The 72,089-nt window shown below is 42.3% G+C and overlaps 1 protein-coding gene and 1 long non-coding RNA gene across 4 annotated transcripts; both read left to right on the forward strand.

Annotated features, from left to right (window-relative positions):
* The first annotated feature begins 5,472 nt into the window (after positions 1-5,472).
* On the forward strand, positions 5,473-37,134 carry TRIM36 (tripartite motif containing 36). Of its 3 annotated transcripts, none has more exons than XM_074812788.1 (10): positions 5,473-5,535; positions 14,460-14,694; positions 22,332-22,675; positions 25,850-25,996; positions 27,054-27,149; positions 28,101-28,354; positions 29,002-29,126; positions 29,682-29,975; positions 30,279-30,576; positions 32,070-37,134. In XM_074812788.1, exons 1-10 carry the CDS (start codon positions 5,473-5,475, stop codon positions 32,422-32,424), a joined length of 2,211 nt encoding a protein of 736 aa, XP_074668889.1. In that variant the 3' UTR covers positions 32,425-37,134. The 3 variants fall into 3 exon arrangements, with proteins under 3 accessions (XP_074668889.1, XP_074668892.1, XP_074668890.1); XM_074812789.1 differs by lacking the exon at positions 5,473-5,535 and adding an exon at positions 13,255-13,416; XM_074812791.1 differs by lacking the exon at positions 29,682-29,975.
* Positions 37,135-46,881: 9,747 nt separating this feature from the next.
* LOC141918665 (uncharacterized) lies at positions 46,882-54,275 on the forward strand. The gene is made up of 3 exons (XR_012621758.1): positions 46,882-47,493; positions 50,703-50,743; positions 54,096-54,275. It is a non-coding gene; the product is annotated as an uncharacterized LOC141918665 (long non-coding RNA).
* Positions 54,276-72,089: the final 17,814 nt, after the last annotated feature.

Consider the following 72,089-nt stretch of genomic DNA (forward strand, 5'->3'; position numbering starts at 1 on the left):
TTGGTTTTGCCAATATCTATTAGAACAAAGTATATAAACATAAATAAAACCCTCTTCCAGTATGTGGTGACAGTAAGTAAAAATTTGATCACCAGGAAGGCTACAGACATAGAGGACCCAAAAATCAAATTCTCCCACAGAAAGTGAAGATGTGAATTGGTAGCTGCATCGCAGAGAGAGATCTGGGGATCCCAGGGCATCACAGGCTAAATCTAAATCCCAAGTGGGATTTATTAATGCAGTTGTTAGGGAGAAGGTTCAGGAGTTTCTCCTGCTTGAGGTGGTCTTAGTGGGACCTCAGCTGAATGTAGAAGAGACACAGAAGCAGACGGTTCCCTGACCACTCACCAAGAGACTCCAGATAGTTTGCTCCTTTTTCTTCCCCAGAAGAGCACAGGTGGGAATGGGAAGAAAAAAAAAAAACAACAAACCAACCCTGTGATGCCTAGAAGAACTAGAGGGGATGGGATTTATTGCAGGGAGAGGTTTAAGTCTGCATGTGAGCTTTGAAATACGGTTTGATCTTATTTGTCCTGTTTGTAAAACCTTTCCAGTCATCAGAAGGTCTCATCTCTTTCATGGCAATTTTTTTTCTGCTCATGACAGTTCCCATCTACATCACTCCCTGTGGAAGGAAGCAGTTTATATAAAATTCATAAACTATTTACATGAATTCTCTTTAGTATTGCTCAAGCTGGATGCAGGCCTCTGAACACTGTTAAGAGAATAAAAGCAGGTCACAATCCTTACCAGAGGCATGCACACTTGGATACGCATTTAAGTGGTGGGTTTTTTCATTATTTCAAATGTTTGTTCAAATGTACAATTTAACACTGAAGTAGTTCATACTGACTACTGACAGTTTTCCACCACCTTTAACATCTTCTTTCTTGCATCTCCATTGCTCTGGCATTGCAATTGTCAGTGACATCAGAGTCCTCTGAGATGGAAGTATATCTAACACAGATCCATTTCCCCCACGCATACTATAAAATGGAAGCACTCCTTCTCTCCTCTGTACTGAATTATTTGTGTTAGCCCTTCCCATATCGCCGCCTGCAGCTGGTTTCCAACACTCTTTAAGTAGATTTCCTCCAGTAATGGTGGCCAACAAGTTCAAGCGTGATGTACAGGTGCACAGTGGGAGAAGACCCCCCTCAGGACGCTAGGGTGTGTGCTTGAGTGGATTCCTGTAAAATGGAGATGGGAAAATACCTCATCATCCTAGGTGAGTGGAAAGAAAAGAGCATCTGATCAGGCTTTGCTGCTCAGATTTAGTTCAGAAGTAGAAACTAAGACGGAGAAGATCAACCAGAAAATCCAGAGCTGTCACTGCTGTCCTGGGAGAATCAAGATAATTCACAGTTCAGGAAACACAAATTTCCTTTATATTTTAATTTCTATACCAATGTGCCAAGACAGATCCCTGTGTTGCGTGACATTTCAGCATTGCAATACAGGGTCAGTTTTTCTGCTGGTATAAAATGATATAAATTAATTTGCATTAGTTGATAATCTGGCCCAGGATCCTTGCATTTTTGGAGACCTGCTACAAGTTTAAGTGATAGAAAGCAAATAAAAACCTTCTACTGATTCATTTTAAGATAATATGACATGCTCTGAGATTGATAATTTCATGACAACTGAAGGTTTGAGTTAATTTTCAGATATCCTGGTTCCACAGAAAGGAACCAACCTGACAGATGAAATAAAAGGAGCAAAAGTGTGAAAAGCAATTGCATATCTATGTGGAAGTTTATGTGGAACTGGTGAGGAGCTCCCAGCTATTTCTGACATACAGCCTACCTCAGTAAAGGTTGTGTAAAACACAGCAACCGGTTACCAAGAGGGGTGAAAGTCCCTGGGCCACCAGCTGCAACATGAAGCTTCTCCATCTGTCTCCAGCCTTCCAAGTGCACATTCCCCTGTCAGCCTGCAAGACAAAGGCCAGCACAAACTGTCTTTCATCTGAGGAGAGGTAAATGAGAACCCTCAAAATGGCTACAGGAATTGATATCTGCTGCAGAGAATAGTCCCAAATTACTTGCTAGTCTCGATCTATGGAGACAGCTTGTGTTAATGATACTGAACCATCCACAAGGCTCTGCCTGGGCTTGCAGGACTCTGCAGAAGTACACTCTCCTGCACGGTTGCTGGCAGAGAGCGCTGTCATACAGGGGCCAGATTCATCCCAGCAAGAGCTGCTTGGGAGGGTGCCATTGCCGAAGCGGTGAAATCAATGCAAAAGTGGTTTGTGGCACCCACCTGCTTGCCTCTCACTGGCAGCCGCCTGAACCTGGAGTGCTAACAGAGATAGCGCTGAAACAAAACCATTCCAAGAAAAGAGCATGAAAGAACCATCAGCTTCTTCCGTCTCCTTCTGTATCCTTCTTGCCCTGACTAACTTCATGACTTGAGCTACATTCACATCTCTTTACATTTGTGGAGCACTCTAATGAGAACCACAGCACTCCCCTGATATGGAGGGCAGCATGTGACTGGGGTGTTGATCAATTTATGGAAGCAGGACCTGAGAAGGTGAAGGGAGGGAAACCAGGACTCATCTTTTCTGTCCCAAGTACTTGAATTTCAGTCCAGGCTGGCATTAACCAACAGCATATAGCAGAAAGAAAGAAAAACAAACAAACAAAACCCAAACAACCCCAAAACAAACAAACAAAACAAACAACAACAACAAAACAAACAAACAAACAAAAAAAAAAATCTAATCACACTGGTGCAGCAAAAAAGTCATGAGACAGAAGCTAGAAATTCAGTGCACATTGTTCAAAATACTGGTGTGATTCATGGCCAAAAATGCAAGACAAAAGCATTGATTCAGAGCAGGCACATGGTGCATGTACCTGTGGAGACCCTTGTCTCACAGGCTTTGGGCGATGGTTGTTTGGGGTCATTTAACATGAACATTACAAAGCTGCAAAGGCATTCAGGTGCAGACATGCCTCCAGCTCCAGGGTTCCAGTGGAGTAAACCGCTGCATGTTGTTTTCTTGCACTGCGCAGAAAGGGTTGTAAATTCCTTGGCTTTTCTCACAGCCTGTCATTACTGAGTAGTAAGGTCAAAGGTATGTTTGCTGCTTGGTGCAGGTTATCATTTGGAGATTCACCCCGATATCGTGGTACAACCTTCCCTGATACAGAAGAGCCATGGTTGCTGAGGCCACCACCAGCATGGTGTCCTGCAGATGACTACCGGACTTGAGCAGCTTGGGAAAAGTGAGTCACTCCTTCAGGAAATCCCTCGTCCCAGCCTTGGCCAGCCCTGCTTTCTCGCAGTGCTCAACACTGATCCAAAGAAATTACAGCAGAGAAAATTTCCTATGTGAGTGCCATTTGGTGAGCTGGAATTAGATCAGAGAAGTAAAATATCTCACATTGACTTAATTATGTATCGAGGACCTCTCAGCTGCATGAGTGGTAACAGCTGACTGCCCCCTGCGCCGATGCCCATCGTTATTCCTGGGCTGTTTGCACAAAAGCAATATGTGGAATGCTGAAAGCCTGTCTATACCCCAATAACAAGCTATTTGATTAATGAGTCATCTGATATATATAATTGTACAGTATCTAGTAACAGAAAAGTCTGGTAGCTATTCATGAGTCCTGTTTTCTGAGAAAGAAAGAGTATATTGTTTCAGTGAGTACCCTGTAGAGAGAATCTGGGATAACATTACTACCGTATCAGTACACTTAGGAAATACAGCCTCCAAAAGGATACATTATACTGTTATAAAACACCTTTTGGTATGTTTTCACCACACAGGGGTGATATGCTCCATGGGCTACCTGATAGCTACAATGTAAGGGTGGCTTGTCCCCTTCCACCTCTCAGTTTGGGAGAGAGCTGGTGAGAGAGCAGCAGAGGAGAAAGAAATGAGCCAGCTGCTGGCTGAAGCGACCTGTGGTACCTCCACCAGAAGCAAGCTATTGCAGTGGTGTGGAGGCAGGCATGGAGCAGGGTGCAATGTCTGCAACCTCTCAAACATCATTCCCCAGTCATCCCATGGGGCCCCCTTGCCCACCGTGTCCTGGTGGAGTTTCTCTCCTGGTAGCTGGCCCTCTTGTCTGGTGTGAACATTTCAGCAGGCCGTGAGGGTTGTCTTCCTCAAGAAGTGCAGGGTACTTCAATTGCTGGGATGGGTTTTTTTGCCACAGTTGTATACAGAATCACAGAATCATCTAGGTTGGAAAGGACCTTGAAGATCATCCAGTCCAACCATTAACCTAACACTGACAGTTCCCAGCTACACCATATCCCTCAGCGCTGTCGACCCTACTCTTAAACACCTCCAGGGATGGGGACTCCACCACTGCCCTGGGCAGCCCATTCCAACACCTAACAACCAGTTCTGGAAAGAAATGCTTCCTAATATCCAGTCTAAACCTTCCCGGGCACAACTTGAGGCCATTACCTCTTGTCCTATCACTTATTACTTGGTTCGAGAGACTCATCCCCAGCTCTCTGCAACCTCCTTTCAGGGAGTTGTAGAGGGCGATGAGGTCTCCCCTCAGCCTCCTCTTCTCCAGACTAAACAACCCCAGTTCCCTCAGCCGCTCCTCGTACGACCTGTGCTCCAGACCCTTCACCAGCTTCGTTGCCCTTCTCTGGACACGCTCGAGTCATTCAATGTCCTTTTTGTAGTGAGGGGCCCAAAACTGAACACAGTCATCGAGGTACGGCCTCACCAGTGCCGAGTACAGGGGTAAGATCAATCATGTTGTATCCATCCTGAGTGGCAGCATCAGTCCTGGGATGCAGAAAAATAGATGACAGTAAGTTTTCTTCCAGTTTGAGTTGCCCCATAGATGTACCACCAGCCAAGTGCAAACACACCAGACATCATACATGCAATTATGTACATTACGTTAGTATGAGCTCTTCACTGCAGATGTGTTTAGACACAATTTTTCATCTGAACAAAAGCTTGGAATTTAAGAAAACCAGATAGAGCCTGGGGACACACGCATTATGCCGTACCTCAGCGTGCATCTCACTTCAAGCTGTGCTTTGAAGTCTCTTTGAAAAGAGGCATGCCCACCTTGGGTGCTGCCCTGGGCAGACCTGGCTGCAGCATCAGCCCCAGGCCATGGGCTCAGCAGAGGACGAGAGTGATCTATACAGTAACGCTCGGGTTTGGCTGAACCACGAGTAGGTACAACCTTGCCAGCTTGACCACAGCTTTTGCGGCCGTAGAGACGGTGTTTCTGGACACCTCGACGTGCCCTGACAGTCTGCCCGTGCTGCTGCTGGCTGAGAGGTTTTCACGGGCGTCCTCGGTCCCGTGAGCATCCTCCACGGGGCGGGGAACGGAGGCGAGGAGAGCACCTCTCGCACCACGGCGGGTCCCCAGCGCAGAGCACCGGGGCAGGCCGGGGCTGCACGGCGCAGGGCGGAGGAAGCGGCGGGGCGGTCCCGCCCGTGGCACGGCTACCCCGCGTGGAGCGTGGGGCCATGGCGGTGGCCGCGGACGGCAGCCGCTTCGGCTACATCTTGGACCTACTGAAGCGGGAAAAGGTAGGGGCGGCGCGGCCGTGAACCCGCCCGTGCGGGGACAGCGGGACTGCCGGCGGGGGTCCCCGGCAGCGGCGTGCCCGTGGGGCCGCGGTCAGCATCCCCGGGACACCCGCGCGGCTCCGGGGAGGTGGCAGCGCCGGGAGCGGCGGGCCGCGAGGGATGCGCCCGGAGGGGAGAGTCTGTTCCCACCTTAATGTTTTTGGTTGGTTGGTTGATTGGGGGTGGCGGGGGGGAACTTGACTCGTCTTTAGAGCTGATGTACTTTGGAGGCTCGCCTAACACCGCACGCTTCCGAGGCTGTCGGAAAAAGGTTAAGAAATAAAAAGGCGAAGTGGCGCTCAGCCCGGCACAGTTAGGCATCTGGCATTTTTGCAGCCTTGTGCTGTGCGTGTCACAGTTTGTCCTTCTGCTAATCAGTGGATGTGGTGCGCTAACGCGGGCTGCGCCCATGCCAGCCTGTTACTGGGGGCTTTTTCTGTTACCCATAGCTGGATGGGCTGTGGGCAATGCTGGAGTGAAAAGTGTTGCCCCCAAGAAATGATTCAGAGCGTAAATATTTTGAGGGAAACTAGCACGAGTTTTGTAGAGGAAGGAGGGGGAAATCCAACTTATTTTATTTGTGAGCTGCTGGTAATATATAAAAAATGGGGAACACTTCTGCCTTTCCCCCAAAGATTCTGGGTTTAAAAAAAAAAAAAAAAAAAAAAAAAAAAAAAAGAAGGAAGTAGTCACAGTATTTTTGAACTTAAAAATAAGTGTGGTGAACAATGGTGTTATTGGAAAGATTGTCTGCCCCAAACGCATCTTGAAGACCTTCCAGCTCATCTCCAGAGACTGCCTTCACACCCCATTTTTTGTGCCCACCCTTCGTCCCCCTGCCTCTCACTCACTCCCTCTTCTAAAAGTTGTGGATGAACCTTTAGAGTGGGTGAGAGAGAAGTTTTCTGGGTGATTTTCTTCTTCTCCTTGCCCAGGGGTAACCATGCCTGGGGCTCCAAAGGAAAATTCAGATGGCCAAGTCTTATTCCTTTCCATTTTATGCAATACACAAAACCATAAAGCGTTTCAGGCAAGAAACTCCTTTTGCCTGTGATTTGCCTGTAAGGGGGTGCTACGTCTGCCCCTTCCCTCACAGTTAAACAGTCTGTGCTGGTAGCTTGAATCTGATGCCCTCTGCAAGAACATATGGTTCCGCAGACAGTCGAGTTAGCACAGTAGTATGAAATATGCATGTTTATTATAAACAGAGCTGTTGTTTATACATAGAGCATCACATTGCCAAGTCCCATCCTTGATGTTCCTGAAGAAAAGAGGAGCTGTAGCACTTGTGTGACCTTCACAGACTTTCCATAGTGGGAGTCACTGCTTGAGGCTCTCCAAGGGCCAGGTCTCAGACCTCTGGCTCTCCATGTTTTCCTTTTGCATTTCTTTACCTCCGTACCAGGGTTTAAGATTACAGCCCCTTTGTAATTTATTGATGTTATCCAGCAGCTTGGAGGTATTCTGCTGGGATAATTAAGCTGCTTTCTCAAGTGACGTACATCATGCCAGCAAAAGGACTCTTCTGCATGGTAAATTGTATGTGCTTAGGGGCAGGGTATGACTGCTTAGAGGTCCCAGCACTCCAGTTTTCCCTTTCCTGTTCTTTCACATAAGTAAAGCTTTTGCAACAAAGCCTGAGAGCATTAACGTTCTCTGAGTTAACTGCATCAGGCTTTCACTGAACAAAGAACTATTAGAGAAATAGGACGTAATAACAATACTTTACACTTGCACACTCACCTCTCGCTGCGTAGGGTCCCAACAGGTATGATACATCAGCTTATGGACCCTGGGCACGTGACCTCTTTTGGCACTCATGCTGTTTTTACACTTAGCTTTGCAGCCTCTGTCAGGCCTCTCAAACAGGGCAAATCATTATATATTGCTTTTCCCTGGGGAAATGTCACTTCAAAAACCTGTTATCTCTCTTAATGATCTGTACTAATTATTCCCGTGACTCTGTTTCACACACACACAACTTGCTCGTTGTACCTGGAACAGAAAGATGCATGTAACACTTTTAGCCCCAATAAGACAGTTCTTGTGTAATCCATATATCCACAACATCTGTTTAGGCTCACTGCAGTACTGTGTGAGATATTCTGGGCCTCCAAGGCACCTGTCACAAACGTCACAGCAGCATCTGAGCACTCCAAAATACCCCTGTGAGACAGATTAACAATTAACTACATTCTGTAGCAGAGACACTGAAGCAGAAGGAGATTGTGTGGCCTTCTTTCAGAACTCTGAAATCTCAGTTCAAATCACAGCAAGGACAGACCCTCAACTGTCTGAGAGAGACAAAATATTCCAGAAATGGTTTCAAGCTTCTTTTTTTCCTCTCTCTGCTGTCTGTTAAGTTTCCTTTTGCAGTAGTCAAACACATGAACACCCCTACAGTTATTCTCCCTCACTCCATTCAAAATTGTTTTACTTGCATAGATGTGTTTTCTTCATTGGAACGTATCTGCTGCTCTTAAGTATTAACTTCAAAGAATTTTTAGATGCTGTAAAGAAATACTTCTGCCTGATGGGGTAACTGATACTATACTTCCCATCCATTTTGTAGAACCATTTTTGGGCATTTTCCTGTAAGTGGAATAAAATCAACAAACCGATATAAACCGCTGTGAATTTCAGAGAGACGATGGCAACACTGACACTGCCCTTGTGCACTCACTATTGATTTCATTGAAATAAGGATCTTGGCATGCTCCACTTTTTAATCAAACTCCTAGCCCTGTCTGGTTTTCCCCTCACTTGTTTGTTTTGTTTTACCATCTATTCCTACCCTCTGCATAGTTTGCAGAAACTGACAGTTTGTGATTCATAAGGAAGAGCTTTAAAAACATTTCTCCAGAAAAAGCATTTAGAGAAATAGATACTACTAAAAACAAGCCCTAAAACCACTATGGTATAAACATGAGAAAATCATATAAATAATTTTAAGAGCATTTCAAATTCTGCATGCTCTCCACCTGGACGCTGCAGGTGACACTGATTTCCGTGCCTCCCTTCTGTCTGGTTTCATATAGTGACTGATGTACAATTTTCTCATGGCAGCATTTCAGCTTTTCTCCAGGTGTGAGTAAGGGGTAGAGCTACACAGGAGTACAAAAACCGAATCACATAAGGAACTGGAGAGAGGAAATACAGCAAAGTTTACTAGTGACTGTGGGGGCTGATGGGTTGCTCTTGGGCTGCCCGACTTAGCTGAACTGGAGATTTGCTCCTCATCTTTCAGAAGATAGGGCTTTGCATATTTCTTACTTATGTGTAGGAAAGTGCTTGTTTGGGGTTTGGGTTCCTATGAGGAGAGTAGTCCTTTACTTTAACAGCAATTTTCTTCCATTTACAGAGTATCCAGAAGTGTGCCAGATTATGTCTATATTGTGAGAGGTATTTGCATAAAAATGTGACTTGGGTTAAAAGAGCATGTAAAGATATCTTGGAGTTCAATTTCAGGTAACAGCTTAAGTTAGATACTGCAGCGGAGCCTGAGTCTAGCAGCTAAGAGTCAGAGTCCAATCTGCCTGTCTTGACAGCTTTTAATCTGAGTTAGCTGGGTTAGTCAACCTGTGTGACAAAGGTGTGTCTCCACAGTTTAGACGTGTCCTTGTGGCTCCAGCAGTGGGTTCTCTGAAGTGCCTACAAGAGCACGGGATGTGACATGGCAAGGGCGAGCTGCCAGCCTTGCCCCCAGTGACAGGGGTAGCTACAATCCAAAGTGAAGAAGAGAAGGCAGCAGGACAGAATAGCAATTCCCCATGTGCTACATGTGTATAGTTCATATTTTTTGTGCCATATCTTTATGGTGTCAGAAACTGACTCTGTGGCTGGACTTCCTGTAAATTTATGTCTTTTTGAAATGTAAACCTCCCATATTCTAAATCCTTTTAAAAATAACCATTACATTTCCCTTCTGCTAAACTGTAATAATTTGCTTACAGGTATGATTCCTGTTTCAGAGCTGGAGGGTATTTTGATTTGAATGTCATGTATTTTTGGGAAGCTTTTTCATTATAATTCTTTCATTTGCTTGGCAAGTGATTACAATGCGTGGAGGGAAACAGCAGAATCCTCTGTGTAGACTGTTGTCTCTAGCTGCCCTTTGGATGCCTTGCAACTGCTGCTTTCCAGGTGTCCTGGACGTGAAGTGTCCTGTACAAGTGGTAGTAAGTAAAAAAGTTACTGATCCAATGTAGCACACCTTGAGATGTGCTAGCTACAAACCTTACACAAAACTGATTGCAATCCCAATATTCTGGCAGTTCAATGAGCAGAGTCTTTATTGGCTCAGTGCTTTGTGCACAGCAGTGGCTCACGTGACCTTCCAAACTTGTCTGGTCCAGCTGTTCAGGTTATGGGATGTTAGGAAACCATCCAAGCTTGAGGGTTATAGGCTTGTAGCACATCTCTGCAGAGAACATAAACAACAAGAATCATAGTATTAGGGATTGATATTTTTGTTTTATGACAAGAGGTCCTCAGATCATTGTTATTCTAATTTTGAAACACCCAAGGTCTATAGCCCCTTGGTGGCTTTTCAAGGTGACACAGCTGAAGGGTAACCATCAAAAAGACAAAGATGAGCCTGTATTCCTGAGTCAAAACAGGCAAACTTCTCTCAGACCGCATAAATTCCTGCCTTATTGCTGAACAAACAATATATCTTTCAGCCTGCATGACTGAGAAAATCCTGGGAAAACAGTCACCTTCAAAGATTTCACTTTTCAGGGCTAAGTAGAGAAGCAAATCGCACCACTGGCAATTTACACAGAGCAGGATCTGGGCTAAAACCCCACTGGATCCATCCTGGCAGAAAACATTTCCACTCCACAGGGAGAAAAGTGTCTCCTTGGTAGCTTGGCCTCCATGTTCCATTATCTAAGGAACAAATCTCAGTCTTCATCCTGCCTATCTCCACTGTGGATGCATTGCCTCTGCCCTGATGCAAGCCTTGTGCAAGGCAGGTAGACACGGTTCAGTTAGAAGAATGTAGACCAGTGGGAAACTGGCTCAGGCTTGAGCCATGGTTGCAAGAGCACCATGAAAAATAATGTTTTGGAAAGCTTTGGTCTGAGGACCTGACTACTGAAGGCAGGGGAAGTGTTGCCAGAACCTCCCGAGCGCTTTGGCACAGGGCTGTGTTACTTCATGCAGTAGAACCCCAACCGCACTATATAAAAAGTGTAGGAGTTTTATGGCTTGTTGAAAACCAGTGCCACGTCCTTCTTTGAATTGCACTGATAGTTAATGCAAATGAGTGCTTGGGAGACTGCTGCGTACCAGTGATTAAATTAACAAGCGCATTTAACCTGAGGTAGAAGGGAAAATAGGATGACAACCCCCACCCACTCCAGTTTCTGTCTTGTGCTGCTGTCTTGGGAATGCAAGGCGTGCCAGCAATGTCTGGTCAGATCCTGCCTGCTGAGCGGGCAGGAGCAAATTATGAAGGTTGTATTGAACTATCTTGACACTTCCCAGGTATTATTTCATGTAAAAGGAGTCCCTCATTAGCAGAACAGCTGTCCAATCAGCACATGCGTGTGGCTGGAAACAAAGCAGAAGGGTAGGTTTGACTTCTGTGGCCACACTGGTTTTACTAATCTCTTCTGCAGAGGCTAATGACAGGAGTCTCTTCTGACAGTGGTTTGCACTCTTACCTTTTTAATGTACCAGTGATTCCTAACTGTTGTTTTTTTCTCCCAGTACATTAGAGCTAAGGCGAATTTTGGCACTACAAATGCAGTAGTCCTAGGCTGGGGCAGGATCAAAAAGCTAGTAAAAAGGTGTGAGTGCAGAAGGGGCACTTTTGCCCTTTGGAAGCCTTTGAGGACCTTTTCATTCATGTATCATCTTAATGTAGTGGAGGAGAAGGGGGGTAATTAAAATCCTGCTCTGAAGTACCCTGAAGCCAGAGCGAACAGGCACACAAACAAGCTAATACCTTAATGATCTATTAAGGGATTCAACAAAGAGTCACTCACAAGTCCTGGCAGTAACTGTGGCACTGTGGTCCATCTATGGGCTATGGGAGGACAGAAGGAAAATGGTCTAGGTCTGTCCACGCTAGCAACACCCACCTCTGCTGGCACCTACACCTCAGGCATGAAGTGAACAACAGTTTGCCTTGCTGTGCCACCAAAGACAAAATTTCTTCATACTGTTTCGAAGGCGGCAGCAGAGCCTAAGGGGCTTTGTTCTGGTCTGTGACTGATAGATTATTTGGTCCCAAATGAACCACATCCAGTGTCAGTGATGAGCAGTGTGCTAATGTAGGCAAGGGCATATTAAGAGCTACATCCTCTAAAGTCTGCCTGTAACATCAGAAAATTTAGGGATAGTAGGGGTGGTGAAGAGCTAATACAGTTATTCAGATGCTTGCAAATCATTACGCAAAACATAGTTGGAAGGCTGACAACTCATGTCCCTATCAACCCGTTCTCCCGTCCTGCTCAGTTTAGTGACATGTTTCAGTTTGAATGCACATACTGTGCATTACTGGCATTATTGGAATAATTTCAAACACAGTACTGTGTATTTTTATGAGGGTGGTTTCTAGAGTTAATGTGAAATAACATCTTTACATGTGTTCTCTAGAAAGTTCTTCTTTGTATTACTGGACATGCAAAAACATTACCTCTGTCTTCATGATTTCTGAGTGTAATTTTCCATTCAGATTTCATGTCCAGACCACTGAAGCCCAGGTGTAAATAATGACCAAAACCCAAGTAAGACATTTCAAGCATGTTTGTTTTATTGACTCATATGAAGAGTAATTCTGAGGGGAAAAATGAACTTCTTGTCCTGATGTTAGTCTTTTAAATAGGCAAGTAGGTCAAATTTAGGGTTTGTCAAACTGACAGCATTTCATCAGTCACGTAGTCCTGACTCCATCTGTTTTAATTAACTAAACCTCCTTCTGTTGTGTAATGGAAGGACACTGTATGCTTTCACTCTGAGTTTCCTAACTAGTGGTTTTTCTCCCTTAGCCTAATGCTTGGCCTCCATGCACTGCGTCTGCAATGGTTGCATCTGCACCCTTGCCAAAACCTGAAGAAGCTGGAGATTCAGTAGTTTTGTTTGTGCTGGCTGGTGGTGAAAAGGGTATTTGCTCCACCTTTTCCAATGGAAACGTACTGTAAGGGGAGGGTAGGAGGTGCAGGCGAGCATAACCACTTCCCCACCTCTTTTTCGTCCTAGCTGACACGAGGGCCGCCTGGTGCGCGCCTACTACACCCGTAAGATGCCCCGGTCCAGGTCTCTTTCCTGTGCCCAGCGTACCGTGATGTTATTCTCCCCGGGGGCAGAGACACTGCTGTGTAGCATCTGTTAGCACGGGAGGTCATCAGCGGCAGGGTTTTGAGTGGGAAAGTACTAAATACTGCCCGCCGCTGGGATGGGCGACATTTCCAGTGCCGCTTGGCGACAATTAAAAAAAGGAGAAGCCAAGCCCACTTCCCCTCGGGACCGCCGAGGCGCGGCCGGGCGGTTGGGGGCGGCCCCGGGGGCGGGGCTGGACGGCTCCGGCAGACCCTGCCCGGTGCGGCGCCGCCCCCTGGCGCCCCCTGGCGGCCCCGCTGCCGGTGCGGGCGTGGCCGCCCTTGCGCCGCGCCGAGCCGCCGGTGCCCGCTGCCGTGCCCGCTCGCCATTGTGCGCTGGGCGCCGCCGTGGGCCCCGCCCGGCGGAGGGCGCATCCCCTGCCTCCAGCTCCCCGCCCCTCGGCGGGCCGCCTCCCGCCCGGCCTGACGGCGCTCCGCCGGGCTGGCAGCGGCTGCCGCGGAGCCGGCGGGTGGAGGAGGCGCGGGGATGGAGGGCGATCGGCTGGAGAGCCCGGTGAGCGCGGGTGGGGCGGGCCGGGCCGGGGCACGCGGCCGCTGGGTCGGGGTTTGTCGTCCCCTCCAGTGTTGCACCTTGTGCTGCGGGGGGGGGGACGCGGTGGGCGAGGGGGTGTCCATCCCCCGTCCGTCCGTCCGTCCGTACCCCCGGTGTACGGCGGCAGCCTCGCCCCTGCCCGGCCGGGAGTGGCACCGGCAGCAGCCCCGCGGTGCTGGGGCGGCGGGCAGGGCTCGTACGGGGACCTTCAGAGGGGGCTCGGTGCGCGCGGGGGAAACGCTCCCGGCGGCACGTAAATGAAATCGGTCCGATTTGGCGGCGGGCAGGACGGCGGCGGTGCCGGAGGGACGAGCGGGCGCTGGGCAGCCGCGGTCTGCGCCCGCCACTTGATGCTGCGCTGGGGCCGGGCTCGGCGTTCGCTCTCCGGCGGATCCTGCCGCCTCGGAGCGCGGTGCCAGATGGCTGCGGGGTCACTGAATGACTGAGGAGCTGCATTGATCCACGGGCTGCTCTTTGTGCGGCAAATAAATAAATAAATAATGTTCATGACTCGAACTATTAGCCTAATGAAGTCAAGGCCGTTTCAGTCCTTAAATGTGAATTACATGGCAGGAAAGCCTGTTGTTTAACCAGTCCGACACTTTGTTTCTTTTTTCTTCCCCCCCCCCCCCGCAAAGCGAGCGGGCAAGCCGAGTTAAACGTATGGATTACTATTGTTAAGAAGTATGGTTGGCTGAGGGGAATTAAGACTATTCCCCTCCTGTCCTTTCCTCCCCTGCAATGCAGACACGACCTAAAGGTGAACTGAGTTTGCCTAGTGGCAGTGTTCGCTTTGGTTGAAATGAACATTGTCAGTGCTTTCATAAATATTAATTAAGATTTGTTTGCAGTGTTAACCAGAGGAGTGCTCCAAACCAGCTAAAACTGTGTGCAACGATTATTCTAGAGAGCTGGGTTTTGGTGATATACAGGCATGCAGCTGTGCCATAAGTCTTGCTGGTTTTCTGCACTTACACTTGTTTCTCCCTCTTTTTGTCATGAAGGTTACCATTAAGGGTATCGAAAGAGAGCTCATCTGCCCAGCATGCAAGGAGTTATTTACCCATCCACTGATCCTTCCTTGCCAGCACAATGTCTGTCACAAATGTGTGAAAGAAATACTCTTTGCATTTGAAGACTGTTTTGCTGATGGAGGCTCTGAATCTTCTAATCAGAGTAGCCCTCGAATTAAAATCTCTTCTTCTAGCATGGACAGAATTGACAGGGTTAGTAGATCAGGTATGTATCAGAATTTTTGCACGTTTTCCTAATTTTATGTATTAGACTGGCTTGAGCTGAATGGTGTCTGCATTGGTGGAATGTCTGCCCAGTACTCCTGACATGGTTAAAGAGATGACTTAGGGATAGCGCAAGTCTTGTTTATTCTGTGGCAGGAACAATGGGAATATTTTAAGGACAATGCACTTTATTTCATATATAATAGATTTGTCTTTGTGGCACCCTGTAAATCTTTGTAACCATTTCAGTTACATTGAGATGCAGTAGCATCATGTTCAGTAGTGTCAAGCTGTAGATTTCAGCAATTTCATTACCCATCAGTAGTACTGTTGAGGCAGTTCTCTCAGGTTTCGGCCAGCCTAATTCAGTAGTTCTGACTTCCTTCTGAGCCTCTGCAGGCTTTGCAAATAGTAGTTTTGTCCTACCCGTTTCACTGTGCTTACAATAAATCATTTTCCATAGATGATGATCATTGCACGGTTGCAGAATTGGAGGACAGATGACTGTAAGACTGCACTAACAGCCTCTTTCAGTGCGATTTGCTCGAAGCTTTAAGGAGCACTTAGCTGTAGGATTCCGCATGCTCTTTGTGATACCACCCTAGAAAGATTCTTACAGCTGTCTGTGTAATTCATAGATGAGTTCATCCGCTTTTACACAGATGCACCAAAAGTACTTTGTGCATGCTGTATTGCTTGAAAGAAACTTCATCTTGGCTTTTAGGCTTCCTTCTGACATAATTATCCACTTTAAAAAATCACACTCCGTGGTGCCCTGGAAGAGTCACCCACAAGACAAACCCTAAAGCTGTATGTTGCATTTCATATGTTACTAACGTTTATCCTCCCCAGTTTTCAAAGTTCAGATGTTTTATTTCACCTGCTTCTTTTAAACAACGTCTGAGTTGTTAGTACTGTTTCAAATCAGTTTGATAAGCGAATGCTGTATTTGTTGTAGTGGCTGGTTGAGGCTTGTATGATTTGAGGGAATCCCCAGACCAAATGACTAGTTATCCTCATTACAGTCCTGTTTTCTGGACATGGGGTGCACAGCCCTGCAGTCACTGTTTAGCTCTACATACACTTCAGCCTCTTTCTAAGCCCTCTCTAACTGCAGTGTCACATTGTTTGGATGAGGAGAGCCCACTGGTGACTGCCTTCTCCCAAATCCAAGCCTATTCCCTTTTTTCCTCAGTAAACATAATGTTCTGGCATGGCATTTTATGTATGGACCAATGTGGTCCCTGGTTTCTGCTGCAGTTGTCCGCATCATGTTTTACAGGGTGGACATCAGAGCACCAGGTTGGGTGCCTGTGGAATGGTGGACGCACCATGGGTGACCTGAGCTCCCTGTAAAAACTGTGGCTTGCAAAGTATGGATGTATCAGGCTGTGCGTGGGAAGCAGCACCCCCACGCTGCCTTCAGTGGCGTAAGGGAGGAGGTAATCCCTTATCTCCCATCAAAAACTACCCTCCAGCTTGCTCTCTGTTGGGCAGTAGAAACAGCGATCTAGCATGGCATGGCCCACGTGTGCTGCAGTGGCACAGTCCACCCTGTGCTTGGAGGTGGCAAAGCTCCCTTGGGAACCTGACATTTAATTACTATTAGACTTGCAGTGCTCATTTCGCAGTGCTGCCATAGTTGTCGGCTGCTTTTCTTGCAAGGTTTAGCATTACTGCTTCATTATGCCCCTTAACGACAGGACAAGAAAGACCTGTTCTTGGTACTCCTGCCCTCTCCCCCCCCTGCTACCCCTCACCCCGAGATATATATGCACAAAAGTTGTTGCAGAGGTTGTAATCTTTAAATCCGCAGTAGTCTGCCACCATCCCAGCAAACTGATGGGAAGTTATGTGTGTTATCTTTTCATCTGACCTGCTAGTAGAAGGAGATGAATGCTCTTCTAAAGACTGCATACCTGTTTGATGAGTAGCAGGAGAGGGTTGAGACTTGGAAATAATGGGCTTCCTCCACCTTCCGACAAAGAGCATTGGGCAGATGCACATCACAGGCAAATTACCATCTCAGACAGTTTAAATTTGCAAAATGAAAAGCATATGGAAATGGGAGCTTTAGAGAATACATTCGGACATTTGGGTTATACTGTCTGTGCTTCTAATGTTAGAAGCATTATAGTTCCATTGCTGTGTGAGGTGTGAAATTTGCTTTCAGATGTTTGATGCCAGTAATGTTCAACCAGCTTACAACTTACATTTGTACAATTCTCCCCTTGCATCTCAAGTACCCATACCGTGTATTGCCTTGCTTAATTCGTTTTGTGATCATTAGGGGAATTTTTAATAAAACAGCTCTGTAAGAGAGAAAACATGAGAAAACATCCGAAGTGGGACTTCACATGTGTAACAAAAAGTGGTAGAATTTCTGGTAGGCTTATGCAGGGCATGTCACTGTCAAGTCATTATTGTTATATTTGCAAATGTATACGACACCTTCTTCCTGCTGTAGGCTTTTTATTTTTCTTTTTTTTCACTTAAGGAATCCCTGCTATCTGCATGAGGAGTGTCATCTATTTAAAATGATTTTGGCATTTAAATTCTTGAGATGCCAGAAGGAACTGGTTCACACTTTGTATTTGTTGTAGACACACAACTTGCATTTACAAATACAATTTATCTTAATGTAAAAAGGCTGGAACTGGCAGAACTCTTTATTTTTCAGTTGAAATGGTGTGCATGTGCTTCTTAAAATCTAATGTGTTGGTTTAAAAAAAACCCACTCTTATGTTGTATATAAAATAATCTTTGATTTAAAAAATATGTTGCATATAAAATGAAAATAAAGGATATCTCTTATTGCTAATCCATTTTCTGTAACGTTAAGTGTAATTACAATGTTGGTGTAATTAGAGTAAAGCACATAATGTGGTTATGTTGGCACTTGTGCAGCACTGATGGATGATGCAGAAACTGAATGGAGTATCTCTCCCTGCGCTCCCCTCATCTCTTCTTTCTCCCTTTTTCTGTTCTTAAATACTTCAGTTGTTTCATGTGCTAGGAAATTAAACATTCTTGCCTTTCAGCCCTGCAGTATTTTAACAAGCACAGGAGAGAAGATAGTTGATGGTTTTCATTTGAACCATTGTAAACCAATGGTATATCTAATTTTTTTGTTTCTAAACAGCTTTCTGTTCATTGTTCGCAGCCTCACAGAGGAGGTCTTTTGGGTGGAGAGGTAGAAATGCTTCACTTCTTGTGTATTGGCTAGAGATAGTCTAGCATTTAGATCTCAAGTTAAATATTGTTGGTTAGAATATAGCTTTTTGTCAGTGGTCAAGTCCACAAAATTACTTTTGCAGTGAGCAAAGGTACAGCAAAGGACTTCTATAAGGAAAGCTTTTCATTCTGTTTAGCACTGACTTAAAGGTCAACTGGACTGGAATTCAGTTAAGGGTTGGATTATATATTTTTTCTTGTGTGTATGCATGACTGAACATACACTGATGTGTGCAAAAATGCACGTTCTCTCTCCCTTTAAAACATAATCCCAACAGTCACCCCCCCATCCCATGCTTTTTAATTTTCAAGAGCTTATATGTTCAAGTTTCAGTAAAACCAGGGTCTTACTGGTAGTAAAATGTAATTGTTAGGTTGATCTTTGTAACACTGAGAGGTCATGGTTGCCCATCGCTTCTAAATGGAAAGTAATACCAGTTCTTAACTGTATCTGAGCCCACTTAATTTGATAAAGAAGCAGATTGAAATTTACACCATGTTAATCTGCGTAGGTAGTTCTAGATCTGGCAATTTAGCACAGCACATGTTAGGAAAATGAAATATTTTAAATTGATACACTTGTAATGTTTGGTGTGCTTAGTGACACAGTCAGGTCGAAGGATAGCCAGTGTCTCTTTAAGCACATCTGATTTCCAAAACTGAGCCAGTCTGAGCAGTTCAGCCACTTTGTGGGCTTGTTAACATAAATATTTCTTTTTTTGGTGTGATGCTCTGTCAAAAACAGAAAAAAAACCCCGAAACTCCATGTTGCCATGATATTGCCAGGCACATGAGCAATCCATAGAAATACTGTGTTCTTCAAGAAAGACATTATCTGAGCTAAACATAAATCTGAATTTTACACTCAGTGGAGGACAGAGCAGCTAATCGGAAGGGGAAGTTTAAATTGCCTCAGTTGAAGACTGAAAGTGTCATAAAACAAAGATACTGTAGGACACCATGTCACGTCCCACTCAGACGAGGGAGACAAGTGACTTAGATTTGTAAATCTAAATTGTAAAACCATCAGAGCTCTTGGAAAGCAGTCCTTATCTGCACTTTTTGCAGAAAGCACCCTTGATTTGGGGAAGATTAAAGTAACTGAAAATGACATTTTGCAGCTACCGACTTCTCTCATTATTTTTTTTTTTCTTTTCTTTTTGCCTAAAAATCCATCCACAAGTGTTAACTGAGTTCGGGGGGGTGGCAATATACATTCATATTTTTTAAAAAACCTGTATGAGAATCCAGTTGACTTTTAAAATCTTTATTTTTTTTAAACTCTCACACATTTAACTTCCATGTCTTCCATAATCACAGAATTCTGGTGATACTGTGTACTTGGAAAACACAATTTTATCTTTAAGATGTCTTATCCCTTTGCAAACCATCAGCTGCAGGTTGAGCTTTTCAACATTTTAAGTGTTGGTACCTCTCCTTGGCAAGAGGACATTTAAATGTCTTTAAAAGACATGCTTAAGATTGCTCTTTGACTTGAGTCTTTGCAATCTGTATATTTGTGAGTTTGGAGTCTGAGCATGAGCATATGTTGTGCTAAATTTTAGTTACTGATTGAGCTATTCATTGCAAGTGGAGCAGTCTGTTTAAAAAACACAGTGGAAAACTTCTTGTGATGATTCCTAAAGTTTCAAAAACTACATGCTTGTTTGTTGTAAACTGGATTGGCAAAGTGTAAAAGACAGTATGGGGAGGATCTAAGTTTCTCTGAGATGCACATCTTATATGACTACAAAATCCATGGTTTTGACTCCTTGTATTTTTTGTGGATTTTTTGTGTGTGTATAAGCAGAATTCAGTTTTAGCAAACTGGACACAAGGCAGATAAGAAAGGTAGTGATTGAAGAAATTTATCACTTCATCAGTGCTTTCTTTTTAAAATAGGAATGTAGAAAACCTGTAAACAGAAAGTAGACTAATTCTTACTGCATGTTAATATTTTAAAACTCACTAGGCATAAAGAGAATGTTTCCATACTTCTAAGTACTGAAGTGGCAGAGCACACCAAGAAGCTTATCAAATAAACTTCCAGGGATTAAACCCTAGGCTCTTAGAGTGCTGTTAGTGAGAAGGGATGAGACATCTGAAGGTGTACACAACTTCCTTGGTACTGGATTGCTTTCAGTAAGCAGAGTGTCACCAGTCTTCGCAGAGCATGGCTCGTGATGATGGTCTCGTTTCAGTCCACCATGGGCAGAATGAAAGGCCTCCATTGGGATGCAGCCAAACTCACCTTTGAGTTAAACAAACACCCCTTCTACATTTGAGCCGCTTGGGCCAGACTTTAAAAGCATGCTACTGGATACGAATTTCAGATTGTATTTTTAAACTTGACCACTGCACCGTGGTTTTTTTTCTTGTTATCTTGCTTTGTCATTGCTTGCTCTCTGCTATAGTATACTGCTTGTAGGCCATCCCTGTACATATGGCACTGTATCATTAATTTTTTAGTTTTGGCAAATGTAAGTACTCCAGATTCCTTTCTGTAGATGTTGACTGCATGGCACTGCATGCAAAATTATCTTTTTGTCCAGGCCATTGTAGAAGTCTGTGTAGAAAATCTCTCTGTGTTCCTGTGTGCAGTGCTAGCTTGGAGCATACATTGGAAATACAGTTTGCGTTTCACTGCTATTGCTGTGCATTGCATGTGTGTGTTGCTGTGTACACCAAGTTACAGGTACTGCAGGATGTGCAGTTTGGGTAATTAATTCATTTCAAGTAAGTACTAAAACAAAATCTCTGCTTCCCTTAGCCAGAGAGTTGTATACTGGTGCCTTGTGTTGCACATACTGTTCTGTAAATGCAGTCCAGTTGTTCAGCTCAGAACCTCCAGAAAGGCATGAGACTGGCTGAGTTTGAGACTGCCAGCTTGTACACACTTATTCATGCTCTGGTTGTGGCTTCTTAGCTGATGGTCATGCACCATGGGGCACATTTCAAACATGTTTAAAGGCACTAGTTCCTTATGGGAGTGTAGGTTTGTGGTTTTTTAAAAGTGACTGGAAAGGGCATAATAGGAAGGGAGATTTTGGATTGTTGGGTGAAGCAGCCACGGGAGAGTGGCACAAGGCAAGTATCTCTTGGATACTATCAAAGGACACTTCAGAAAGAAATGGACCATCAACATTTCTGATGGGAAGATACTGACTAAATACAGATGAGAATAAAATTCCCTTTCTGAAAAAGAACCAATTTCAACACTTGAGAATTCAGCTTTAAGCCATACCTCCATTTACAAATTTGTTAGTTATACCAACATGCAGTCCTTTCAAAAGGATCTTAAAACCATGCCTCAGCTACAGGGAATGTTTTTTTGTTTCTTTGTAAGGGGAAGCTGAGAGGTTACATGTTAAGCCTAAACACTGGCTTAGCCTGCTTCAGAAATACATAAAGGACTCTTGATATTTGTGCCCTGTGGGTTCATGAGTGAGACACGGGGATGCACTCCCTGTTTGATAGCCTCAAGAATGTTACGCTGTAAATAGCTTTTGGGTCAGTGTGAGCCACCCCCTTGAACAGGCTCCAAGGGCTCCTTAGGCTTGGGGCTTTACTCGAGCCTTTGATCACTTTATTTTGGAGAGGAGGGGAAATTTGTGCATAGCTGTTTGGTAGGATTGCAGCATCTCTGCTATCTCCTTTTGAAATGAAAAGAGATAGACATACCCTGTGTAACCTTGCAGATCTGTGATTCCCCAGTTCAGGGCAGAGGAATCTCTTAGACATAACTGTGTCAGCATCCCCTTTAGTGTATAGGCTTAGTTAGCAGCCCTCCTTTATCAAGGCCATTCAGCAAAGTTCAAGTCAGCATATTTTGACTAAATGGCTTGGCTGAGATTTCATACTGGTAATATCTAGTCGTCTTGTTTTCCTCTATTTTATTATGATGCCTTTTGGGATGAACCAGATAAGTTTGACTCAGCCAAAGCAAACTTCAGGGAGCTTGAAGTTGGGTGTATTTGTCTGGGAATAACTAGTCTTACTCTTGGAATAAGCATCTTTCACTTCAGTATGTTACAAAGCTGTTGCTCTCTATGTAGGCAGCCAGTTAACCTAAAACCAGGTGGTTTCCGAAAGGTTTTGTGTTTAGTGCTTCCAAAGACTGCAGCTTGAGTGCACCCAAAACTAGTTGAAAAAGATAGGATTGGAACAGCTAAATTCACCTTAACATAGTATTAAGTTTTAGAGTTAGTTTGTAAGTCCCCTGGACTCAGATGGTACACTACCTTGTCATGGCAAATGTATTCTCTTTGGCTTGGCAGACTGCATATGAATTGGTATTGTACTGGTTTGGATGATGTGCTACAATAGCTTGGAATTGGTTCATAAATTCCTGTGCTTCTCCCTTTAAAATCTAAACCTCTTCTGTTTATGCTTCTCCTAAATCAGGATTTGGTGTCTACACAGGCAGAAAACGCAATTCACTGACTCCTAGATCGAGTCTATTTCCTTGTCCGGGTTGCCAGCGGGATATTGATCTTGGAGAACGTGGTATCAATGGCTTATTTCGCAACTTTACTTTGGAAACCATTGTGGAAAGATACAGACAGGCAGCCAGGGCAGCCATTGCGATTATGTGCGATTTCTGCAAACCTCCACCTCAAGAATCCACAAAGAGCTGCATGGACTGCAGTGCAAGCTATTGCAACGAATGTTTCAAAATACACCATCCTTGGGGAACTGCAAAAGCCCAGCATGAATATGTAGGACCAACCACCAACTTCAGACCCAAGGTAAATATACTGTATCTCACAGAATTTGGGTTGCAGCATTCACATAGAGCTTCAGACATATGTGCAATGGTAGTTGCTTTTTAGGACCATTGTTGCTTTATTGACTATTACTGTTAATTATTGAGTGAACCATAAGCTTTAGTTCTTGTTGATGCTGAAGTGGTTGTTGCTGAAGAGGACACTGAGAACACATTTGAAGGGAACCCTAAAAATAAGGATATCTTACTTTGGGGAATGGATTGTGTTATTTGTGATTTGGTTCTTTTTTTTCTTTTTTTTTGAGACTTAATGATCTTGAACATCTAGAATGGTAGAGCTTGTCTCTAAAAATCCGTTTAAGGAGGATGCCTGTGTGCAGTAAACCTAACACAACTGGCCCCCCTCCCCGGCCCCCCACCCCCCTCCCCCTACCTTAAGGCAGATTCCCTTTGGATGTTTTGTGCCTGAACTTGACCCATCACAAAGCATCTTCTTTCTCTCCTCCTTCCTTGCATCTAGCCATAGCAAAAGGTGGAGTTCAGGTCCCTGTTGTTATTACACCCTGCTATTTTTTTAGCTATAGCAGAAGAGAAAAATGTAATGGCAAGTTCTCTACTTTACACACTGCTGCTGCATTCAGACAAAACAGTGTGATTGCAAAGTGCTGTTACCTTTGTTTCTTCTGCTAAGTATGGTGCAGAGCATGGCAGTGCCTTATTGAATTTATGTTACATAACAGGAGGAATTGTCACTGCTGCCATCTCACTAACAAGGGACCACAGTAGGTCTTAATGTCACAGCGCTTTCTGTGTGCCTGTGGCTGGTGACCTTGCTGGAGGTCCTACAGATCCTGGAAATGCTGATGTTTGAGGAGTCCTGATTAATTTTGGTTAAATTAAGTAGGTTTGATTCATGTGCAATATGTAAGAAGCTTGACTGGTGGTGTACTTTCTTTCTGAGGCTGGGAAAATTTGAGCCTCAGAACTAGCCAGCTGGTAGATAGTGAACATCCAGAAGCGCACTTAGTGACATTTTTCCTGAGTCTAACACATTCATTCCAGTTAAGAACAAGCATGTGCTTGATGCGCTTTAGCTAGCACACAGCTATCTTTGTGAAAGGTCCCTTTACTGGATAAATGAGTGAGGTAAAAGTTGGCATGCTGTCTTCCAGCTTTTGATCTAAAACGCTGTACAAATTCTTAAAAACTTAGCTTCTATGGTATCTAAACCCTCACTGCTGCAATGTTGCTACTTAAAAATACCAAAGGCATTTTGTGATCCTTCTGTACTCGTAAAGGTACCATATGTTGTTATACTACATGCAGCCTGAATTTGGGTTTAAAGTCAGTAGTTGAATTCTGTTGAAGCAGAGCAAAAGGGAGAGAAGTGGTTTAGATCATCCTGACCTTGATGTATCAAGTGTGTGTGTGATTTAGCTCTTTAAAATTATATGTGAAGACAGATGTGCTATTTAAAAAAATGAAGAAAAAAGAGAAAAACCTAGTATAGTTACATCAACTGTAGATACATCTACTTTGTAGAAAAACTACCCAACAACAGTAAACTGATCTTTACTGTGCCCCTATAGAGACTTTTTTCAGGACTGTTTAATATAAAGAAAAGTGTGTTTTTCATTGCACTGCATTGTTAAGACCTGAACTGAATGCATGGAGTATTTTCTGGTCTCCTAAACCATGTTCTCAGTCATACTTTACAAGGAGGCTGGAGAACACTTTGTAACATGTGTGGTGGGGATGGGAGAAGCACATATTAGGCTGGTTGTTCTTGAATTTTGAGAGAACTAGACAAGGTAGTCTGCTGACCTCTTCTGACTCTAGCTTGCAGGCTGTAATTCTTACTTTTTGGAGAACATGAATAAAAATACGTGGTTTCTGTGAGGTATGATTATGCACTGCTGTGGAAAAATTACTTCCACAGGCTAACAGCATGACTGCAGTTTTCGGAGGTGTCTGCCTGCACAGCTGGTTTTTATGAAAGTGTCCTTTTATTTTTTTTTTAAATCCAGCAGCCAATGACAGCGGGATACGTTATTGCATATTCTTATTGCAGTCTTATGTACCAAGGGACTAGGGAGACTACAGAGACTGGTGTCGCTGGGCTTTTCATCATAGCCTTAAGATAACATCTAGGGCTTGAGAGTTGGTTTCAGAAATAATCTGCAATTTTAGCTTATTGTGTCCATATTTATGCTACTTACAATTTTTTTTTGTCTTTTTTTTGTGTGTGTATTAAAAGATGATACTTTGAAAGCTTAAGTGTTGGCACTGCTGTCTTTTTCTTCTCCTTGACATAAAACTGAAAAGCTTTCTCAAGAGCTCTTCTTTGGTAACGTGGAGTAGATGGACCCAAATGTTGTCTTTCAGTGCTCTGGAATGAGACAAAGCATTTTTTTTTTTAAAACCACACTTCCCTTTTTAGATGGTTTTATCTGTTGCTTGAGCTTGGAGTTCAGCAGCACTTTTTTTCCCTCTGAGTAGTTCAAACAAGTTCAGTTTTTGAAAGATGATTTTTAGAGACCACCAGACTTTTTGCTATGCTGTTTAAGCTGATACTGGAATTAGTGCTCAGCATGAACATCTTGTAATTGGAGTCAGAAAAATTGAAACACTGGAGCCTTTTGTCTATCAGATGACTGTGACTGGTGGGGGTGGCTGTATTTCATTTGTTGCTCCAAGAGCAGTGGCTATGTGGCTGATCAGAGTCTAGCTTAAACTTAAATCATTACAGTATTATGTCAATTCTTGCTTTAAGAAACAGTTCATAGCTGTTTCAAGAGGTGCTAGCGTAGAAACAGTTAAATGTGACGGAGTGGGTGTATTATATATTGCATTTACAGCTCTGAACAGGAGTGTAGGGATCTTGAGGCATGCAAACAATTTAAGGGATTAGCAACACAGTTGATTTGCAGTCTGGAGGCTATGTGGTGTGTACACAGACATTGCTACAGGTTTACACACTGTAAATCTTGTGAAACTGTATGTGTTCATCTGCTGACTTTCACTGGCATGGACAAATATAAAAGGTGGAAGATAAACTGAATATTAAAAAATCCACTGATGAAATCAAATACTGCTGTGGGATGATTGAGTGTTTTGATGGTTTGTTGAGCATCTCAGTTTTTGGAAGTACACATGCATTCTCTCTGCTCTTTTTTTTTTTTTTTTTTTTTTCCAGATTTTGATGTGTCCAGAACATGAAATGGAGAGGGTAAACATGTACTGTGAAATTTGCAGAAGGCCTGTTTGTCATCTTTGTAAACTGGGTGGATGTCATGCAAATCATAGAGTAACAACCATGAGCACTGCCTACAAAACCCTTAAGGTAAAAGTAAATATTGTTGGACCTGACCTTAAGAAGGGGAAGAGTACTGAGCTTGTGGTAAGGGCAAATTCCATCTGGCAGTAAGCCAGGACGTGTGTTTAGAGGACACTGAAGTAGTCATGAGGCATGCTGTTGCGCAACATCTGTTAATGTATATATTAGTGTGACATAGTGTATGCCTGAGAAACTAAACTATATTTTCTACAAGGCTTGAAACATAACCCCTTAAAAGTGTTTCCACCTTATTTTAGCCAACTGTACAGCAGTACTGACCAATGCAGAAGGTTTAAACAGTTAATACTTTACAATCTAGGTTTTTTAAGATAAGTGTCCTTGTGGCTTGGGTTAGCTGATACTTTAGAAGCACTCCTGAAAAATTTGTGTCTGAAGTATCTCTTGGGACCTTGTATGTTTCTGAAATTGCATAACTGTTGATTCCCTAAACCCAGTACAACAGGGAAGACTTGCAAACATTGCTTTGTTACTAGAGAATGATTGCTGCTACCTCCTCTTCCTCCTTTCCTATCATCTCACTTGCTCACAGGGTAAAAAAAAAAAAGGAAAAAAAAGACCAGACCCGCCTGCCTTGTGCTCTTTGCCATTCTCACCTGCTTGCAAGGCTTTTCCTGTAGAGCTGTTAACTCTTGCAACTAAGGAAGTGCAGAGACACTCATAAGTTCATTCTTTGAACCACTCATTTTTCTAGCAAATCTTACTACAAATGAGTTAATAACTAACAAGACTTTTCTGTAAGTTTTAGTAATGTCCTGGAGCCTCATGTTCCTAGCCAAAGAGAGGGTGACTCCTGTGGCTGGGGAAGAATGAGCCAGCTGAGGCTGTTACCTCTTGTCCATAGAGTCCTGCTCACAGCAGTGGCCTGATGTCTCTGTGCAGTCATCGCAGGTCACCGAGTGATTCTCTGCAGGGGTGCTGCTCATAACAGGCTGTTGTCCTTGTAGCTATATAGACTGAGCGCTAGCTGGATGTCCTGCCTGCACTGGTTGTCAGTTTGGGTGGGATACCCTTATTTTGCCAGCTTGCCATTTTATTTTAACAGGAGAAGCTTTCAAAAGATATCGAGTACCTCATCAGTAAGGAGAACCAGGTGAAGGCTCACATCACCCAGCTGGATCTGTTGCTGAAAGAAACAGAGGTAAGAGTGGCTTGCAGATTGTCTGGAGATGGCCCTTGCAGGGACACAGCAGGGACTCAAACTGTTTTCAGTGAAGTGTTTTAAATCCTTTGGGTTTTTTCAGTTAACCAGTAAAACAATTTTTGAACAGTTTGTATTAGTCCTGACTCGCACACGGTAAGACCTAATCCTGACAGTGTGGGAAATTTGGGCAACATACAGAGGGAAGTTAAGTTTTGGATGCTGCTGTAAATTTAATTGAAATAAAGCTTATTTGATACCAATAATTTGATACCAATAACCAAAGAGAGGTGTGTTATGCTTACAGCTGCTGTGTATTAATGGTGCTGCACAATTCACACTGTCTGTTGACCACGAGGATGTTGCAGTAAAGTCAGAATTAAGGGCAAAATCTCCCTGCAGAAGAGTCAGAGCTGTGAGTTCACATACAAGCTGAAAAACGTGATGGCAGAAGTTGTAGGAGCTCCTGGTCCTGCCTATATCTTGATACAGATTGCCTCCGTGCTTTGTAGTTCCTTTTATCCAGGGCACTAGTCAAAGTGGCACTACAGGTCTGAGCGTGTGTGTGAGAAACTGGGCTGGACCCCCAGTTCAGGGTGATTGGGGAAGATGGAAGAACACCTAGCTCTTGGGAATGAAGACTTCAGAGACGGACCTGCTTTTACAGTGCTTTTCTGTGAGCTGTTAAGACAAATGCCCTCCATAACTCAAGACATAATCAGAGGAATACTTTACTGCTCTTCATTCTCTGTGTTAAGACAGTAAATGCTTACTAGCTTGAGTGCAGTGCTGATTGCATTTTCAGTGCTGAAGAGCATAACAAAGCTCACTAATCTTCTCTGTCAAACAGATGACTAGTTCGCTATGATATCTTGAACAACCTTAAGTATGTTTCTGTATGCAGCCACAGTGCTGTGGAATCTGTCTAAAATGTCTTTTGTTCCCTCCTAGTGCAACAGTGAAAGAGCTAAAGAAGAAGCATCTCAGAGTTTTGGGAAATTATCTCATGTCCTGGAAGAGAAGAAATCTGCAGCTCTTAGGGCAATTGAAAATTCTAAGAATTTAAGGCTGGAAAAATTGCAAATGCAAGCAGAAGAATATCAAGGGCTCCTGGAAAATAATGGCCTTGTAGGATATGCTCAAGAAGTGCTTAAAGAAACTGATCCTTCTTGTTTTGTTCAAACAGCAAAACAACTTCATGTGAGGTATCTTAATTATCTTCTGTTTGAGGTGCAGGTACTGTTCGAGGATGTCTGCTCAGTCATACTCTTTTCACACCTGCTAGCAAAGTACTGAATGCAGTACCTTGTATTGTAGAGGCTTAGGATGGTCCTGGTACTGCTCAGCTGAAATTACTATGTTACAGCGTGCGTTAAGAAACAGCATACAGGAAGGGTTCTGTCCTGTGACAATGCCTAGCCTTGTTCAGTAGGACTGCAGTGGAAGGGTAGCTGGTTCAGCTCACTGAAACATTCCTTTGCTCAGAGATTGTATGGGGTATTTGCAAGTTAATCTAACAGGTCTCTTCTGGCTTTAAACTCTTTGATCTTAATAGTTGTTCTCCATTAGCCCTTCACACCTATTTTGTTCTTTGAACATAAGGCCCCAAATTGTTAAAATGCTCTGCCAAATGAACCATTACCTGTTTGTTATCTTTACACTGATGTACAAAAGGCCTTTAAATTTTGCATTTGAGTTCTGTCTAGAGGGACAGAAATTTCTGGGAGCCATCAGTAAATACATGAGAAAGGAATTTTTTTTAAAACAAAAAGTAGCATTTTTACTTTAAGAAATATACACATGTGAATTTTCTTTGCTTTATTCTGCTGTCCCTCTGCTACTCTGCTTTCAGAATCCAAAAAGCTACTGAATCCCTGAAGAGCTTCAGGCCAGCAGCTGAAACTACTTTTGAAGACTTTGTGGTGGACATAGCCAAGCAAGAAGAGATCCTTGGTGACTTGTCCTTCCATTCCAATGGTAAATTGCGAGAGCATCAGGTCTTTCTTGAGTTACGGCTTTGAGGACTTCTGTGGAAAGAGGCAAAACTTATGCAGGGCTGCAGTTGCTGAACTCAGTCTTGTGACTTGCATTGTATTGTCCCTTCTGTCTCTGTGACCCACAAGGCATTAATTACCTAGCAGCAATGCTAGCTTCAGCTTTCCTAAAGAAGCTAAGATGCCATTGCATTCAGTACCAGTATACACTGGCTTCCAAAATATTGTAGTTAAGTAATACCCCGTCTTTCCAGAAGCTTTTTGTTGCACAACAGAAAAGAATAAGTTTTTAAATGTTTTTTCAGCTGCCATCAAAAACAAAAACTACAACTTTCTAACTAAAAACAGAAAGTAAGGGACTTAAATTTAAGTGCATGAACAGAAACATCCTCATCTGCACTCTTTAACTGAGTGAGTCAGATTTCCCCCCCAAACACACAGTGATATAGCCACTCAACAAAGGGCTTGTATGGTTAATTCTAAAACAACGTGTGTCTAAATTTGAGGGTTTTTTTCTCCTGAATCTCTGGCATTCCAGGTCTAGAAATACCAGAAATCAATGAGGAGCAGAGCAGAATGTACAACAAAGCTCTGATCAGTTGGGAACACCCTGGGAAGAGAGACTCAGCTGATATCTATGTTCTTGAATATCATAAGCTTAATAGAGAAGAGGAGAGTGCAACGTGGCAAGAGATCAAAGTTTGCAGCAAGAGCAAAGTAATATCTGATCTTGATGATGACAGCAGCTATGCCTTTAGAGTTCGAGGATATAAAGGGTCCATCTGTAGCCCTTGGAGCCGGGAAGTTATTTTGCATACACCTCCAGCTCCAGGTACTGGGTTTTCTTATGTCTACAAGGTGCTGAATCTATGTCTGTCAGTGATAAGAGCTGTAGGTGGTTTCCAGTAGCTCCCAGACTTCTACTATACTGTTACTGGTTGCATAAATGTTTAGAAGCACTGTTAACAAACAGGTTACGTAGGTAACATACTGAGACTGTGTTAGCTTGCATGACGTTCCTGGTAGCCTTTAAAAGTGAGAAATTCTAATGCTGGTGTGACTTAAAATGTAGTTTATAAGCACAGAAGGCCAAATACTTAACTAAGAGGAAATATTTTGGGATACTGTTTTTCAGTTTTCAGTTTTCTTTTTGATGACAAATGTGGGTACAACAGTGAACATCTCCTGCTGAACCCAAGAAGAACCTCTGTGGAAAGTAGGGCTGGATTTCCTCTACTGCTGGGATCTGAGCGCATGCAGGTTGGATGCTACACAACCCTGGATTACATCATTGGTGACACTGGGATTGCCAAAGGGAAGCACTTCTGGGCTTTTCACGTGGAAGCCTATTCATACCTGGTGAAAGTGGGAGTTGTTTCTAGCAACAAGATACAGAAATTGTTCCATAATACCCATGATGTGACCAGCCCAAGGTAAATTGCAGACTCTTGCTTTATGCATGTTTTATACAAGGAGATGGCTTTTTAAAAAATAAATTAAGAGCAAGTCTGGTCTCAGTACACACGGTGAACCTAACCAGTAGAAAGTGGCTTGAAGGATATGGTGAAGGAAGGTTGTCCTGTTCATCCCCTGGTGTTAGTAGAAAGATATTCTAATTATCCAGAGTCTTATTTTCTTTCTTTTTGGGAAAGAAAGCAGGTTCCTCTAAATGTCAAAATAAGTCGGTTAAAGCAAGAAGGTAAAATAAAAGCATCAGTTGCAAGATTGAAGCAGTGTTTAGTTGTCAATAGGAAGAGTCTGCCTTAATTCCCTTAGCATACTAGGTTTGGCAGCCATTCAGAGGTACAATGTTCACTGTGCGTATGTGTGTATCTTTGCTGTAGCTTGCGTCACGGTGGATTCCAAGTCACTGGTTTATCCCAGGCTATACCCTTGCATACAGTACTGGAGTGCTACTGAGCACATGTCAAAGTACAGTGGACAAACCAGCAAAAGATTTCCAGCTCTCAGTTACAGTTGTAGTAGGCCTGGATGTGTCTAGGAACTGCAGGCTGGGAGGCTCTCTTCTGGGGACTTAACTTTTTCAGGAATCTAACAAATGTAGTGGCTTCCTCCTGTATAACATCCTGAAAGTGTGAAAATGCCAATGTCTTGAGCTGCTTAAAGTCACATGAACCCTTTTTGCAAAGTGAGAAATTAGATCCTGATTTCCTTATCCACACAAATATCTGGAAAACTTTAGCTGACACACATCCAACCTCCCCCCAAACACCCCAAAACCGCAAACCTAGCTAGGGATTGTCTGCACAGAATATGTGCTTCTTTCTGTCTTCATCCGGGGACAGAAGTAGGGGAAAAGCATGTAGACTGAACAAATCTGGCTACAAACTTTCCCCTGTAACCAGCTGGGAAACAAGGTTTCAGGGAAGCCTGCAGGCAGAGCACTTTTTAAAAAAATAAACAAAAACTAAACCACTACTTTTTGTGTTGTGAATTTTAAAGACAGTGTAATAGAACAGTGGCATGGAAAACTCATAGGACAACAGTAATCTTAAATGTATTTACTGGTGTCATTTAACGTTATGTAAATAAAATTAAACGTATTTTGTCTCTAGTGATTAGTCATATTTATTAAATGACTTCTCAAGTTAACTAATTTACTATACCTGTAGGTTTATTAATGATAGCCTAGCATGAGTACATTTAGATACATCTGCTCCCTTAGTAGAGCCTTCTGTGGTCTCATCCTCATTAGTGTTTAGCTGTTATTGTTTGAAGTGGCCCAGGTGGGCGTTCTCCACCTACTAAATGCATCTTCCCTCCTGGCTTAGGTATATTTTTACCCCACAAGGTTTTGCGGGTGATCGTGTCATGTTGCCTGTCTTACAAAAATGTTTTCTCCAGTTCATATCACCGATCCCACTTCAGAATTTGACAAAAGCAAATGGCTGTTTTTCTGTTCTAGATACGAGCAAGACAGTGGTCATGACAGTGGGAGTGAAGATGCCTTCTTTGACTCATCTCAGCCTTTCACACTGGTCACTTTAGGCATGAAGAAGTTCTTTATCCCCATGACAGCTGCTGCCCCTAAGGATCCAGCGAGCAGAATCCTTCCCCTGCCATCATGCTTAGGCATCTGCCTCGACTGTGACAAAGGCAAGGTGGGGTTTTATGATGCAGGCCGTATGAAATGCCTTTATGAGTGCGAGGTGGACTGCTCTGGCATAATGTACCCAGCATTTGCCTTAATGGGTGGTGCAGCAGTTCATCTTGAGGAAGCTGTCACAGCAAAGTACGGGGAGTACCACGGTGACATCTAGTGCAGTAATCTCTTCCCATTGCTGTTCTGAGATGGAAGATGAGAGCAGAAGAATTCTGCCTTAGTTTTCAGTCCTGGTTAATTACTTTCTACCTGTGTGTTGCTCACAAGCCTCTAGGCCATGTTTTTTTTAAACAAACGGTGCAGACACTTCCTGTACCAGTAGGAAATATTCTTCCAGGAACTCTCCTGTCTTTCTTGTGATCTGTGCAAAGCTGTTCTCCACAGACTTTCTTCCCAGGGGGAAGCAGGGAAGAAGTTTGTCTAGCAACCAAAATTGTTCTTCAGGGGTAGAAATCTGCCTTTTATGTAACTTAAATGCTTACATAGTCAGTTTTGTATTTAATGAAGTCAAAACTGACAGCATGTGATTGTCATTCTCCATTTAAGAAATCTGCCTGAATGCCTCTGAGGGGTCAAATGCTTTCCAATTAACCCCTGAGCATCAGGGGTTGGGCCTTTCAGCATGAAATAACATTTGTAAAAATACAGTATAAAGCAGGGACAATTCAGAACTGCAGCTGAATGCTTAGGTTGTATTTGGAAAGAGGAGGGTAAACTAGAATCTGATTGCATGTCATATACCTTTAATGTGACTGTAAGCTAAAACTCTAATTCTGATACCCGGTGTCATAGTTGGTGGCATAATGGTAAGTTTCTTTACTCTTCCAGGCTTTTACTATAGGCTATATAAATTATATAAAGTGCAATTCTACCTTATACATCAGACTTTAGAGTCCAAAATCAGAAGTGTTTGCATGTGTGAGTAATGGTACCTGGTATGTAGGCAAAAGCAAATGAGTAATAATATGGGAACTTAAAAAAAAAAATCAGGTATTTCTTTTAATACTCGTTTCTTTGAGTTAATTTTTTGATCTAGTAGCAGCTTGGTTTTTTTAGTAAGAACGTTAAAAATGCACTGATTAAGTTTTGAGACCCAATTTCTGCCTTAAAGGATGTGTCCCCTCAAATTTCTGAACCTCTCATGTTAAAAACTGTATCACATACAGTGATTTTCATAAAATCATAGAACCACAGAATGGTTTGGGTTGGAAAAAACCTTTAAAGATCATCTAGTCCAGTGCCCCTGCCACGGGCAGGAACATCTTTCACTAGACCTGGTTGCTCAAAGCTTCATCCAGCCTGATCTTGAAGACTTCCATGGATGTGACATCCACAGCTTCTCTGGGCAACCTGTTCCAGGGTCTCACCACTCTCGCAGTTAGAAATTTCTTCCTTATATCTTTCAGTTTAAAACCATTGCTCCTTGTTCTGTCTCTACAGGCCTTAGTAAAAAGTCTCTCTCCATCTTTCTTTTAAACTCTCTTTATATACTGAAAGGCTCCAATGAAGTCTCCCCAGGGCCTTCTCTTCTCCAGGCTGAGCAGCTGCAACTCTTTTAGCCTTTCTTCACAGGAGACATGTCCTAGCACTCTGATAATTTTTGTGACCCTCCTCTGGACCCACTCTGCGCTGGGGGACCCAGAGCTGGATTCAGTACTCCAGGTGGGGTCTTGGGAGAGCAGCGTTGAAGAATCATCTCCCTTGCCCTGCTGTCCACCCAGCAGCCCAGGATATGGTTGGCTTTCTGGGCTGCAAGGGCACATTGCTGGTTCATCTCCAACTCTTCATGAACCAGGATCCCCAGGTCCTTCTCTGCAGGGCTGCTCTCCATCCTCCAGTCTGTATTGGTACTGGGGATTGCCTGGACAGAGGTGCAGGACCTTGCACTTGGCCTTAGTGAACCCTATGAGGTTCACATGGGCCCACTCAAGCCTGTCAAGGTCCCTCTGGATGGCATCCTGTCCCTCAAGCGAATGAACTGCTCAGCTTGGTGTCATCTGCAGACTTGCTGAGCGAACACATTGTCTATGTCGTTAATGAAGGTATTAAATAATATTGGTGCCAATACAGACCCTTGAGGGACATCACTCATTACTGGTTTCCACTTAGATGTTGAGCTATTGACTATAACTCTTTAGATGTGATCATCCAGCTAATTCCTTAACCACTGAACATCCATCAAACCCATATGTCAGATTTAGAGGTAAGAATGTTGTTGGGGATCATATCAAAGGCCTTACAGAAGTCCAGGTATATGACATCTGTAGCTCTTCCCTTGTCCACTGATGCAGTCACTCCATCACAGAAGGCCACTAGATGAGTCAGGCATGATTTGCCCGTGGTGAACCCATGTTGGCTGTCTCTAATCACCTCCCTGCCTTCCATATGTTTCAACATATCTTCCAGGAGGATCTATTGCATGATCTTGCTGGGCACGGAGGTGGACTGCATCTGTTTATAGAAATCTATGTAAAAAAAACATGTGGTACTTGCACTGTTAACTTGTGTTGTCGAAAAATAAGGATCTAAAGTGAAGGATGTTTCTAATATGTACTTGGTGCTTTCTCATTTGGGGATATGCTTTCTAATTTGGGGATAGTGTTGCATCTTGATGAATGTGTGTGAAGTATGCTTACTAAGTACATGTATACAGCTGTAGAGCTATGAAATGGGACCTGAAAATCACAATACACTTAAATGAATGTAGGTCATAATGCAAAACCTTTGTGTGCTTTGCTGTCTGAACTGTTGTACTGATCTGACCTGGAGTCCATCCCTCCCAGTGTCCTCTCTCCTAAGCCTCTGTCCAGTGGCCACTGTCAGAAGAAATTGGCAGAAATGTCATTTGTGCCAAGGTGAGCATGACAGCCCTTTTGGGGCTAGAAAGGCCCAGCAAGGGCAACTTCTTTTCCAGGTCTCACCTGCAAATGTTTCTGCCTTAGTAAGGCTCTGTGGAAGTACATTCCACAGCTTCATTGTGTGCTTGTGTGAGAAACACTTTGATGTCCCAGGCAGCAGCTGTGAAGCAGTGGGTATCTTTTGGAACTTTATCCTGCAGGAGAAGTGGCAAATTGTCCCTTGCTAGTTATCCTTTAGGTCATTTGTTTTTGTAACAGATGGTTATCATAACCTTTTTTTCCCCATTATGCCCTCCCCTTCATGTTTCCTTCTGCTGGATGGAAGCCATTCTGTACTGGTGAGCATCCTGCTGCCACTCTTTCTCTTCTCTGCTTCTGAGGCTGACTGAAGGAGCCCTCCGTACAGACACTGTTGCTGTGAAGAATGACAAAATTCTGGGTTTTCCTTCTTTCCATAGTCTGAACTATATTTGCCTTTTTGGTTGATACCAAATATTAAGTTGACATTTACAAAGTTTCTTCTACAGTGTTTTCCACACGATCCTGATAGTTGTAAACAAGCTGTGCACATACAGGGTTTCCCCACCTTGTGTGCTATTTTGCATTTATTAATGTTGTTTCATCTGTTCGTTTACCTAGTCACTTAGTCCTGCAGGCTTTCTGCAGCTCTTCAGTCACTTCTAGTCTTGAATGTTCCTGAGTAGCTTCACAGATAACACAAATACAATTTTTTTGTTTGATTGCTTTTCCAGATCTTGGAGCAACTTAAGTTGTAGTGTAGCAAATCTCTTTTCTGCTGTTAAAATTTATTGTTCCTTCCGCTTTTTTTTCCCTCAGTCATTTAATGAACCATGATTAGCTAGTCAAACACTGAAAACTTTTACATGTTAGTACACTCTGTTGAGTAGATGACTCATGTTCTTGGGTGTGTGTGAGCCCAGTAGTCAAATAGACCCAGGAGATGGGATTCTTTCTTCAGTAGCTGTGACTTCTCCCGTTGTATAATCACTGTTTGTGTGTTCATCTATCAAATCTAGTATCGGCATAAAGCTGTAGATTATAGGGTTGAACCTCCTGGTTTGTTGTTCCCAGACCAAATCTTCCACAGACAAACATACCATTTTTGATTCCTCTGTTTCAGAAACTGGTATAAATTAGAGGTTTTATGTCATGGTTAGCACTCCACAGTTCCACATTTGGATTTTTTATAACCATCTGGACCAATATCACTAGGCTTTGGCCTTTCATTATTTTATGGAAATACTCATAAACTGAACACTCTATCTTAGATGTGAAGACAGTCCGTCAGACTCCTTTATTTAAAAAAAAAAAAGAAAGATTAAATTTTATTGGTTTGAGAACATAGAAGATATTAGAAATTTAGGGGTTTTTTCTACTATAGCTTTATCTTACATTCAAGATGTGATCTGCTATGCAATTACTTATTCCACTGGACAGAGACTAATGCTACTGTAAACATTTATCTGCCATTTGATATGTCTGTATTTATCTCATTCTGAGTTTAAAAATCGATGGGGCTTTTGGTGTTACTTGAATACTTCGGATGCATTCATTACAGTACTCTATGGTGCTTACTCCAGCTTATTAAATAAAAAACCACACTGTCAGAGGCACTGACAACACACTGTCAGATTTTTTCTACTACAATGGAAGTGTCACCTTTCAGAAATGCAGTTCAGCAGTACTTGCCTATCCATTTTTCCACTTGCCTATTTTTCCACTTGCCTATTTTCCAGAACAAGTTTCTTCCTACAAAACAGCACTTTACAATGTAGACTAAGTTAGGAATGGTGTGGTATCGTGTGGATCTTTGTGCAATATAGCTGTTTGGTGACTACTGTGTGATTTGCAAAGCCCCATGCAGGTGTGAATCATGTAGACACTTTTTAGGTATCTAAAGCTTTAACAAAAAGACCTTGTTTAAAAATATGCTGAAATGTAAATGTAATGTCTTTTTTTTTTTTTTAATAAAAGCTGAAAATACAGGAGCTTGGTTGTTCACATTATTACATCCCAGCTCTGAACTACCCAGGTTGAAATAATATTTCTTACAATAGATGACAACGGTGACTTGTGGGAAGACAGCATTGCTTTTGGTTCTTGAGTCTGCCCGTATGCCAGTACCTCTAATTTTAGGAGGACTGAAGAGCCTAGTTTGGACTAACTGCCGTGTCAGGCTTTTATTTAAAATGCTGATGTTAGGAACTTGGCTGCCTAAGGCTCCTTCTCCAGGCAGGGGAGGAAGATGTGTGTCCAAAAGGAACTTGGCTCTTGGGCATTTTCAAGGGAACCTACCCATTCCTTAATGAAGCAAGCAGCTGATGCTTAGTTCTCCAACCTGAGCAGCCCAGCCAAGATACCTAAGTTAGGTTAGATGGACCTGCTTTGCTCTGCAATTCTGACGATTGGTGCCACTGCTTAAATCTGCATCTCTTTGAAAATTGAGTGTTTACATTTGTCATTTGTCGATGTTGCTGCTTTCGGGATGTTTTTAAGTTCCAGTTTTTGGTGGTTGCTGCCTTCAGGCCTGCTGTATGCACACGTGAGAATGCTGGAGGCTGTATTCACAGTGAACGTCCTGTGAACTGTGTGAGTGCAGTTAAAGCAGCCACACAGTCAATACATGCCTGTGTATACTTCAGGAGAGAAGGGCTGACACTCAGGAAAAGCAGGAGTATTGAAACCAACTGCAGTTTTCTGCTGAATTTTCTCAACTTTCTGATTTGACTGCCATCCTCAAGTATGTCATTCGAAGGTATAAATGACAGGTTTGTTTATTGCTTGAAGCTAAGTAAAACCGACAATATAGAAACAGAAGGGTGGCTGAGGAAGCACTTGAAAAGGGCTTGGGATGAAGAATATTCTTGGCACCAGTGATTCACGGAAAAAGACTCTACAACTCGAAATAGAGTTATAAAGCAGGTATGTTTACTCTGGCAAGGGGATTTCTCCACAAAGCTTGCACACCCACCACACATTTTACCAAAAACTGATAGAGTGTGGATATACATATTCATTGGATTACATAACACAAATACATACATATGCATGAGTAAGGCTGGGTTAGTTTGAAAGGCTGGTGTCAGCAGTTTATGTTCTCTTTGCACCTCGCATTGCCTCCTGGTGGTCGTCTTTGGGGGTCTTTGGGAGGAAGGCTCGTAGTCTTTCTCACCTTGTTTTTTCCCCAGAGCATGTGCAGATTCTCTTGGCCAATTTCTTGAACAACAAAAATGTTTTTCAGTCAGTTTACTCATCCTATCTCATTTAAGGGAATCAATGAAGCTTCTACAATCAGTATATGGCTATCTTTACTCATTACCGAGGCCCAACTAGTTAGAGCACACCTGTTCCTCAAGGACAAAAACATAATATTTTGTTGAACACTGCAGTTCTTGGTAGATTTTCACAGTAAACTGCTTTGTTTTGATGGACACAGTAGTCCTTGGTAAAATTCCACAGAACAGTCTGGGCAAGCAGGATTCTTAGCAATATTCAAAAATACTATAAGTAATACTATAACTTGCTATAAGTGAGTAAATAAGTTGCTAAGCAGTTTGCGATAAGTAAATAAGTAAATAAGTCTCAAAACAAGTAATCATTTCTCTGTATCACCAGGTCAGCAAATGAATGCAGAGCTGACTGGCACTTCCTGAGATGCTTGCTATCAGGGGAAGACTGAGATGGTGCATGGTCTTTGGCTCAGCTCCTATTCAGTAACAGCTTTCTGAAAGCTTATTTTGAGGTTCAGAAAAACAAACTGTCCATCTGTGTGAGAGAGAACTTCAGTTTGCGCTGGAGTCTCAAATTAGAAAGAAGTGGCTTTGAATGGACCTGAAGGATATTTCTAGCTCCTTGCCAAAATAATAAGGCTTTTCGTGTATTTATTGCCCAACTGTAAACATTGCACTGGGCAAATCCAACTTAGCATGAAAAGATCCATTTGTTTTAGCTAGCCTGCCTGGTTTGACAGGCTTAGTCCTTGTTCTTAACCCTTTTATTCCTCCTGCCTCCTATCTCCCATAGGACATTTGTAACAGAGAAGTGTTTCTCAAAAATTCATCTTTTCCTGCCTGTTTATTAAATTCTGCCTCTCTTTTGCTCCATCACACCCATAGCAGCTCAGCTTTGGTACAGTTACTGGATTTCCTACTCTTTTCTCAGACCTGGGAACAACTACAGCAGCAGCATTCTCTGCTCCTTCATGCACTGTAACTGATGTAGGAAGGAGGAAAAAAACCCAGAGCTATCCTTAAACCTATCAGAAGGAGATGGAGAGAAAGTGCCCAAGGTAGATAAAAAACTTTCACCTTGGAAAAAAAAGAAAAAACAGTTTCAGAGGAGAGGAGAAATGACTATTTTCTCCCTTGGGGTAGGTGAGTGATGATTCTGCATGGATGGTTGAACAGTGCAGGGAGTCAGGCAGGCAGAGAAGGTTCCCACTGCTGTTTCTAAACGTGTATACCCTGCAGCACAATTTGGCATGGTGTCAAGAAATGGCTGCTTGCAGGGTTGGTAACCCACTGCAACCTGGTGGGCTAAAACGGGTAAGTTAAGTGCGTTCCTCCCTGTTCCTTCCTATAGTATAATGTGCAAGCAACTTTATTTCTGCCTGAGCTTAAGTAAAAAGGTTATATTTTGTCTCTGTGTCAGTTCATCTCCAACAAAAAACTTATCTGATATATATCCATCCTTTCTTAAAAAGAGAACTGCAGTATAACTTTTAAGAGTAGAATTTATATTGACGCATATTAAATGAGGTGTCATAGTTATATAGCATGCCACGAAACACCATAACTGAACCAGTGGAATGAAAAAATTTCCTTTAAGAAATAATGTCATAAATGTTCCTTCAAAACCAAGTTAAGCAATGAATGAAGATTAAAAATGAACAATTCACTTGAGAAGTCACTTCATAAGAGAATTGCAGGGATCTGAACTACTTGGCTATGGAAAACAAGTGGCACTTCCATTTCATTCATGTGCATATAGACATGTGGGTATATGCATTTCTATTTCTGTATATGTACATGTCTCTTTTCTGGAAAGTTACTTGACTACCCATGAAGTTGTTAGGAAGTTAGGAAGGTCAGAAAACACTGAGACTCATTCAAATAATACTGACAGTAGTTCTTAGGACCTTCTTATTCAGGATTTTGCATATTGCTGGGCCAAGTGTGCTCACTGCATCCAGGACAATGCAGAGGATGGTCCTTTCCTATGCACCTGGGGGTGTACGAGGTGAAGAGACTGTTTACTGTGAGGCAGAAGGACCTGGGGCAATGCTAGTGGTGCATCTCCTGTGCACGTGAATGCTAAGCCAGAAGAAGATGTGAAGGTGTGACATTGGAGCTGATGGGATGATTGTTCCTCAGTTTTCCTCCATGAACCGGGAGACACCACAGGCAGTTGTCACCTCCCTCTCTGCTGTTCCTTGGGACATACACAAGACTCTTGAGTTGGGAATGCTGTTGGGCAGCACCTTTCAAGCCCGATTCCTGCACCTCAGCCCTGGCAAAAATACTCTGTAGCTGTGGCCTTGTCCACAGGATGCCTACACAGGGTCTGGACCCCCACACCATCTGCCTCTGGGTCTCTGCTGACAACCTGGAAGCTAACTGGCAAAGGAAGCTGGTTTTGCACTGTCATTCCAGACTTCAGATGAATTTGTCACTTTTTCCCTTATTTAGAAGATGCTGCGTATCAGGCACCCCCTGATACTTCAGGGTATTTATGCACTTGTGAATTCATCTCCTCACAGGGGAACAGGCAAGCTCTTACACAAAGTAAATATAGCTCAAAATGTTATTTATTCTTTTTTAAATGACAATAGAGTCCATTTTAGAGAACTATTGAGAGAAAAAAATAAGAAAGAAGATAAGACTGGGACTTGTTAGGAGAAAAAAAAATCATGTATAGTACCAGGTTTGTACTATTTTATTTCAGAGCACTTTGTTTCTTCCAGACATAAAAAATTATGAAAAAAAAAATTTCAAGTGAGGAAAGGAATTTCTGGTAAGATTTCTCTCTGCAAATCTTATTTCTTCCCTAAATATCTTAATTCACTTGCTAATTCACACTTTTTTTTTTTTTAACTTTATGCAGTTTGTGTTTTGTCAGGGTCCACAGAGGCAGGCTGGTTTCTGAGCCCCATCCAGTTCCCCATGCACTAGCCAGCACCTGGTAGTCAGAGCACCCAGACCAGTGCATTACTGCTGCAGTCAAAAGGCAATAATGTAAGGCATGCAGATTTGCACTGTAAATGCATTCGAGAGTATTTAAACATGAGTTTAAGTTCCAACACCCCTTTTTTAACCTGCCATGAGAGCAGCCAGTACAACAGGATGTATGGGCTTGGGGGGCCTTTCCTCAGGGCCCTACCATCATTTTTTGTTGGGACCCAGGTGCTGGTTTTGGAGCTGAGTGAACAGACCCGAGCATGTGAGTAGGCTTCACTTGCATTTACTTCCTGGTGTTTCCCCCTTTTCAGTTTTTCCTTCTCTTCATGTTCTGCTATCTAGGAAGTTGCTGGGTTTCTAGTGTTAATGCAAGCAGAAGGGTTTTTCTAGAAAGCCAGTGCAAAGAGCATGCCCTGGGAGACCACATAATCACTTGTAAAGTTACTATGTATGGTAAGGAGAAAATACTAATATTAACTTGTTTACAGTAGTGACATACTGTCTGTTTTAGTATTTTATTATTTACAACAGTTTAAAAAAACCTGACAAACCCAGTTTATAAGTTTGATTTTTTTTTTTTTTAACTTTTAAGAAGATCTATCACTACTATTTTTAAAAGTGTAGTCCATGTTGTTTAAGAAACACTAATTTCTTAATTGTGACTTTGTGTATTCTGGTCCAACCATTAACCATGTCGATTTTTTTTTTTTCAAAGAGGGGGCAACAGCAACCAGCATTAGCACCAACTCTCAGCTCAAGCTCCTACAGCACTATTGTGTCTCCCTTCAACTGACCCCCTGGTCACCTTTGGTTGAGGAGATCCTTCCTCACAGGACCTCTACCTTCAGGTTCACCCCAATAAGGCCAATGGCATATGTTGCTGAGACTGGAACACATAGCATGGCAGAAAGGAAGAAATGTTGAAATATTTTTAAGAATGTATAATCTAAGCATATTTTCTGATAAGTAGAAACTAAATAGTTAGGAGAGATGGGCTATGTGGTTTCACAGCAGCCATTGGCAGTATTTCCTGGGAGACAGACCAAGCCTGCTTTATTCTGCTCATGTATAGTCAGTGTGTGCTTTGCTTTATACAGTCTGCAGTCTCACAAATACCCATTTACTTCTCAAGGGAGAGGCACAAGATTTAAGATTGCATGAAGCGCTCTTTGACATGAGACCAGCCTAGGCTTTAATGTGTCTTCCAATGTTGCTGGTAGCATGGGACTGTCATCAGAACATATAAGAAATGCACACGAGGGCTGTCTGCTTTGAAGTAAATCTGGGAAATGGTTCTCCTTTGAAATGCAAACCTCATGGTGAAGCCACTGCTCCAGTGGCTGCTGTTCCCTTTGATATGGCACATACAATGCAGATGAATGCTAGAGAGTGACAATGAAAAGGCTTTGAGAAGCAAAGGACCAGAGAAAGCATATTCACATTTTCCACAGCTGTTAGCTAAGCAATACTCAGCCTGTTGAAATAGACTTCAACAAGTAGGTCTGCAGAGACCAACTTGTTGGAAATTAAGTTAAAAGCTTGCATCTCCCCCATGTGACTCAGATGATGATAATACTGTGTTTCATTGTTGAGATCAATATTGCTTACATTTGCAATGTGTTGTAATGAGAAATTTAGGCTTGGTTTGCCAACTTCTACACAGATCATTGAGAAATCTGCTGGAAGCTCTTAAGTTGTCATTAGGGTGAACTCTGATTTAAGAAGAATGTTCTTTATCGATATGAAAAAGATTGCTTAGTCACTAGTTGACATGTGTTCCTGTTGTGGATTTAGCAAAATGTGAATTTCTCACACTTAGTTGTTTCTTTTTAAAATGATACACAGCTTTTTTTTCCCCTGTGGTTCCATCATTTGCTGATGGTACCAAAACAAAAAGCAAGTTCTATTGAGAAAAAAAATAAAGCAGCAACTTTTTCTAATTTCAAAACGATATTACATTTTATTAAAAAAATACAAAAGTCTAAGAAGTGACCACAATATCTTATGGATTGCATCTTCCTGAACTGAGACATCACTAAGAAAGTAGATGTCTGATGCAGGCATAATTATTTCTCCTTTTCAGTGTAGACAGGACTTTAACCATGTTCTTTAACCCAGCATAGCTATTTTTATGGTCTGGATTTATCCAGTTTACAAAGCAAACTTAGGTTTCATTCACACCTGTTTATATCATCTCTGAATAAGCCAAAACATATTCAGCCACAAATTGGTTGAAGTTATGAAGTGGTCTTTCTTCCAAGGCTTGCTGAAGCAAATAAGAAATCAGAGGAAAGCAGCTTTGAGTCAAGATACTGGAAAGAAAAAAGGATATGATCATAAATTTTGCAGAAAATTTAGGAAGTGTTACAATGCCATACAAGAGCCTGCCAATTGTTACTTCTCTCTTCCATAACTGAGTTACTGACTAGAACATTTATATCTCTCTGCCCTTCCCCTTCTTATAGTAGGTTTAGTCTAAATGCTTGCAAAATATTGTATATGTTGACACAAATAGTGGCAGAAATATTTAACAGATAATTGATGTTAGGTTGTTTTGTTTAACAGCTTATCAAAGTGATATGACCACAATATTGCAAGTTATCAAACTATTTCTTGAAGAGGAGGGAAAACCCTGTTCTACGTCTTTGTTAACAAGCTCCAATTTGATCCTTGGGTAGTTATCATCTGACAGAGTTAACGTTAACAACCTTCAGATTCTTTTAAGTTTTGCACATTTAATTACTAAAACCTATTGCTGGATTCAACAGAAGAGAGAGAAAATATCTGTTGAGTGTCAATCAGAAAATATCAAGTAATCTTTCTCATTTTGAAACATAGCTAATCCACTCCAGGAAAACTCAGCTCTCCTGTATTTTAGAAAGTGTACTCTATTGACAAGACATTGACTGATCATTTGCTTTTGCAAAACATCTTCCATACAACAAGGTTGTCAAAGACAAAGCCAAGCAAATGGAACAAAACCAGCTTCAAGAAGGTAATTGAAACCCATCTTGCTTGCATTGCTTCAAGACCTCACTGCAGCACTTCAGTAACTTCATAAATTCCAGAACAGAGCCTAAAGGAAGCCAAGAACAAAACATTTCTTTCAACTCTAAATTAGCTTTCTGTTGGAGAGATGTGAGTGTCAGCCCACATGGATGTCATGGAATGACAAAGATCTTTACTTAACAACAGCCATGATCTGTAGCGTATTAAAAAAACCCCTAGGTTCCTGTAAAGAAATAGTCTTAGATTCCTTTGTGTTGCAGAAATCTCTACTGTTTCTCTCCTCATTCACCTGCATGTTTTACTTCTCGTTGCATGACCATTTTTAAAAACACTGTGATGTCAGGTAGCTGGACTTTTATAACCTGTTAGATCATGGCTTTGGGCAGTGAGCATGATCATCTCTGTTTCTACTTACAACACTGTCCTGGTTTAGCCAGGATAGGGTTAAGTTTCCCCAGCAGTGGGGGGGGAAGCTCTAGCCGGGTTATTCAGATACCATGCGGACGTCACATCCTGGCGCCGAAGCGGGACAGTCGGTTACGCGTGTACTGGGGGATTTGCTCTGTTCTCACTGCTGTATTGGTAGATATTTTACTCTGTTCATTGTTATCACTGTTATTGTTATTGTTGTTGTTTGCTGTGTTGCTGTTGCTCTGTTGTATTAAACCTTTCCTTATCTCAGCCCCGGGGCTTTGTATTTCACTCCCTTTGTGGGGGAGGGGCAGCGGCCGCGTGGTCTCAGACCCCAGCAGGGACTAAACCACCACAAACACACAGATTCAGCTTGAAATAGGTATTTCTTTAGCTTAAAAGCCAGGTTTCTGTGGCACTGTGCAATCTGCAGCCTTCCAGGTCTGACAATTAATATAATTACATCATAGGCTTAGTTTCATTAAGTTGCTGTCATTAAACCATGCAGCTGGCAATCCCAACACATCTTGTGAACCCTTCTTAACAGAAGTTCTAGTGAAGCAAAGCATTCAGTCTCTTTTTCTTCAAAGCTGTTATATTTTCATTAAATATAGAAGCAAGTATAGTGCCTTACTATTTATCTATTTTTAAGAGAAGCAAGCAGTGAAGTCTCTTTCAGGAGACCCACTGAAAGCATAAAGCATGTAAACTACAGCACCAGAGCCTGTTTTCTGGGCCACTGGCAGTGTTCTTGCTCATTGCATGTTGCACACAAAAGTTTCAACCCTTCACCTAGTTTGGTTTTTATTACTGGTCTGAACACTAGTAGAAAGCTCTGCTGTATCAAACATGCTGGGCAATAGGGATTATACTGGGTGCCCACCCAGACTGTCTACAAAGCAAATGCCTGGGATGAATTATTAGGGAAAGATTAGGTGAGACCACACAGGGATCCCTTCTGAAGGCCTTGTTTTGCTTGAGTAAGCACAAGTTCTGTACAGGTGAAAGTTTACAGCTTGCGGCCTAAGGCTTCAACAAATCTAGCTACTTATGCTAAGTGAGCAGCATGCTAAATGACACACCATGAATCACAAGTCTAATTTCCTTAACACCAGGAGAAGGCTGTGGATTTATACTGAGAAGCAACTGAGGTTTAATTTTGTCTCCATTTTGTTTGATCTGATTACAAACCATAATGCCATAAAGAAAAATCTCGTTAGATCATGTAAAAGTCTAAGAAACATGCATTGATATTTGGAGTGCTATGATGGGCAAGGGGGCTGGGTTAAGAAAAGGAAAAGGTGAAAGTAGGGATGCCTGCAGCTACAATCAATATACTGCACTGTTCAAAGTCAGTTACTGAATTGCTGCAGGTGATAGAGGTATAGATGTATTAATTTGTGATGGTGGTAGAGGAAGCGTTCTGTTAGGGTATATTTCAATGCAAGCAAATACAAATTACCTACTGTAAAAGCGAAGCATTTCTAAATGTCAGTTAGGAAAAAACCAAATACTTAGAGATTGCAGGCCAGCAATATCTGAATAGTCTGTTTGAAAGGGTATCTGGTCTCAAGAACCACAGTGCCAATCATTTAAAAACTCTGTTGCTTCAGAGCATGTTTGCTTTAACCAGTGTGTCTGGCCATCCATTTGAGATAGGTAGGTTCTTTTAGGAATGTGACCCTCCCCAATGACTTTCAAAGGAGTCATGTGAACAAAGCATGTATAAATGGGGCCCAAAATGGCTTTTGCTGAGGAATACCCAAGATAAAATCCTGCCTTACCCAGAGCCAGCTTTTTCAAACTGTGATTCACAGGACCCAGACAAGACTAGCAAAGCCCAGCGGCAGACTTGTAAGCGTAGCGGGAGTTGCTGTCTAGCAGCCAGGGGAGGCAGCCCTATCTATCGACTCTTAGGGGAAAAAAAAGAACAAACCACAAACAAAAACCTCCAAAAAAAAAACCCCTCAACAAAAAAAGAATCCCACACCCACGTTATTCCGCCTGGCTTTCTCAACAGCATCAGCCCGACCGACCTTCCCGCCCGCTCCCGGCGGGCTCTGCCGCGGCGCTGCCGGGAGGGGGCAGCCCGCTCCCCGCCGCCGGGTCCAGCACCCCCGCGGGGCCCAGCTGCGCGGCCTAACTGCGCGGCCTAACTGCGCGGCCTAACTGCGCGGCCTAACTGCGCGGCGCCCTGCGGCGGCTCCCGCGGGGTGCGGCGGCCGCGGCCTGGGGCCAGGGACGGGGTAGTGACCGCCTTCCCGAGCTGCAGGCGTGGAGACAGCGCTGGGCTGCTGCTAAAACAGCCCGGCGTGTCTCGTTGCGGGAACCCAGCGGGGTCTCACAGGCTGTTTTGTCAGAGTTTAAATAGGTGCCTTCATCTCCCAGGAGTAAAGCCGCGGCACCCCAGGGGCAGTGCCTGAAGAGCAACTACAGGGCTACTGAACGGTAACAGAGGCAGTGGATTGCAGTCTCCCTTGTGCGCCTACTGGTTGCCTTTGCCGGGTCCCCGGGGAGGTCCCCAGCCTCACAGGAAGACCTGGGAGTGCTGCAGCCCCATCAACAGCCGAGAAGTAACAGAAATGGCTTTGCGGGCAGGTTCCCACCACGAGCAGAAGACAACAAAGGCAAAGGCACCCCTGGGTTGCAGAAGAGCTGCTGAATCTTTGCTTACCCGCGTCTCCCATGCAGAAAGGTGACAGGTGAATCTGTGAACCACTTTGCTGGCAGAACTGGACACATCTAGATGTGGTAAGAGATGCAGGATTACAAATCCTGCACCCTGTCTGATTTTGTTGCACTGGTACTAAGAAAACTGGTTCAAAGTGCAAGAAATTACAGGATGTATATACTAGGTATACTAGGTATTAGGCCAGATATACACGTTAGGTGTACATAGTTACAGGGCTAAAAATGCTCCTGTGCCCTAGTTCATTTAACTAGGAGAGATTTCAAAGGCTACCCAGCAGACAAACACATAAGGCGGTTGCAGTGAAGACACATATAATGGAGGAAAAGCATATGTGTTCACTTGGCAGTGCTGAAGAACAGGCCTGTTGACAACAAAACAGATTTCTACCTGAATTTGGTTAACGCATCTACCAGGCATGCTTCAGGCCTACAGTTCAGCCCTCTTTAAAATTCCAAAAGCACTAAGCTTTGTGCCACCATACGCAGGCACAACCAAAATGGGGCGCTGCACTGTGCAATAGATCTGCTTTCTCATCTGCTGGATCAGCAGGTGATCAGGTGTTGCTTGTGTGAGTACGTGAGCTAACCAAAAAGGATACACGATCTTGTCACTTGCTGAAGAGTGCTGAGTTCTGAGCATACTTTTGAAATTCCTTTTTGTTTCTAAGTGAAAAAAGAGAAAAGTTAAACAGATACCAACTGCCTTCCCTTCTGCATCCCTCCCCTGTTTGTAGTACAGAGACAGCATCCTGTTCACAGTGCCAACTATTTCCGCAATGCCTATGCACTGGCTTTGTTCCCCCAGTCCCGTGATTGCTGAATGCAGAGTGTACAATCTGGTCTGTGGGCAGCAGCCACCCCAGTAAGATGAAGCAGAGCCTTCCTCTAGCTGAGCAAGCAGGGACTGTGCTGTGGTTGTCTCAGCTGGAGGCCTTTCTTGGCATATGTTCATTACATTTCCAGAAGGACATGCTGCTTGTTCTAATACTGAACACTCAATTTGAAGTCACTGTGTGTCTGAGACAATAAATAATTGTAAAACTAAAATCATGGAGAAGACCACACTACCATTTCTGAAACTGCTAATGAAAACATAGGTGGAAAAGGTACACAACACCCATTTGCACTGCAGGCTCCTCAGTTGAGAGCACAATTTTGAAATTTGTTGTCTAGATGGGCCTATAGCCGCCTAAAGCTGTTCCTTGGATATCTGAATCTCTTTGAATCCCCTACCGAGCAATACAACTGTTCAGGTTTGGAAAGAAGACCTGCAGGGTGCTGCCAGCCAGCAAGTATATCAGCAAGAATATAATTAATTTTTTACTTTCTTTTTTGCAACACAGAAGATAAATTTTCCATGATCAGCTCAGTTAATGATTCCTTTATAATGAAGAGTCAAATATCAGAATAATTGACCCAGAAGGGTCCCAGCCATGCTGTGAGATGGGAACATTGATAACTATGTCCTGGCAAAGGGTTACCTAACATGTGCTTAACCCTTCACAGCATGGGAGTTTCCAGAGAATCCCTAGACAGTCCTGAGAGTGTCTCCCTCTCCTGCAGCAGCATGTCTTGCCCAATTAAGCTTTATATATGATGGACTTGAACAAATCACCCCTTTTTCTATGCAGAAGTTTCCTGACCGTTATCACACCCCGTCCTCCTTTATCATTTCTTTTTTAAGTACAACTCCCTTCCAACTTCTTTGATCTGTCTTCAGAAGTTATGCTTCCTAGCTTGCTTATTGCTTCCCCCACCCTCACCCTGTTTCTAGAGCCTCTCAAGCAGCTCCTATTTTTGTGGAAAGACAGCCCCAAAACTGAATCCAGAGCTGGGGAGAGCAGACAACTACTTCACATGTCTCATACATGCAAGCCTGTGGGATAGAGTTTGAATTACCGATGTCTCTTTTCCCACACTCTTAATGACTTCCCGATTAGTTAGAAACTGCTTCTCTGTGGACAGATCAGAAACCTGCTAGTTAGTTAGACACATGGAAATTATGAAACTAGTGTTTTTGAAGGAGCTGACCAGAAGACTGTTATTTCATCTGACATTACCAAGCCAGTCTCTCAACATCTAGGACTTGATATCCCCAGTTTTATAAACTGTGTGCTTGAAGAGGTCTGCAGGAGAAGAAGGAACAGTTTTTGACAAGTTCAAGTATTACAGTGTCCCTGAGTCTTTCATGGCTCACATCTCCATGGGATCCAGCATGCTGACTATTTCCTCATGTGTTTTACCTGCTTTTCTCGTCTTTGTGCTTTTTTTTTGTGGCATATTTCCTTAATAGAATGGGAATTGATTTTACTTCCCAATTGTTTCTATAGGTGTTTTAAAAGTGTCTTCTGGCAGTGATTTTTAACGCTGTGTTACTTACTCTTTTGATCTGCTGATGCTAACATATCGAATAGTGGAGAGTTTTGTTATGGTCTATGCCTGCTCTGAATCAGGGTGCAGCAGATGATTTCCTCCACAGATGACTGAGCAGGTATTTTATATTGGGAAGTATAACTAAAAGAATTCTGACGAGGTGTCAAGAGCGCACACAGTCCCCTGCAGGCTCCTTCCCATGTGAAGCAGCCAGCTCCCGGGAGCAGCAGTGGCAGGGTGGTTGCGTGGGTGCTGGCTGGCCAAAGGTGGCTGCAAGAGGCCACACTGTCTGGGAGCACTGCCTGGGGCACAAGGGAGAGACAGCCATGGAAGAGGGCTCTGGGGAACCTGGCAGCTACAGTAGTACAGTGTCATACAGCAAAGATTTTTGACTGTCTACAGAGAGGAAGGTTCTTCTAGTGTGTGTGTATGTGATGGAGGTGTAAACAACAGAAGACTTTAGTAACATCTCAGTCTGGGACTCTGCATAGAAATGTGGGGTTTGTTTTTCAGAACAGTTCTGAGAACCAAGCTCCCACATGCATGAATCATGAGTGGGTCCTTACAACCAGATAACAGCAGGAAACAACAATATTTGCCAGGTTCCAACTTTGCTTACACAGTTGCAGAGATTGTATGTAAATGCAGATGTTTAATGTGGTGTTATGCTTTTGTGTGAGAACAAGTGGGTATCACTTAAGAAAAGCATTCTGTGAGATCTCTTTCTTCCTGGATGTTTATAAAGATACTCTCATAATGGTCTTTAGTTTATAAATTGCTTCCTTTAACAATTGGGCTTATTTGCTATCATTAAGTTAACACTGGAAAATTCTCTCTAATTCCAGACTGACAAGCAAAAGAGACTTTATAAACATTATATTATTTCTCTGTTTCAGGACCTGATGTTATCACAGTTACTGCTCTGTGAAGGTGGCTGGTAAGAGGAATAAAAATGGATTATGTTTGGGATTTTTTTTAATTCTTGTGTCATGACACTTTGGTCTTTGTTTTGAATTTCAGTGGAGTGTCACAAACTCAGTCACTGTTGTACTGCTTCCACAAAGGAATATTTAATGAAGACATTGTATTTTGAAGGACAAATACACAACCATTTCCAATCTGTTTCTTAATGAGTATTTGCATAGGTCAAATACAAGAGACTGTATTTCAGGCTACACAAATACTTGACTGTAGTCCCATGATCAAAGACCTGTGTGTACCAAGCACCTGTCTATTCGTACTCAGAAGTGGGTTGCTTCTCACCCACTTAATGCTTGGCTGATGGTATCTGTTGGGCCCTTTTTAGCAAGGTGAATATTTTTTGGATAGAGCAAGATGCATGGGATGGTGACACTTGCTTTGCTGAGATGCCTTTTAAGTATTTAGTGTCCTGCAATGATTTTTCATTCTTGTAACAAACTGCTTTGGAGGCTGAAGTACTTCCTCATCATGCTATACATTTAACTTGGATAATGAGTATGTAAGCTTCTGTGTTAGACATACTGGCCCTAACTAATGCATTCTGCATGAGGAATGACAGAAATTTTTTACATACTTTCATGTTCACGCTTGTGCCTCAGTTTTCCCACCTTGGAGGGTCCTGCGATATCATTCATTGGTAGGTTTCCCCAGGCAGTGAAGGTGATGTAAATTCTCCCTTCCTTCTTGCTAGTATCTATCTTATGGTGTAAGGCACTGTGTACTTGGGTCTTTGTGCAGCTACACTGAGGAATCCCTTAGACTTAAGGCTGATGTACGAAGCTTTCTACAAAGTTCAGAATATGCCTAAAGTTCAGTACCTGCAGTCATAATGGCCAACACAAATTCAGCTGGTGATGGAGTCACCAAATCACCTGTGTTTTTACTGCTAGTGTGGGGGAAATCCTTGCACAGAAGTGGAGAGTACTGTAGTGAGGGTGGGGAGTACACTCTGTTGATCTTGACCTAGTCTATGAGTCCCAGCAAGCTCAAGGCTTACCTGCTCCAGTGCTAGGCCTGCCAACCAGAGGGGGTTAGCCAAGGGGTGGTACCAAAGGATTTGTGTCAACACTTCCATTAGAGGAGCCGGAGCCCGTCAGTGCACTGAGCTGTGACACCTTCCCCATTTGAGAAAAGCTACCTGATTTCTTAACTGTTTTACTCTCTGAAGATTGACACACACACACAAAGGGTGCTGGAGGAAATGATGTTTTTGTGAGCTATTTGTTCATGATGCTGAGGAGAACACTTCACTTTGCTGACTAAATGCAAAGTAATTTCCTGAGATGATACAAAGATCTGTGTCCACTTAGATCAGCAGTGAATGTGGCCCTGTTTAGTTAATGACTGTGGCCCTGTTTTGTTAATGACTGCATGGCAGATCTTTAGTTCAGATGCTGCTGTCCCCTAGATTTGGCAATACTGTGGGACTCCTTTTTAAGTAAGAAAAAAAATGATGTTCTGCTCTTACTCCTGGTTCTGCCTAAAGTGGAATTCTGTGCTGATGTCTCCTATTTCCTAATTTAGGGACTCTCCTAATTCATTATCAGCAAATGTCATTTCCCTTAAATAATCTTGCTGCAATTCAGCTGCCCAAGACAAAGGTGTGTGTCTGAATACCCAACCTGATCAACTTCACTAGTTTTGCTCCTTAGCTTGCTTCCTGGCACAGCCTGGGTATGTGAAATTCATTCTCCTGGCAGTCCATACATTCCCTCGCTGATTGAAAACACAGGAATTAATATTAATAAAAGAACGAGAAGGCCTGTCACAGCCAGGATCACAACCATGAAACAAAGTAGACAGAACCAGTACTGTCTTAGCTTTCAACTCTCCCTGTATTGTTAGAATTACTCTTATATCTGGATGGAAGGTGAAAATAGATCTTGTTCAAGTCAGGAAAAAATCTGTGCCCTTCCAGTAACCAGTCCTGCTGCACACCTGTCCACTGTCTTCCACTGCTTTTGCTTTTGAAGCTCCAACCTGGATGAAGGACATAGTGGCTTAGTAGATAAACTAAAAAGAAGTTGAAAATCACAGTGCAGGTCACTTCAAGAGAGTACCTCCCCAGTCTGAAAGGCTGACTGTGTTATGATATTTAAATAGCTGTTTAATGCTGAATAGCCAATACTGTACAAGTCTTTAAGTAGAGATTGATAACTAAATAACAATAAACCTATTAAACCACCTGTTTTCTGTAATGGATGCCACTGACTAAAATGCTGGAGCATGGAGGAGAAAGTCCTGAGCAGACAGTAAGCAGTTATTCACCATGAAAAATACATTTTATTTGCAGTTACCAGATACTGGCAAAATAAACATGAAGTCTGGACCTTACAGGCCTCATTAGAGAGCTTCACCTCTGACTCTAATGTGGCTGAGATGCTCCTCACTGTTCTCCCTCTAGCCTTCCAGGGTGCAGTGGGCCATGTTATGCTGGGGCCTTGTGACCTTGGTGCCAGGATTCATTTATTTGTTAGCACATCTTCACTGGAAATGCTACATGACTTTGTGCATTTTTGCTTTCATGTTACATAACAAAGTGAGTCTGACTTGTGAAAACCCCCTCTGAAGATGTCAGTAAGATGCTCAGTTTGCTGGATTGTCCTGAAAGTTAGAGACAGGTCTGTTACATGAGGAATCACTGTGTAAGGAAACATAGAAGCTATGCTCATCTGAGGATACCTATGTCTCTTACTTTCAGTCACTTTCATTTAATGATTGGGATCTTCAAGCCTTCTACCAGTCTGACATGTATTTTGTTATAAGTACTAATTATTTTATAGAGACTAATTACTATTTCAGTCTATTCTTCCCTCTCTAAAACTCGTTTCTGATACACTAGATTTTTGTAGTAGCATTATTATCATCACCAGCAACTCTGGAGAAAGAAGGGTTTTGATGGCTGAGGTACTTACAATGAAGAGAGATCTTTTGAAAGCAATGAGATGGTGTTCAGAATGAAGAGGAGATGAAACCCAGGGTGCTTAAAGGAAAATTAACTTACAAGAAGTCAGAAATTTAGGACTACTTCAGTCAGAAGGAAGATGTATGGAGAGGGGTTAATCCAGGAACAAACAGCCTGGTAATGCTATAAAATGTTAAGATTCAGGTATTGGTTCAGAAGAGAAATACATAAGCAGTGTATAATCCAGAGTCAGGACAAATTATATTTGAGAGGGCATGCTTATTTTACTCAATGGTTTTGCATTCCCCCTAATCTGCAGCACATCCTAAGGGACAAATCCTCTTCTCACCGCTGGATATATTGACTCATGCTGCTTTACCAACATCCAGGGTCTTCTTCACAGGGACAAGGGACAAGCCTGAGGAATTTTGCAGAAGTGTCTATTGCAAATTTCTCAGCATAGGACTGACTGCACCCTAATATGCATTAAGATTTTGAGAAGAGAATGGCCAAGAGAGGCGTATGAGCGCAGTAGGGATTAATGAGATACCATCTGCAGTCCTCAAGCTGGAGCAGACAAACACCCTCAAGTAAGGAAATGCATAGGTTTGAGGTTGAAGTTACTCCAGCCTCTTCCATTTTTTTGACTCCAACAAGGGTACCAAGATGACTGAAAAATGCTTGTTTGTAGTAGACATCTCTGGGCTGTGTCTACAATTTCTTGTAAATTTATAACTGCATATGTTCCAAGAGACTAGGGACAGTATGAAAGTCATGACCATATTTTAGAAAGGTAAGTGAAATGACCTGAGTAATTTTAGGTCAATCTTGAATTGATTTGTGGCCGAAAGATGGAATGGTTAAAAGATTGAAGGAGAATTAATGTCAGTCAATAAGGCTTAAAAGAAAATAGGTCTTGTCAAATGTACTTAATTTAATTGCTTGAGATCACAGGTTTGGTTGATAAAAGTATAATGGTTTTCTTGGGCTTCACATTTTTGGACACATGTCAGTCCTCTGTATTGCTTCCACAGCCTTGGCCATTGTCTGCTTTAGGATTTTGAGGAGATTGCAGGTATTGTTCATAGTTTGGTGGCCTTTATTTGCAGCTGCCTGATCCTTGGCATGCAGCAGATCAGGCAGCTGTGCTTGCAAGTCACAGATACCTTCTCTGAGAACCCCTAGCTGAGCAGCCTTTTGGACTACAGCAGTTCCCACCGTGTCTGCAGCACAGACATGTGCCTGTTTTTCTTAGAAACTATTCTTCATGGAATTGCCACATTCTTCTGTCATCTAGTGTGGATGCAGTTACTCATGTAGGTTGTTCAGGTGATTTAGGTTAAACTGAGTTTAGATGCTCTCACATTAAAATGGATGGTGAATATATGTGGGGTTAGGAAAGTACCACGAGAATGTTTTCAAGTCTGATCAATGGCCCAACAAAAGGAAATTTGCAGCTTGGTCTCTAGCTTACTTTTATGATATAAAAGTACTTATCTGTGATATTGAATCTAACTGTATTCTTATAATCTATTAAACAAAATAACAATAATGAGAAAGCATCAAAGTCAAAATGAGAAAATACATGCTTTGAGCAATCCTATCAAGGGCTAAGATAAATGTTCAGTAATTTGGGAGGCTTATGTCAGTTGAGTGTTGTCTTTCTCCAGGATATATGTAGAATGGCCCCATTTTCTGGGCTTCTAGCAGAAGCAGCTTAGTGTCATTTTGTAGCTTCTGCTGTTCTGGCTTCCATACACTTACAAACCAACCAAACCTACAGCAGGAAGCACCTACCATTAACTACAGAAGTACTTGTCTTCTCAGGTCTGATTTTTGGCTGAATCGCCTGAGCTCATACTAAGATATACACTATGCTAGATCCTCAGCTGCTAAGGATTTATTTAGCACCATCAACTTATCTGGGTCTACAGTCATTAACACCAGTTTAATTTTGCTTATGAGAATGCCAATCAAAGAAGGGCAAGCACTTGACATTCACTTATCTGTGGTATCTATATTGAGCATCAAATGGAAAATTTTTATCAAAGCAGACATGTCATCTCTTGGGAACAAACAGAATTCTTGACCTCTCTCTAACTTCAGCAAACTTTTCACTTACTGTTTCATAACATGGCTGACTACATTCATCTGTCATAGTGCCCCTGTAATTCAATGTTCAAATTCAAACATGACAAAAGGGAAATAATGTACCCTTTCTTATGCCCTAAACCTCCAAGGGCTTTTTTTAACCACTACTTTGTCTTTGCCTACTGCTTTAATGTAGAATAAAAACAAAGATACGTGAACACAGTCAACTATTCTGTCAGCTCTACATGGCCAGTATTTGACACAGCCAGAGGAGTACAAACATACACAAAATTCAGCCAGTTGAAAGGATAATCCTTTTGAAAGTGCAACTTGCAACGTCTATCCAGGGCATGAAAAGTGCTGTATTCCGGTGAGATTCCCACAGAGATACTGATCTGAAAGAAAGATTCACTATGGTTTTTAAGGCAGTGAGAATTAAGCACATGCTTAAAAAGTTTTGTTGACTGCAAATGTACTAGAAAACTTACCTAAATAGAAATAGCCAACTAAATCAGGGGCCTGTAAGGTATCTGCTGGTGTTGCATCCATAGTATTCTATGAACAAAACCCCAACAACCTACTATCCCTCTCTCTGTTCAGCATTTCTAAATCCTTACTTATTTTTACCTCCTGTCATCTGATATTGCAGCAACAAAACAACAGATAGCCATCTGTTTAATAAATCATAGTCTGATTTTCTTCCCTATATTGAGTAGATCTGCAAGATGTCTAGTAATTTCTTTAAATAAAAAGAAACGCAGATTTAGAAAATTCTGCATAATTACAGTATCATAAAATGTGCTAATAGTTTGCTATAAAGAAGATAAAATTATATACTTGTAGGATCATCATATGTATTATTACTACTCAATCTTGCAAGATGTGTTTGCATTCACTGTACTCAAGAGAGTGCCCGACTTCATTATGATAATTTTACAACTCAAACCGTATTTTGTATCTGAGCATTTTTTGTGAATAGTTATAATATCTGCTTACTCACTTCAGTGACTGTGTTTATAGAGAGGACACCAGAGATGCAAAAGATTTATCATTCTGCACCTGAAAGAGTCATTGCGCATGACTTCTGCTCTCTCTTCCCTTGCAAATACACTTGCAAATTGTCATGGCTGACAGTTCTGGTCTTCTGGCCAGTCAGTTCAATGCTTAGTTCAGAAGCATGTTTTCTTTCTCCAAAGTTGTTAAAAGAACTTGTAGTAGTCAGTGATCTACATCTGTATCTCAGTCAGGTTCCTCATGGACAGCCCAGAGAAAACAAGTGACTGGAAAGAACTCTGCTGAACTCAGAAGGCTTTGGTTGAGTCTTCAGTGAGATAGCAAGAAAAGAGAAATGACATCTTAGTTCTAATTTTGAGTGAGGAAAGCAGGATATTAGGTCATGCCAGTCAGCTATCTGATGGGAATTGCTCTTTCATGCTTTCTGGAGTTCCATATAGCTTTTTATCTAGGGGGCATGCACAATTTATGAGCAGCTGAAACAAATGAAGACAAAATTTAACAAACAAAGTAGAGAAGACATCGAAATGTAAAAGACTATAACACAGTAATAACTGAAAAATAATAGAATAACAGTATAGTAACAGAGGAAGCCATTCCCTGCTATTAACTATGGCTAGTTTTGAATATTAGTAAACCCCAAATAGCTGCATCTGTTAATTCAGACTCTATCTTTTAGAAGGGGATTTCTGTCATCAAGATCAGTTTTCAGCTCTGACTACTTTGTTGGTCTGGGGAGCTATCTCAGTCCACATTTCCTCTGTTTTGCCAGCTTGATCATATGTCTGAGACTCTAGGGTGGAATCAGTGAGACAATAACTGATTAAACCCGCTTCAAGTTTCCTAATTTCTACCTGGTGGTTGTGAAAACATGTATCAGTTTGCCAGAACTTGGCTTATAAATGTGGTATTTGAGGAGGAAAGAGAAAAAGAACAGCCTGTGAAAATCTGAGCTTTCAAAAAACACCCCATCATAGCAGAGGCAGGGAAGGGATGGGACTGTGGATTTTGAGAAACACCCAGGTAGATTGCTGCAGAGGTCAGACTACTGTGAGAGGTACTATGGCCAAACAAATTGCCCCACTTCAGGAGAAGCCAAATAGCTTCTGAGTCATTGTGTGTCTGTGGGGAGCAGCTCAGGTAACCAGGAGTTTACCTCAGGCTGTGCCTGAAACACGTCTGTGGTAAACAATACCAGAACTGTGGGAAATAAACCAGCAATGCTCTACAGATAGCCCAGTTCTGAACACATACCAAGCTCTGAATTTTGGTAGATCCAAAAACATCCCACCCCATTGCATTGCTTGCAGTAGGTAGACAAGAATCATATTTATGGTTAGAGGCCCATTTAACTTATAATTTGGTGGGCATCAAATCGGTCCCTTGGGATAGAACTCTATCTTTCATTTCAAAGAATAAGCCTTTATAGCTGTGAAGAAAATAGAAGTCTAAAGAAAAACCAGGAGCTGAAAGCGATCTTTCTGACCCTCCAGAGAACTGAAACAATTGTAGTGAAAGGTGTCAATTGCTACATCTGTCTCAATAGACCGGAACTGCAACCTGAAAATGAACATTTAAATCTCCACAACAATAAGCCAACCACTTCAATGGGAAAGTCTCATTTGTCTCCAGGCAAAATTTTCCCAGATACTAAAAACTCCATTTCTTTCCCCAGAAAAACTTCTCTGGCTCAGCTGTTAAATATTAAAACACAGATCTGCAGGGAGCTGCCTGTCAAAAATGTGGGGACAGAGCAAAGCAGGAGTAATTGAATGGGGACGCTGTGCTGCGAGCTGAACAGCCTGGGTGATGAGCACTGCCTGATGCCTCTGCCAGCCAAGTTGGTGGGTGCTGTGGGAGGGCCTGTTCCTGTTGCCGTCATCTGAATTTACTGCATGGGCTTTGTACACAGCTTTTGATTTTTATCTTCTTGATAAGCTGGATGTGTCAGGAATATCCCTAGTGAAAGGCACATGAAGGTTTGAGTGTTTACTTTGCAAACTGTTAACATGCAAACTATGACTGATTTTTCCAAAATAAATTTATTTTTAAAGTATTTTCCTCCCTCATAAATAAACAATAAATTTGTTGTTATCATTCACATTGTTTCCCCCAAACAAGGGATCCTAAAGCAGGATCTAACCATTAACATTAGCATATAACATGCTACAATATGCTACTGTGAAAGCATAGGCAACCACAGAAGCATTTCAGGGCCTGACCCCTCAGTCTTGGTTCACAGGGACTATCCCTTCTCACATGAGTTATCCCATTCATCTGACAAAAAAGGATGCCAATTTAATACTAAATATTTGCTATTTCTTAAAGTTTTTTTTTTTACATGAAATCTTGATTTATTGCTATTTTCAAAGATACTACTTCAGGAAATGGACCAAAGCAAAAATGTCACATTCTGGACTGTTTTTTAAGTGTTTATTTTTGTAATTCTGTTCTGCTGATACTTTCTTGATTTATGTTGTAATTAGACATAAATGTAGCAGTGCTGAGGCAGTACAATACAGGACAAATGATCAAAAAAGCCTAGAAATATTTTAGCACATTTTTTGCACTGTGAAATGTGGTAGTGATAGCATGGAAGCCTGGGTCCTGAAAACATTTTTTGAATGTCTCTGTGCTCTTTCATGTTTTAACAGCTGGTATGCTATTAAATGTTTTCTTAAGAATACTTTCTTAACATTCTATATTCTATATTAATATTCTACATAGGAATATTCTTAAGAATATTTTCTTAAGCCTCTCTTAGCTTTAGGTAGAGAAACACAAGAGGGCACTTTAGTCCATTTATTTATTCAAACTGGTACTCTGACCCCTTAAAGAGTTTAGCCAATGAAAAGGCATTTTTTAGCACTTTTCTTTCTTGCCTAACAGGATGAAACGACAGAGCATTTGTAAAACCACCCGAGGTGGTGAACTAGGTAAGGGAATGACAAGGGAGAGAATCGGGAAGAAAATGCATGCTGTGCCTTGGGGGTGGAAGTTGCCATGCCTATTTGAGCTGTGGTTTGAAACACTGGGATTAAGCATGGGTAGTTATAGGCAACATGTAGAAAACACCTTAGAAAAGGTTTTAGAAAATGATGTTGCTGATTAGGTGACTTACTTCCCTTTCGGTCAGAATCAGACTGGGAGTACTAAACTTCTGGAAATGTAAGCACATGAGATATAAAATCAAGGCTTTTTTTAGACCTGTTTAATGAAACTTTCATTAAGCACAAAGTTGAAGCTGGAGGTCCAGTAGCAGTCATTCTGCAGTGGAAGTTCTCCTTATCTTCTGAGTTGGACAGTGATTGTGAAAATGGGGTTATTCTGGTGAGTGTGGCTATATTCAGCTGCAGAATGGCTGCTATATTTGTCAGTTGATGCGTAAAGACAAAAAAAAAAAAAAAGCCCTGGGAAAGGGGTGCAAGGATAATGGCAGTGAACTAAACTATTGCCTCAAGCGCTGAGATTTTCATTTTGCTGCCTGTAATCAGATACTGTCAGTAGCACTGCACAACCAGAAAATTCCTTTAACCTTCCAGCAAGCTTTATGATGTATGATGTTCTTCAGTGCAGTGGATTTCACGTGTCTTTTTATTTTTTGTCTCTCATCCCCATTTTCAGCCTTTATTATTCTGGATCAAAAGGGGATGTTCCAGGCTCCCTGAGTTTCAGCTGTCCTTCATTATGCTTCTATATTGCCAGGAACATTTTGATGATAGTGATATTCATAAGACCCCATTCTTTCCCTGTCTCACTACAAAAACATGCTTTTCAGGTTAGTAGCTGGGCAAACTCATCTTAAGTATTTAGTTGTATAGCTACCTGCCATAATGTGTTCATGCCTTATTAGACCATGCTAGTGAAGGGTTATGTCATCTATCTCCAGTATCCCTGTGCTCCTGCCTCCCACACTTTGGGTGCATTTCTGTCTGGATAATAGCACTCTTTGTAGATGTATTACTGTTTCTGAATTTGATTATATTGATTAACAAGGAATCACTGAGTATTTGTAGAAGAATTTCACCATTTTCTGGCTGCCCCTCAAGACCTACCACACTGCCGAAGGATTCTTTTGAGGACCAGAAAGGAAGACAGTTTGACAGGAGCTCGAAGGAACTGGAGGCTAAACTGCATAAGATGCAGTTGATTGTCTCTCATCTGTTATCATTGGTATTGGTAGTTGCATGGCAATGAGTGAACATATTTGAAAGTGATATAACACACACTTTTACTAGTTTAGATTCCCTAAAATTCCACTTACCTAATTTATTGGACAGTGTGTATGATGTATTTTGAATATGAGTCTATCCGTTGACAAGGTTGTTTCCTTAGTTCAAGCTGTACAGACACATGAAGGGACTGTTTAAATGAGAAAGGTTGCTAGTTCAATTCCTAGTGTCAGCTGGGTTGAAGATACATCATATATCACAACAGTAATATGACACGTAATGTATATGATTGGAGAATCCTTTGAATATGAAGCAGTCCACAGTAAAGTCAAACTATAAACTGAAGTAAAAAGACCTATTTTATTCCTCATTACACAGCAAATCTAAATACAGGCATACATGCAAGACACCAAGGAATATATTTCTTACAGATAAAAGATCCAGACATGAGTTGTTATTAAATTTTTTTAATATAAAACTCTCATACGTAATAAACCATCTCTCTATATATAATTATAACCGTCTGTAGAAAAGATGCTAAATTACAAAAGTGCTAAATTTCTTAGGCACGATATTGACCTAAGAAATTCTTTTTAGCGTGTGAGATTCGGTCTAGTTTTATTTATATTGTTTATGAAGTGGCCAAGACAAAGTTTGTAATGGAACCCCACTAAAAAGATAAATTCACACCTGGAAGGGAGTGACTTTTAAACCTGTATTACTGAAATTGATTAGAGTGCCCATTGTACATAGGGTGTTTTCTGAAGCATGCTGCACTTGGCTGAAAATCTCTTATTAGTGTTAGTAAGCTAATTGGAGCTGAGTTGCCAAAGGTGAGAGTGAGACAAGGGCGTGACCCTTAGCTTTGAAATTATAGGCAAAGTGGTACACATTTCTTAGTGTTAGGATGAAAACTAGCTAGCATACAAAAAATACTGTTGAGCTATTGTATATATAATACAGGAATATATACTGTATATATATTATAGATAGAAAGCAAGTATGCTGATGCATATATATGCTATATATAACATATTTCAACTGTAATCCCATTGTGCTATTTTGGTGTCAGACAAAAAACGACAAAACCAAAACCATTTTGGGAAGTGATGCTCTGGGTGTTAGTGGCCTTTCTAATGGAACACATTTATTTGGCTTACAGATCACTTGGGTCTTTTCTGCACAGCTATAGGGGAATAAGAGAAGATGTGAATCTAGGAAGATACTATCATAGCAGGGTGTATGCAAATATTGTATTAACAGCAGATGTATGTCTGAATGTGTGCACATTTTCAAGCTGGTGTAAGAATGGCTGGTATGTATTAGTTATTGAAATTTTCTTTATGTTGCGAAATAAAGTATAGAAGATTAAATGGGAAAACGTCTAATCTTTTTTTAATTGTAATGGTGTATATATGAAGAGTTTATGAGTAGAACTATAACTTAAATCAGAGGTAAAACTTTTGTATTTAGGTAAAGGCCGATTTCCATATTGCTTTGAGAAGTGGATGGGATTGCTTTTATCCATCCTTTACAAGGAGATGGGGCTCTTATTCATTCAACACATTCATGCTTTGAGATCTAAGAGTCACGAAGGATTTGCAAGTGATCAGGGCAATGCTTGCTGATGCCTATGTTTGCAGCCCATGCAGACTTGCCTCTGCTGCACTATCAGCTGAACTTTCTGGCCTTTCCCTCTCCTGCCCCCCAGACTTTCACAGCTACTCTGCAGGTCAGGAGAACTTGAGGCCATTGTATTATTTGCACTGCTGTGGTAACATGGTTATATAGGTGGGCAGGGGACGTGCTATAGACACTCCTCTGTTTTGTGTTGGCTTATCTCTGGCTTGCTCTTGCTTGCCCTTTCCAGTAGTCACAAACCTGCAGGTTCGTTGTGAGGACACTTACTGAAATTCAAGAGAAAACTGGAGAGCAGCAAGAAGGGCAGGAGGCAGCAGGGCCGGCAATTGCAGAAACCTAATTTATTTCTCTGACTCTTGTCGCCAGCTGTCTGTGTAACCTTGAGGAAGTTGTTTTTATCACTTAGCCTCTGAGAAAAAAAGTGAAGAGGACTGCAGAACTGCTGGCTCAAGAGATGTGATAGCATGAGCCCTTGTTCAGAGACAGTATGATTGTTATCACCAAAGTCTTTGGGCAGCACAGATGCCCCCATCAATTGCTGGAGTCGAGGGTGGGAAATGACAGGCTTGGAGCAGGGCTCATACAGCTTGCAGCAGTGCAGCTCTGTGCCCAAGGGCCCCCATGGTGCCATGGTGTGATCTGCAGTGGACTGCTTCCCTCGCTGGGGAGGAGATGGAGCGGTGGGCTTGTGGGCGTAAGAGGTGCTGCCAATTGCCACAAAGTAAAAGAATTAGAAAGCAAACCCATTGATGTGTACTGGTACTCAAAGAGCTTTATCACACCACATCTGATTGTTATCTGACTTGACGGAAGTACCAGAAGTAACAAGCTGAGGATTTTTGCAAATATTTTCTTCCTTTGCCTTACTAGTTAACATATGAACCTCTACAAGCTGCAGTAGTACAATGTTTTGCTGTTACATTACACTTTCACCAGGGTGTCCCTGAGCACAGATGAATATTAAAACAGGCATTGTTTTTTCTGAGTTGTTTCTGAAAGACCTGGGGAGAATGGGACCTGCCTCTTGCCTGGCCCTGCAGCTGTTCTCCTGTTCTGTGCACCCTTTGGTACCCACATAGCAATGAGAAGAGGTTCCTCTGGAGAAAATCTGTACCCTTGGCAGCTTGGCACACACATTTAGGATTCCCTAGAAGATTGAATTTGGGTGGAAAGATAAGCTGACACTGCCATTAGCTTTCAGCTAACAAAATCAAAAGCCCTCATAAATTATCTTCTTGTTAGCAAGGTCATATGAATGAATTCAAGTACCAGTACATTTGAGCTATACTTTTTTTAAAACCCAGAGGAAGAATCAAAAACATGTGGATGTCTTTCTCTGTACCCTGGGAAAGCCATCCAGGGTGTCTCAGCCATCATGGTCCTTGTCGGGGCAGAGGTGGCCAGCAGGGCCAAGGGAAGTATAATGCCATATTGTAAAGGTTTTTAATGGGCTTGTGGTCTTGGCTTGCAGGCTGCGTTTGGTGTCGTTGGGTGGGGGCAGCGGTGGAAAGCTGTCGGCATGGGGGAAACTGAGGGGCACAAGTGTGCTGGGGCAGCGTGCTCCCCAAGACCTCTGGTAGGGGAGGACAGGGAGAAAATTATAGCACTTTTCCTGTGGAGAGGGACAGCTACTTCAGCCATTGCCACTGGACAGTCAGGGTCAGCTGCTTCAAAAACAGAGAGAGTAATTTTGCTGGTTAATGAGTTGTTAACAAAGTCTTTCACTTGCAGAACTTTCCTCTCAAGACAAGAAAGAAAAGGAAAAGAAAAGAAAAGAAAAGAAAAGAAAAGAAAAGAAAAGAAAAGAAAAGAAAAGAAAAGAAAAGAAAAGAAAAGAAAAGAAAAGAAAAGAAAAGAAAAGAAAAGAAAAGAAAAGAAAAGAAAAGAAAAGAAAAGAAAAGGAAAGGAAAGGAAAGGAAGAAAAGAAAAGAAAAGAAAAGAAAAGAAAAGAAAAGAAAAGAAAAGAAAAGAAAAGAAAAGAAAAGAAAAGAAAAGAAAAGAAAAGAAAAGAAAAGAAAAGAAAAGAGAAAAGAGAAGAAAAGAAAAAAGAAAAGAAAAGAAAAGAAAAGAAAAGAAAAGAAAAGAAAAGAAAAGAAAAGAAAAGAAAAGAAAAGAAAAGAAAAGAAAAGAAAAGAAAAGAAAAGAAAAGAAAAGAAAAGAGAAAAGAAAGTAGATACCTGCACTGTAAAGGAAGTTCTGCAGGGAGAATGAAGTATGCTGACTGTCTTGCAGTCACACTGGCGATTGAGGAAGCACTATGAAATCTGCAAGCCTCAGACCGTCAAATGGTTAGGGCATTGAAGTGGTACACTAAACATGAAATTCTGTCACGTTTGTAGAGAGAATTATCTTTCTGGAGGCATATGGGTGATGATAACCTGTGGTTCCCAGTGGTGTAGGAGAAGTTGGTGTCTAACTCTTCACAGAATTGCTCAGAAATTCAGAATAATAAGATATTTTCCTTCTCTGTTTCCAGTTTCTCCCACATAATCTCCCTGATCCCTCTCCTTTTTCTGTGTTCCTGGTGGTAGGTAGGTTGCATATAGAACAGCATTTTACAATACTTAAGTAATCATTCTTCAAAGCACTGCTGAGAAGGAGTGTAATACAAAGGAGGCACCTTAGTGTTTCCTGAATGGGCTGTGGTTTTTTTCCTGGTTATTAACTCTATGTGCATGTTGCTTTGCAGTCAGCGGGCTGCTACAGTGACTACCCAGACAATACTGTCCTGCCAGGTCATCTGGGAGCCTTTGATGGAGCTTCATTAGTGCTGAGCAGAGTAGTGGGTAGGGAACCGCTGCATTTTATTGCTACGCTAATGGTACCTTTTTTAAGAGAACAGCTTTTGAATATGAAATTCTTAAATGGATGTTTAATTTTGTCAGGACTGCTATTACCTTCTGCATTAATTGAGTACTAACCAATTCTGAATAATATGCTTATTGACATCTGCTGATTGACCGGGCTAGAAATGTACAGGTTTTTGGCAGGATAAAAGCCGGGCACTTGTGAGTAAACCAAAGACTTTCCACCTGCTGGCAGATGTCTTGTTCCAAAGGGCTGTTTCTCACCAACATACCACTGAGCAATGTGGATGGCAGTGCTTTGGCATTAAAATAAACTGTCATTTGAATAATCAGTATACTGTTCAACTTGTACCACAGAGACAGTGAAGGCACAGCAGTCCAGCTTGCAAAACCTGGATTGACAACAAATGAAATGGGAACTGACCAGATATACAAGCATCACTTTTATGCAGAAGGCCTGCTGCATAGCTCAGCTGAGGCAAGTACACTTCAAATATACTACCCAGAGGAAAACATGAGGTGCCACTCACAATGATTACAAAGATGCTGTGAGGCTATGCAGGGCGGAAATCAGGAGGTCTAAAGCCCAGCTAGAAATTAATCTGGCTTCAGTAATCAAGGACAAGAAATGTTTCTATAAGTATGTGAGCAGAAAAGAAAGACCAGGGAGAGCCTCCATCCCCTGCTAGACGAGGGAGGAAACATGGCAATGAGTGATGAGGAAAAGGCTGAGGTCCTTAATGCCTTCTTTGCCTCAGTCTTTAATAACAAGAGTAGTTGTACTGAGGGAATCCAGCCTCCTCAGCCAAAAGACAGAGACTGAGAGAATGACCCCCCAGCATCCCAGGAGGAGATAGTCAGTGACCTACTGCATCACATAGACATACACAAGTCCATGGGACTGGATGGGATACACCCGAGGGTGCTGAAGGAGCTGGCTGGGGTGCTCGCCAAGCCGCTTTCCATCATTTACCAACAGTCCTGGCCGACCAGGGAGGTCCCAACAGATTGGAAATTGGCCAATGTGACGTCCATATATAAGAAGGGTCAGAAGGGTTATCCAGGAAATTACAGGCCTGTCAGCTTGACTTCAGTGCCCGGGAAGCTGATGGAGCAGCTCATCCTGAGTACTATCATACAACACATGCGGGACAACCAGATGATCAGGCCCAGTCAGCATGGGTTTATGAAAGGCAGGTCCTGCTTGACAAATCTGATCTCCTTCTACGACAGGGCGACCTGCTTATTGGATGAGGGAAAGGCTGTGGATGTTGTCTACCTTGACTTTAGTAAGGCCTTTGACACCATTTCCCACAGCATTATCCTGGCGAAACTGGCTGCTCGTGGCTTGGATGGTCACACGCTTTGCTGGGTAAAAAACTGGCTGGATGGCCGGGCCCAGAGAGTTGTAGTGAATGGAGTTAAATCTGGTTGGTGGCCAGTCACGAGTGGTGTCCCCCAGGGCTCGGTTTTGGGGCCACTCCTGTTTAACATCTTTATTGATGATCTAGACGAGGGGATTGAGTGCACCCTCAGTAAGTTTGCAGATGACACCAAGTTGGGTGGGAGTGTTGATCTGCTCGAGGGTAGGGAGGCTCTGCAGAGAGACCTGGACAGGCTGGAGCGATGCGCTGAGGCCAGCTGTAGGAGTTTGAATAAGGCCAAATGCCGGTTGCTGCACTTGGGCCACAACAACCCGCAGCAGCGCTACAGGCTTGGGGAGGAGTGGCTGGAGAGCTGCCAGTCAGAGAGGGACCTGGGGGTGTTGATTGACAGCCGGCTGAACAGGAGCCAGCAGTGTGCCCAGGTGGCCAAGAAGACCAATGGTATCCTGGCTTGTATCAGCAATAGCGTGGCCAGCAGGGACAGGGAAGGGATCTTACCCCTGTACTCGGCACTGGTGAGGCCGCACCTCAATGACTGTGTTCAGTTTTGGGCCCCTCACTACAATAAGGACATTGAATTACTCGAGTGTGTCCAGAGAAGGGCAACGAAGCTGGTGAAGGGTCTGGAGCACAGGTCGTACGAGGAGCGGCTGAGGGAACTGGGGTTGTTTAGTCTGGAGAAGAGGAGACTGAGAGGAGACCTCATCGCCCTCTACAACTCCCTGAAAGGAGGTTACAGAGAGCTGGGGATGACCGTCTTTTACCAAGTAACAAGCGATAGGACAAGAGGGAATGGCCTCAAGCTGCGCCAGGGAAGGTTTAGACTGGGTATTAGGAAGTATTTCTTTACGGAATGGGTTGTTAGGCGTTGGAATGGGCTGCCCAGGGAGGTGGTGGAGTCCCCATCCCTGGGGTGTTTAAGAGTCAGGTTAACATAACACTGAGGGATATGGTGTAGTTGGGAACTGTCAGTGTTAGGTTAATGGTTGGACTAGATGATCTTCAAGGTCTTTTCCAACCTTGATGATTCTGTGATTCTGTGTGGGGTGGAAGGGTGCCGTACTGCTTCACCAGGACTCACAGATTCCTGTACATGCAAATTTTTACTCAGAAGAGCTATTGTGGGTTTTTCTAGATGTGATTAACCTCTAGGGCTATCTAGGTCCCAAGTAATAGTCTTGGCTGATGGTTAGGTCAGTGCTTCTCTTTACAGACAAATGTCCTCCCTAAGTAAGCTAGATAAATACTTTAGGTCTTACGACTGTGGAGTTCCTGATCTCGGTGTTTTCTCAGTCACCTTGAACTTCTGTTTATAGAAACAATCATTTAATTTTTGTGATTCTTGTATGTCACCAGCATTCTCAGGGCTGTCCATGTTGTTCTGGGTCACTTCCATAGGGATTGCAAAGAGCTGTTCAGTGCCAATGGTAAGGGTTATTTCAATGGCCCATGCTGTAATGAGCAGGGAGTGATAACAAGCAGCTCTACTTTTGAACACTGCTTGGTGACCTGGAATGTGAATTGAAGATAGTGGTAGTCTTATTAACAACAGTTATTAATTAATTAATTAATTAATCTTTCATTTAGCAGTGGCATTCTGAGGCATTCTTCAGCCTTGATTTGGCTCCAAGCCCAAGGGCCATCTTGTCTGGTCTAAGTCCCTGGTAGCAGCATTTTTTTTTTATACTACCTGTAGATAAACTATTTCTTTAAAAAGGCTCAGGGCCTATAGCATAGTTGTCAACAGAATAGTTTAGCAGACAAAAAGCACCTAATTAAATGAATTATGCCAGTAAAGTTTCAAGAACAGCTGTGGTGTGGAGACTATGGTATGCACAGTGAGGAGTACTAGGGATACCCTGTTAATGATTTGTAGCTGGATAACTGCATCTGTTTTTCTCCCAGTTCAAGGGGATTTAAATACAAGGAACTTGCTTTTAATGAAAATATGTATTTTTTGATTTTTTCACTGTAGTTGTTTTTATTGCTATGGAGAATAATAAGCAGGTGTATCCATTGCAGCTGATGTAAGATGATGCAGCAATAAAAGATTTTAAAAAAACCCAAAAAAACAAAGGAAGCAATTTGGCTTTGGATTCATGCATGCATTCAAAAATTATTCAGTATGAGGATGTATCAAAGGTTGTAGCAAATACCATTTCTCATACATTATAGCCTTTCTTGGAGGTTTAACAAAGTCAGTCTTCCTGTTTTGTTTTGTTTGCACATTTGTGACTCAGTAAAATGGATAAAAATTGAGCAGTCAACACACCTATTACTAGTGAAGTTTTAAAAGAACACTATGCAAAAAAAAATATCCAACATTCCTTTGACCAGATTTCCAAACATAACTTAAGCAACTTGCCTATTGTACAACTTTGTGAAATCGGGGCCAGTGTTGTTAGGTTATTGTCTATGGGGCAGCCTACTAGGCAACAAGTGTGAGATAATAAAGGCAGGACAAGGGAACTGATTCCAAAGGTCAGACTTGCATTGCAGAAAACTGACTCAATATGTATGTTTAAAGTTGGAAATGTAACTTAAAATTCACAAGAAAAAATATTCTGCAAACTGAACTAGTTTCCTTCCTGATTCCAACTCTGTGCACAGTACAGGGAAGAGGGATATATTGTTTTGTCTCCCTTTCTAAAGAAAGTAAAACTGGGAGGAGTAATTCTGACCTGCTACAATCAGCAAGTTCTGGCATTTGGAGAAAAATGGGGAACTTACATGATTTACAGTCCGCATGTCACTTGGTCATTAGGAATGTTTTGAAATATTCCAGAAGAGTTTGTGGTTATTGGTTAATGGTTTCTAATCACACGTATTTTATCTTTCGTTCTGTATTTTGAGAACTTACTTGCTGTGTGGTACAAGCTGAATATCTGCTAGCTGGAAATGTGGTTAGATGTCTACATACTGATATGTGAGGTCCATACGTTGTTTAATACAGAAGAAGAAAGAAATAAAGAATGTATGTGTAGAGGAGAGAGAACACACACTTTAAGAAATAGAAAAGATGATTTTGAAAGTAAAGCAGCTACTTCAGGATGATGGTTAATAGCAGATTTGGGTGTGTTTTCTCTCTTTTATTTGCCTTGAATGCAAAAAGGGCAAATCAAACTTTTTTTGAAATGTGTACTAGGTATTATTGGTGAAATGTCTGGGCACAGTTCCAGACACTTATGACAGAAAACAGTAGAATAAATGCATATGTGAATACCATTTATTTTAATGAACATCACTATAATCAAGCTTCATGGTTGAAATAAAGTCTGAAAAGATGAAAAACAGTGAGTCTTAAAAGTAGCAAAGAATAGAAATCTGCATATGTCATAGTGACTGATGAATGACAACTCTGTGGCTATTTTTAGAACATAATTTGAAACTATAGTAATAGTGATGAGACTGAATAGAGATGTATAAGTTACTGTTTGCATAGTTATAATTGTGCTGAATACCCTTGGAATAAAATGTTGCTTTGTTAAGAACCTAGTGTGATTAGGTTTCATGTAGAAGACTGCTTACTTTGTGTATTCAACAGGATTCTTTGCAACATAGTCACATATTGCAGCTGCTGAGGACTGATTTAGGAGACTTTTGTGTAAACCAAGAAAGAATGATATAAAAGGCATGACACTACTGGTTCTGCCAGGCCAGACTTTACAGTCTGCTTTGCCTTTGCCAAAGCTCCTCAGGATCCCATAGTCTCTGTGTCAAGAATAGAGGTCAGACCTGAAGTCTCTTCTCATCTCATTGTAGGTAATGGCATGTAGATTTTAAAACAAACAATAAATGCTAGTCAAAGTGTAGCATTTGAAATAACATTCTGCCAGGGCAGCTGTGTGCTCAAACAAATCTTCTTCATTACTCTTTCCCTTTGAGAATGAAATTGCAGCTGAGTTGCCCTGATACAGACAAGTGACACTTGTGTTGCTCACACAGGTGCTGAGTGGTGGGGAAGTGTGCTTTTGGCAGATTCAAGAGAAGCCTAGCCTGTGACTTCAGATCTCTGAGACCTTGACCTTTCTCGTAAATTGGCTGAATGTTTGCATGATTCCAGGATTGGCAAGCTTTCTGATTAGCTCTCAGAGATTTATGACTGCACAAGCTTGGGTGATCTTCTTGGTCTGACATGACACCTGTGTTAGTACCGTGCTAGGCACACACTTAGGCTTGCTATTTCCCTGTGAGGAAAAAAATTCCACAAACAGAACATGATGCATCTGCCCATAACTTTTCAGCTATCCACTTTAGTAACTATTTTTTCCAGTCTCTCTAAGTAACTATAGCAAGTACTGGATATTCTATACTGACTGTCTGTCTCCTGACCCTACAGACACCGGCAGCCCTGTCCTGTTAGTATCACTGATACAAATGCACAGACTTCTGGGAAAGCCTCATGATCTGCATCTCCTGTTACAATCTGCTTCGGGGCTGACTCTTGCAGGAATACTTGAGAGTCACGAAGACTGGCTGACTCATCTCCCTAGCTATAGTTGTAATTTTCCATTTGTACAGGGCTAGTGCACAGAAAGTGCTGGAAAATTCCGATTGTCTGTCTTCTGAGCAAGGTCAAAGTCTGACTGGATGCCACAGACAGAAACCAAAATGCATAGACAGTCTGTTGTGAGTCAGTTGTGTGCACATCACTGCTTCCAATCAAAATGCTTAGGGTCAATAAGGCTAAAGACAACGGACAAAAGACATCCTAGATGGTATCTGGAAGTTGCCATCAATTGCTCTGTGGTCACAAGCTGAGCTGATAGCATCCATTTGAGAAAACTTTATCACTAAACTCTGTATCCCATTAAAATCTCATGTTATTATGTAAAAGGCCATGCACTGCTCTGTCTTTTGGCAATGATGAGCAAGTCTCACTCTCCAGCTGCATAGTCTTTTAGCAAATTGAGATCTCCTAATTCATCTGAATATTCAGACCTCAGAATAGCACAGAGACAGCACTTCTGAGGATAACTAATGATATTTTACAAAATTCAAATTCTGGCCGTCCACCAGCATTCATTTTGCTAAATCAAAGTGCAGTGTTCCTTTGTGAGCTGATACTAAAGCTGAATGTAATTAGAGGCATGCTGAATAGTTTACCAGAAATCAAGATCTCTCTTGACTCTGGAAATATTTCTGGCTCATACTAAAAGGAGAAAAATAAAATCTTAACTCCTGTTCCCATGTCCAAACTTACTGTCAGCATTACAAATTATACTGGGATAAACAGAGTGTGAACTTATGTCCTGTCAAACCCTGTGATACAGAATCACCCTTACTT

The sequence above is a fragment of the Strix aluco genome, chromosome Z (genome assembly GCF_031877795.1).
Source record: "Strix aluco isolate bStrAlu1 chromosome Z, bStrAlu1.hap1, whole genome shotgun sequence".
Lineage (NCBI taxonomy): Eukaryota > Metazoa > Chordata > Aves > Strigiformes > Strigidae > Strix > Strix aluco.

Excerpts from the sequence above, each read along its gene's own strand:
- TRIM36 (XM_074812788.1), top strand. The coding sequence starts at position 5,473 with ATGGCGGTGGCCGCGGACGGCAGCCGCTTCGGCTACATCTTGGACCTA. Across the intron at positions 22,676-25,849 it reads CCACCAACTTCAGACCCAAG|ATTTTGATGTGTCCAGAACA; the intron begins GTAAATATACTG and ends TTTTTTTTCCAG. Across the intron at positions 27,150-28,100 it reads TGTTGCTGAAAGAAACAGAG|TGCAACAGTGAAAGAGCTAA; the intron begins GTAAGAGTGGCT and ends GTTCCCTCCTAG.